The sequence below is a fragment of the Calliphora vicina genome, chromosome 3, assembly GCF_958450345.1.
Source record: "Calliphora vicina chromosome 3, idCalVici1.1, whole genome shotgun sequence".
In the NCBI taxonomy this organism is placed as follows: domain Eukaryota; kingdom Metazoa; phylum Arthropoda; class Insecta; order Diptera; family Calliphoridae; genus Calliphora; species Calliphora vicina.
In genome coordinates this window covers 8785065-8857153 of record NC_088782.1, presented here as the reverse complement: position 1 = coordinate 8857153, position 72089 = coordinate 8785065, and the positions used below count along the sequence as shown (strand labels likewise).

The 72089-nt window shown below is 30.0% G+C and overlaps 1 protein-coding gene across 1 annotated transcript; it reads left to right on the top strand.

The window, feature by feature from the left end:
• The first annotated feature begins 23671 nt into the window (after positions 1–23671).
• On the top strand, positions 23672–62197 carry DIP-delta (Dpr-interacting protein delta). The gene is made up of 11 exons (XM_065504057.1): positions 23672–23826; positions 33607–33713; positions 39055–39262; positions 39376–39537; positions 40282–40410; positions 48335–48425; positions 48523–48606; positions 58784–58893; positions 59032–59094; positions 61389–61676; positions 62118–62197. The coding sequence occupies exons 1-11, from the start codon at positions 23709–23711 to the stop codon at positions 62195–62197; spliced, it is 1440 nt and encodes a 479-aa protein (XP_065360129.1). The 5' UTR covers positions 23672–23708.
• The last annotated feature ends 9892 nt before the right edge of the window (positions 62198–72089 follow it).

Genomic DNA, 72089 nt, shown 5'->3' with positions numbered 1-72089 from the left:
TTAATTTTCATAAGAAAATACATTTCAAACTAGAGTTCAGTGGATTTCGCTAAAATAAAATGTTTACAAATATTCAATGTTTCATGACAATTCGATTCATTTACTGCAATAAGTTTATTCGGTTGTTTTTTTCTACCTGCATTTGAGGGTTGATCTTACCACTTAACTCTACAAAATCGAGCAGATATGAGTATAACGTGGTCAAATCACACGATATCGGCGAACAGTTCATATTAGCTGCTTGTGAGATAACCTTATCCTCAAATCGCTCGTGTACAATGTCCAATGTGGCATGAGCAGTCTTTTTGTAACCTAATATCGTTGGTGTCCATATAATCCAATTCAGGAAAACATAAGTTCGTAATCATCGACCTGTAGCGCTGGCCATTGACGTTCTCAAAGAAATATGGACCGCTACTTTTTCGGGGTGTATCGGACGGTCTTTGATCTCATGTGGATTGGCATCTTTTGTATGATATTTGCCACATGTGGATCGTCTCAGTAACCGAGAAAAGGGCCTCACAGTTAAATGAGCGAAGCGCATGGAACGTTGCCCGAACCGAACACCCATTATGATAAAACAATTTTATCATCTACATGTGTTGTTGAACGCTATATCCGTCCATGGTGATTTGGCAAAACAAACTGAATAAATAACAGCCAATTCGACAGATGCACAGTGGGGCAGAATCAATTTTTTTTGGAAATAAATCTGGCATTTCTAAACCGCTGCTCCGATCGGGACAAAATTTGATGTGGGCGTATTTAAGGAGTATTTGGGTTTAAGTTATTAAAATGGGCCCTACAAATAATCCAGGGGCGGCGGTATGGGGACTCAAAGTAGGTACCTTCGACATGTAATTTTTAAACACGTGCAATTTTTTTGTTTCCCATCCGACTTCAAAGATTTTTATATTTTTGGAAATCGTTCGACTAGATCTTGCAAATTTATTTATCTATTTAGCAATTTATCTCTTACAATTTCCGAGTTATAAGCATATAAAAATTTAAATTTTAAAATTTTGCCATACCTTGGTCCGCATTTTTAAAAATATAGGTGGTAATTTTTGACCGAATGGACTCGAATTTTTTTTGGTTAGTTAGACAATTAAATTGCAAATATCATATAAAAGATTTCAGAGCAATATTTTCAATTTAAATATTAAAAAAAATTGCTGATCTTTTTTTATTAAAAAAAAACTTTCTTTAAGAACATATAAGAATTTTATATTTTTCTATAAGGTATCCTTACGGAGAACATTTTGGTATAAAAAACATGCCCCATTTTTTGATAATGTCGCCCTTCCATCGGAATTTTACCTATTTTTTATCAAAATTTCAACTTTGGGACACATGTTCTAAAATCCCAAACCTGGGATCAGAAACCGTAAGGCAGCTTTGGAAACCTAGAAGTGTTTCCTGTTTATCGCCAAAGTATTTTCGCAGCTCCAAGGGAAGTGTGGACCCTATAGGCAAATTGTAAAAAACACCATTTTTGGGATTTTCACTTCAATTTTTAAAAAACTTTGAAAATTTCATTGAGTTTTGTTAATAAATAAAGATTTTATTACATATTTATTGATAGTCTAAAATTAAAATTTGTATCAAAATTTTAATAGGATTGCAAATATTGGAAACAATTTGATCCACATTTATTCCGAGCTATATTTTTTTGTTTAGATAAGTTAATTTTTGGTCTTACAAAAAAAAATTCAAGTCAATATCTCAATTAGATTCAAAAATATTCCACTTCAAAAATATTGCTCTTTTTCATACCGAAAAATTTGTATAAATTTTCTTAATGTGACTGAGTCAGAACCAATGACTTTTGTTGAATAAAATATAAACTTTATACTCATAGTTTGAAACAAAAAAATTGTGTCGATCCCATGAAATGGTATCATCTTAATGTACACGTGCACATCTGCATCTGTATTCACATACGTTACTAAGAAGAATTCACAAAAACTCACATTTCTTAGTATTGAAATATTGATATTTTTTTTTATTTGATGGTTTGTTTTTCAATAACTGTTATAATTTCGCTGAAACGATGGCAACAAATGCTCTAAAATTCATATATAAACATGTATAAATCATGAATGAAAAATAAAAATACGAATATTTTTCTGTTTTAATGCAGATAGTGTTGAATAACTGTGCAAAATGTCAAGATTTAAGAAATTCGTATGATGTAATTTTCACAGTCAATTATAACACTTGAATAAATCATTTACATTTTGCATTGAAGTAATTATTAAAAACGTGAGAAAATTTTTGCAAAAATTCTGGAAAATGCAATATTTCTTGAAATTATGAAGAATTAAAAAAGTAAAATCTTAAGAAAACACTATTAACGACATAAAGATTTAAACTGAATACTAGATGCCAACATATGCAACATTCATCATGACTCTACATCAATTTTGGAACACAAAATAATATAATATGAACCATATTCAGGCTAGGAACATAAAAAGTATTGAAAAGTTTCAGTAAAAAGCTTGTATTTTTTATTGAAACAATTTTAATGTTTCTCCATTAACTACCACTTAAACTTATATTAAGAATATCTATGAAAATAAAAAATACATATATAGTATGTTTGAATGATTTAAAAATCTAGAGAGTTCTGTGTGTCCACCTCTATGGCGTATGAGTGATTTGTATTTATTTAAAATTAATATTGCACATACAGCAGATAATATTAAATACTCACAACTATATTTTTTAACGTATTTAAGCCCTGTTAACTTATCAAAAATGATACCATAGTTAAGTTTTAACCACAGCAACCATTTTAATTCTTGTATATACATTAAAAATTTACAATTAAAAATTTTAACTTGAAAAGTACAATTAATTGCATGATTTTCAGTAAAAGATGTTTTTGTCTCTACTACTACAGAATTTTAAAGCATAAAGAAAACTGCTGAGCTTGACGTGTTTTTCATGCTGTACATTTATTTTTTCTGAAGCATATGTGTGTGATTAAATGGGCAAAGAAGGACAAAATGGCAAAAAAATAACACGCAAAATGAATTTGAGTAGTTGAAAGCAAAATGCTCAACTGACAACTGGATTACGAAAATAAAAAAACAGAATTCGAACTGAAATGGCTAGAGTGTTACCTTACGCATGCAAAAACTTAAATGCATTTGGGGGATCAAATGTACCTAAACAAATTTTTTCAACATTTTAATCTACTTACTAGTTAAGTACACTTTTCTATTTTATAAATCGGCAACAAAAAGTTCGTTAGTTGTAATGAGTTATTTTTTATGAAAAAAATCAAAAAAGAAAAAAAATTTGAAATGCTTAAAATCCGCTAATTTATCCATTAACATGCATATATTCAAAATATTAACTTTTACCTCTTGTGTGAACTGGTTATTAATCTTTGATCCCGGAATAAAATTTTAAGATACAGTGAGACCTCGATTATACGTAATGGTCGGGACCGGGAGCATTCTGGATAATCAATATTCCCGGTTAATTGAGTACCAATTTTAAGTAGTTTGTTAATACATATATTTTTTCGATAATGTCATTTACGGCTTTATATTGCACCCTGATCCATCAGTTGGATCAATATCGTCCAATATGGTGGACAAACTTTCACAATAACGTTTTCAGCATTAAGGCAAACTGCTGTCGGGTAAACAATTTCAAAAAATGTCTGTTTAATCTCCATTATCTCATTGGTGAGTTTTTCCATTGATATGAATTCATTTAATTTTTCCAAGAAAATTGTAGCAGCTATATATTCAGCTGCATATTTTTCTCCTGCTGCATTAAGTTTGTGAATACAATGTCGCTTTTTTATATATTTTTGAGTGAAATATTTTAACCTTTTCTTCGCTATTAATCCATAAATTGGAGTTCCTTTAAATCTTTCCTTCCGCAACCATTCATAAACAGCAAAATCTACTTTTGTATATGCTTCCGAATCATCGTATACAATAGAGGGAATTCCCATTTTTTGTTTTATTCACATTGTTCAAATTGATTGTTCAAAGATAATCGAACAAATTATGCTTATAATCCCGGATAATAGAGTTAATTAAGGTTAATCGATGCAAAAAAATTAAATCGATGCAAAAATATTTAAATTTTCTTTCCCGGTTAATTGATGTTGCCGGTTAATCGAATCACGGATAATCGAGGCCTCACTGTATATCGCACTGGTTCCGCTAAAGAGCGTAAACTTAAAATTTTAAATTATTCAGTAGAAGCAAAAAACTATTTATTTTTCAATACGTTACAATGAAACAACTGTATGGATACAACTGTATTTTTTGGCGAAAGAGTAGATTTCTTGCAAAAAGTGAAAATTGAAAATTTTTGAGTTGACGATCTTTAGAGGAACCAGTGCGATATATCTTTAAATTTTCAGCAAATATTTTCTTCCAATAAGAAAATATGAAATAACTGTTAGAAAAACTTTACTTTTGATATTGGAAATATTTTGAAAATTAAAAAAATAAACGTCCGTTTAGCAAATACTTTCTTTGAATTAGAAAATATGAAATAATTTGCTACCAGCAAATATTTCTATAATTTAAAAATTAAAAAAAGGTCGGTTTTATTTTAATTAAATATCCCAATTATTAGACCTTTGACCTAGTAGGTGAAACGGTTAAAATTCTCTTTTTTGTTATAATAACAAAACATATGTAAAATTTACACTCAAATTACATGCTTGTAATCAAATACAATTTTGTGAAAATGAGCGATTTCACTTAATTGTGAATAAATTCGAAAATAAGTCATCTATTTTTATGATTGATATCCCATTTTGTTCTTATTACATGTGGCTTTGCGATAAAGTAATAAATCTGCATAATTTCCGTTTTCGATTTTTCATGATTTTTTTAAAACAAAAAAAATTGCTATTTTCACTTCAAAAATATATTTTTTTCCTTCAATTTGTTATTATAACTCCGAAACTACTGAGCCGATTAAAACGATATATATATTTGAAAATTTATACATAGCATGGGGAAAATATTTTCAAAATTCAATCATTCAAAAGAAGAATATTTACTACTCAATTTTATATATGTATATCAAACAAAAAACTAAAATTTTGTGAAAATGAGCGAATTCACTTAATTGTGAATAAATTCGAAAATAATTAATCGATTTTTATGATCTATACCTTATTTTATTGCTAATAAATGTGGCTTTGCGGCAAAGCAATAAACTTGAACAATTTCTGCCGTTTTGGATTTCTCATGAGTTTTTTAAAAGCAAAAAAAAATTCTATTTTCACGTAAAAAATATATTTATACCCTACACCACCATAGTGGGGAGGGTATTATGCGTTTGTGCAGATGTTTGTAACGCCCAAAAATACTAGTCTAACACCCACCTTAAAGTATACCGATCGACTTAGAATCACTTTCTGAGTCGATTAAGCGATGTCCGTCCGTCCGTCCGTCTGGTTGGCTGGCTGGCTGGCTGGCTGGCTGGCTGGCTGGCTAGCTGGCTGGCTGGCTGGCTGGCTGGCTGGCTGGCTGGCTGGCTGGCTGGCTGGCTGGCTGGCTGGCTGGCTGTCCATGTAAACCTTGTGCGCAGAGTACAGGTCGCAATTTTGAAGATATTTCGATCAACTTTGATACATATTATTTTTTCGGCTCAAGGACCAAGCCTATTGAAACTGGCTGAAATCGGTCCACTATTTCACCTAGCCCCCATACGAATGTCCTCCCGAAATTGGACTTTATCGGTCATAAATGTTTAATTTATATATGTATCTCCACAAATTCCGCTCCAAATAAGTTTTATATACACAAAATTCATGTCACCAAATTTTGTTACGATCGGTCCATAATTAGTCATAGCTCCCATATAGACCCGCTTCCGAAAATCACAAAATTCAACATAGTTAACTTTAATATAGACATAAATCACATGTCCTAATTTCATGATGATCGGTCCATAATTGGTCATAGCCCCCATATAAACCCACTTCCGAAAATCACTCAAAAATATAAATTATTGAAATTTTAAAAGAAAATTTTTTTTGCTCTTTTACTTATTGTAGGGTATTATATGGTCGGGCTTGACCGACCATACTTCCTTACTTGTTTTTGTTTAAATTTGTTATTATAACTCCGAAACTACTAAGCCGATTGAAATGCAATTTCATATATAAAAGGATTCAAGTTTATGTAAATTTCAACATTTCTAAGTTTATTTTAATAACATCGGAATAATACTTTATGAGTTAATAATTATGTGGAGTAGCTGTCTAAGAAAATGTTTATTACCATTAAAAAATATGAAATAATTTGTTATTCATAAAAAATTACGTTAAAACTCAGGATAGATTTTTCTGATTTAAATATAATTTTTAGCAATTATTTCTATCCATAATAAATTATGAAATAATGCCAAAAATTCATTAACTGCCCTGATAGGCTAATTGATAGTGTGCTGGGCTATTAATCTGAGGGTTACGGGTTCGATTCCGGCCGGAGACTCTGGATGTAGCTGCAGACAAGCAAAACGCTTCGCAGTTTGTGTTTGTTTCTTAAAAAAAATATAAATATATTTTAATGTAAGAATTTAAAAATTTCATAATTGGCTTAATTGATATTGATTTTATATTAGATTTTCTGAAGATATTTATTTCCATTAAAATAAAATTTGAAAGAAATAGCGAAATATTAAAAATTGACCTTTGAAATGGATAAAATCTACTATTTAGTATATTAAATTTTAGTAAATTTTGTTTGAAAAATAAAAAATTATTCAAATATTGACTTTGATCTCTAAGCGAAAATTATTGAAAATTAATGATTCTGAACAATATTTTTTGATATTAGGTGTATAAGTTAAAAATGCGGAACTTTTCCAATTGTTAAGCTTTTATTTTGAAACATTTGTACATTATAAATTTATTGTAGATTGTATTTTCCCATCTTTCTTGAAACATATGCATTCAAAGAATCCAAAAGAACTTATCATCTTTTGAGGCCAAAAACGAATAATGCCAATACCGAATACTCTGTTACAAAGTGAGTCGTATGCCAGAGATGTCGCACGGTCTGGATTATAAAGCAGATGATTATGAAACCTTCCCAACCACTTCATTCTAAATAGTTTTTAACAGGTACTGAAACATGTGGCCGAGTGTTATCATGGTTGAATATTACGGTTTCATGTCAGGCCGCATATTCTGGTCGGTTTTCGACCAATGCTCGCTTCAAACGAATCATTTGAATTCGGTACAAGTCCCTGTGATGGTTTGGTCAGATTAGATCAGCTCATAATAACACTCTTTTGCTCCCACTAAATACAGATCATTACCTTAGCACCATTGATATTTGGCTTTGGTGCCGATTCGGCTGATTCAAATTTCATTTCGGACACGCAAAATCCTCTTTCAATATAGTTCCTGTGGGTTCCTGTTTTTGGATAAATCCTGCTGCTCGCAAATGTTTTCAAATTGCTGTTTGAGTAGCTCCTAACAATTTTTAATGGAGTAATGCCTCCAATTCATGGTCTTCAAACTTTTTTTGGCTGGCCTGGGCGATCTTTATCTTCCGTATCAAAATCACCACATTGAAACCGAAGGAATTGTGCTCCAGCGGCACTTTTTTCAAATTAAAGAATTAAATCAAAACTTCCCGCATATGACGCTTTGTTGGTACAAAATTCGACATTTTCGAAGCAAAAAAAAATGTTTGTGTTTACACTGTTCAATAACTATGTGAGAATAAATGACAAACAAAAACCGCGTTCAAAAGATACGCCATCCATTTTAAATCATACGCCCAATATTTAGACAAAATTTCTAGAAAATATAGCTTTCCATTAAAACATAGGTAATAGTACGTGGTATGTTAATGAAAACTCCAAAACATTGTGTTGACCTTGTAGATGAAATTGTTAAAAATTGTCGATTTATTTCCTGCATACAACTATTGTCATTACAAACACGAAGGATTTCCTTTAGTTTTATTAAAACTCTCAAAAAATATTTAACCTTTCACAAATTTATATACGAAATTCGTTGTAGATTTAGCAAATATTTTAAAAATTCGTAAAGTGACCTTTGACCTTGTGGCGGAAAATAATATAAATTTCAGATTTTTATTAAATCATACAGAAATGAAATATGAACTAATTCCTTATTCTTATTCCTTTGGGTGACCTGATAGTGTAGACGATAAGTGTGCTGGACTATCAACATGAGGTGGATGTATCTGTTTGTGTTTTTTTTTAAATTTAGGAAATTCCGAAAATAAAATTTAATATTGACCTTTGACCTCAGAGGTGAAAAGTTAAAGAAATATGAAATAATTAGATTATTTTTAGGAAAATTTGTTATCTCCACTTTGCATAAAATGTCTAGAAAAGAATTCTATGTGGTGGTTAATATAATAAAGAAGATTAATCAACAAATAATACGTAAACATTACCTTTCACTGAAATACTTTGAATTCCTTTTTATTATTAATTGTTCTGAACTATTAAGCAGTAGTTCTGTAATTATTAACTCTTTCAGACACGTTTTTTTGTGTACAAGTTTAAAATCAAAACAATTGCATTTTTACTTTAATCAAGGATAGTTTATTATAAAAAGTAAGAAAAAATTAGTCAAAACATGAAAACCACACCCCATTCCAAGGTATTTTGTGGAGTAAGTGGTTAGTTTACTAACCACCGTCGCGGTTGGCATTAAAAATAACTGTGATAACAATTTTTGTTTCGTATACATTTTTTGAATAAATTATCTGACAAAACAACCGAAATATCAAAGTAACACCGAATTCGATGACCAATAAATACTCTGTGCTTTTTTTTTTATTGAATGCGTGAAAGTCTCTTAAAAGAAACTTAAAAAAATGTTTACAATATTTCCAAATTAATATATTTATCTAACCAGAGCACCCTGACGGCAAAGTTTTGCAAAAAATCATAAACGTTGACTTCAAATTATATAATTGTTTAGCAAAATGGCAATATATGCCAATAAACTATGTTTTAAAGACTATAGAAAATGTGGTTAGTAAACTAACCACCAAACCGCAAAGAGTTAAAAGTTGTATAACAAATTTGTCAAAAATTTAAAATTGCAGATTTAAAACAATGCATACTTTAGTAATATTTATGTGTTAATTGTAACATAGGATCTTTTAATCGAACTTTTATATCGTGTACAAGTGAAAATATTTTCAACAAACATTTAACTTTTCCTCATGCATTTCTTACTGAAATGGTTTGATAAATAAAGGTCGAGGGAGTTTTCAATATATTCTAAATGATTTTGGTCATTTATAGGTTCTTAGCATTATAAATTAATATGAATTACCATTCTCAAATAACAAATTTAAAAGCAAACTTAAACAAGTTTGCCAAGTAAATGAGTAAACATATTTTTTTTTTATTTAAAATATCAATAATTTATATTCGTGAGTAATTTTCGGAAATGGGCCTTATATGGGAGCTATGACTAATTATGGACCTATCACCATAAAATTAGGTCGTGTGATTTATGTCTATATGAAAGTTATTTATGTTGAATTTTGTGTATATACCAACATTTTTAAGTGATTTAAGCACGTTAAAGTGATTTTCGGAAGCGGGCCTATATGGGAGCTATGACTAATTATGGACCGATCGTAACAAAATTTAGTGACATGAATTTTGTATATATAAAACTTATTTGGAGCGAAATTTGTGTAGATATATAAATAAATAAAAGATTTATGACCGATAAAGTCCAATTTCGAGAGGACATTTGTATGGGGGCTAGGTGAAATAATGGACCGATTTCAGCCAGTTTCAATAGGCTTCGTCCTTGGGTCGAAGAAATTATATGTACCAAATTTTATCGAAATATCTTCAAAATTGCGACCTGTACTCTGCGCACAAGGTTTACATGGACAGCCAACCAACCAGCCAGCCAGACGGACGGACGGACGGACATCTTTTAATCAGAAAGTGATTCTAAGTCGATCGGTATACTTTAAGGTGGGTGGTAGGCCAATATTTTTGGGCGTTACACACATCTGCACAAACGCATAATACCCTCCCCACTATGGTTGTATATCTTATATCTGAAGAGTTAAGGTCGAGTTCAAACAATCGTTATCAGTTATGCCAAAAAAGTCGAAAAATTAGATTAGATTTAATGATATTTGATTATTAATATTTTTTGTACCCATAGAATATTATTACAGTATAGCGTATTATTGCAAAGTTTAAATCACCCTAATATAGTTTACAACACATTTACTTAAATGTCTAAAATACGATTAAATAAATTGCGTCAATTACAAATGAATGGATGTTTGCACTTTAGTTGAACTAAAAAAATTAATTCTAACTTTTACCTTATGTGCAAGTGTTATCTAATAATAAAATAAAAAGGAAACCTATAATAGAACATCATACATACATACATTGAATGTAAAAGTGCAAATATTTGACACAAAATGAAAAGGCTGTGATATGAAATTATATCTGCTGTCAAGTGGCAAACAAGTGAACAAATTGTAAAATATTGCAAAAGAATGGAAATAATGAAATCAGCCACGAGGAACAAAAGAAGAACCTTATCTTAACTAAAAAAATAAAAATGAATACAAAATTTTTGCTAGCATAAGCTGAGTGAAGAAGAAGAAGGAGTTTTAAAAACATTAAGGCTATTTGTAGGATCTTCTGCTATATCAACAGCAGCTGCAATCTTCAGAATCATGAAATGAAATGTTTTAAAATTTTAAATTTTCATTTCCTCACACAATGAAACTGTATATAAAGCAAAGAAAAACTTTACTTTACTTTGCATCCATCCAACAACATCAGTTACTTTTCCCACATTTGAACGTGCAGGCATAGATATACATTTGCATACATACACAGATACACAAGGTGCAACAGATGCAAATGTATTTAAAATTGCAGGCACACAAACACACACTCACCCACTCACTATTCTACAGCAGCCAACGTGAAAAGCAAAAAACAAAAAAAATAAACACCGTTGGCTGGTTGGTTGTGTTCACCTGACTGGGTGAGAAAAAATAAATAGATGTTGCAGAAGTAGAAGAAGATGATGCTTAATTGAAAACATCATACAAACACTCTTATTCATGAGCAATAGGCTGGCCCTAATTTTGCTCTTTTTGGATTTTCGAGGTCTGAAATTGTTCTTAATCATCTAAAAACCAAATGCAGAAAATAACGTTGGTGGTTGCGTATTTTATTTGAAGTTTTGGCTTAATTTATTTCGTGTATGACTTAAAATGCTAATTTTAGCTTTTATTTTGAAACATTGCTACATGTGGGCGAGAGTTGTCATAATGGAATAATACGATTTCATGTCTAGTCATGTATTCTATCCTTTTTCGTCCAACGCTCGCTTCAAAAGAATCAGTTGCGTTCGGTACTGGTTACCTGTGATGCTCAGGTCGGATTTCAGCAGCTCATACGAGATAGCACCCTTTTGCTTCTACCAAATACAGATAATTACCTTCGCGCCATAGATATTTGAGTTTGGTGTCGATTCGGCTGGTTTAACAGACAATCTCTTATGCTTCGGTATATTGTAAGGATCCAATTTTAATCGCAATTAATGATTCAATGCAAAAATAATTTTCTTTTATAGCGTTCAAGCTTCAAACGCCTTTCAGGGTTCGCGGTATTTTTCAATTGCTTGAGTAGCTCAACATGATTTTGAGGGTGTTTCAAAATCTTTGAAAACGGTTTTAGTATATCCTCACCTAGACCTATAACCTCCATTAGGTGGCTCTTCAAGTTCTGACAAAAATTGTTATTTTGTAGCAGACTGTTATTTTTAATTAGATTCAACATTTATTCTCAATTTATACTCTACAGGAACATATTGGGGAGGGAAGGAAAACTGTAGGTATCAACAGAAATAGGTTTAATATGTTTTTGCTCTTTTACTGAGTGTAGGGTATTATATGGTCGGACTTGATCGTCTATACTTAATTTCTTGTTTTTTTTTAAATATTGGTATTTTGACCCAAAACTCGAAAATTCTAATAAAATGTGAACGTTATCCGATTTTTTAATTTTCAGCATTTGCTCTTTACGGATAAACTTTCTAGAGCTAGGAATCATCGAAAAACAAACATAAACTAAATAAGGTCAACCCTAATTTGCACCTTTACATTCATACACACGGTGTTGGATTCTACGGAGTAGAACAAAATTTAACATTGTAACAGGTTTCAAGCCCAGTAATGTGAATATTTCTTGCAGTCTTCAAATAAAATAAACTACTCATACCTCCTACTTGCAGGCAAGACAACGAACGAACGAATGGAATGAAGTGAAATGAAGTTTATTAAAAATGTGAAGGAAAAATTTATCATATAGCAGGATTTAAATATTTAATTTTTATATTTAAGTAAATCAGTGTGTCTCGCAAGGCATTTAATGGAAACATTTTAAGTAAAACACATTCTTAGGAGGAGTTGTTGCCAAAGACCAGCAGCAAACACTCTTAGCCAATATTAACTCCCACAAAGAGACAAGCAAGTAAACAGTAGTAGCAGTAGTACATTGTTTTCCATTTTACACTCTTTTTTTCTCCTTTATTTTGAGCTGATTAACATTTTTGCGTGTTGTTTTTTTTTATTTTTGTTGCATTCTTATCCCTGTGCAAGCCATAGAGCCATTATACAGTCCTTACCTTCACATAGTTTGCAAGTTTCTTTAGATGTTCGTTCATGTCTTAAGTGGTTGTCATCGTCAACATACTTTTTTGTCGTTTTTGTTTTACTTGAGCTTAAAGTGAAAAAAAAAATAATAATAAAACTTCACTTACATTTTATGTTGTCTAAAGCAGCCGCTAGTTGCAGGAGGCTTGAAAGAGAAAACTTTTCTTGGTAGCAGCAAATTGAGTGCAACAATAACTTATTTGCATGAAGGAGTAAAAAGACAGTTCTTGCTTAAGACAACATTTGTGGTAAATAGACGCAAATTAATTTAAGGCTGAGTTTGTTAAATAAAGATGTGCCTTCAAATATTTTCACTTTTCTTTTTCTTTTCTTTTTTTTTTTTAAAAAAACAAGGTAAAGAGTTAAAGTGTGGGGAAAAATGCATTAATTTAAATTTTTATTTTTTGGCCTAGGGCTTAATTTAATTTATTGTACAAAATTTACAAAGGATGCATTTGTTGATTTAAATTAATTTATGTAAAATATTGTGGATGCTTTTGTATGGAGTCAGTTAAAAAGAAATATGTCCTGCCTAATAACTATTAGGCAGGTTCCACAAAATTGTGCCATCTGGTGTTTAGCACAATAAAAACAAGTAAGAAAGTTTAGTCGGTCAAGCCCCACAATATAATACCCTACACAGAGTATAAAAGTAATCACTAAAATTTCAATATTTTTTTCGTGAGTGATTTTCGGAAGTGGTTCGGTTAGGAGTTATTTAATCAATTAGTTATTATCCGTGTTAAAATAATGAATTAAAATAATATTGTGTATGTAGTGAAGTGCCAAAATTTAGCATTTTAACTCATTACTTGGTAAAGAAAGTTTTTGCTGGGTGGTAATTTCAAATATGAGAAATTCAAAAATTTTTATACGAAAATTTTAAAAAATTACATTGGAATAAGTCATAATTTTGACAATATATTTTCCTGCATAAGTTCAAAGGATCGAAAGAGTTAATTTCATTTTCGAAATCAAAATAACTTTTATAACCTAACGATTCAGTTAATGCAGTAGCACTGCATTATGACAATCGGTATCTTCAGAATTTGGAAAAACTAAGTTTTTTCGGAAGCTGACAATCTGGTCTCCTCCAATACAAATGGGTTTTTCAATTGGACATTTCGTTTTCTCGACAGAAGCGCCAGAAGTTCAACAAATTTTGAATCATATTTTCGTTAATTTTTTTTAATATTTTACTGCTTTACTAAATTAGATATATGTCAATGGTTTTACCATATAGAAATTCATACTTCAAAACACAGATAAACATTGATATAGGCTTTTATTAAATGTATATCTTATATTTATGGGCCTCTCCATTTTCCTGTTATAGTCCTTTCAACTTGGTTCTCAAATATACTGATATTTTTTTTATGGGAATGTTATATAGCTTGCCAAAAAAAAAAGACCATCAAAGCGCCCGTCCAATGACTATATACATCGTTTAAAGAAACTTCTGGGGAATGTCTTTGTAAAAAAATTGTAGCCGCCAGCATCCGCCGAAATACTTTTTTTTTAATTTGTACGGAATGGAATTTTTAGAAATATTTCTTTATTTATTATTGATTTTTATATATCTAGACCCTACTGCAACTTGAAATATAGTAAATACAGATCTTTTTAAAAAGTTAGTTTCAGAAAGACATGAAAACGTATTTTTTTAATTTTTTATTAATGTTTTTTATATGTATATGTAGACCCTACTGTAACTTGAAAAAAAGTTTATATTGATCTTTTAAAGATTTTTTTTGGAATCGGAGATACCAATTCTATATAAAAAGAGCGCCAAATAATTTTGTCCACCTAGATTTTGATTTGGAACCACAGTGAGTAGGCTTAATTCCTATGTTCTTCAAATGATTTAAATTCATTTCTTAGTGAATTCATTCATTTGAGAGTTAATTACATTGAATAATTACAAATTTTTTCAATTCATTACAAAATAGCTTAAGTCAATTTTTGTTCAATTCATTTTGTACATGATTAAAATCATAACAAAACTGAATGAAGAAAAAACATTTTAACTCTTTCAGCCACGGTTTTATGTGTATAAGTTTCAATTAAAACAATTGCATTTTTACTTTGATTAAGGTTAGTTTATTATGAAAAATAAGAAAAAATAAATCAAACAAGTTGGAACGGTATATTCGGCTTTGCCGAATCCTAAATACCCTCCACCTGCATACATATTTTTTAGGTTGATATATATGGGAGCTATAACCAATTAAAGGCTGATCATCAGAGAATTAGGTATAGCAATTTTGGTATATATGGGGATTACTTATGACGAATTTCAACTTAATAGCAATATTTATAAGATATTTGTGCTAAATTAAGTGATTTTCGGAAGTGAACTTTATATGGGGGCTATGGTCAAGTGTTGTGTTGTGATTTCTTTTCGCACGAAACTTATTTTTGCTGAATTTTGCATGTATAGCCTAGTACTCTGTTCATATTTGCGAAAAATTATGGTTTTTTCATGCGAAAAATTTTATATGCTGTTTGACAGTTTTAATTTCGTGCGAAAGAAGTGCTGCTTATGTTATTTCGTGTGGAAAAATAAGGTTGCCAGATGTATTTCACATGTTTTCCACAATAAAAACAGAGTACTGCTTTTGCGAAATTATTTCGCATATATTTCATTCCAAATATTTTATATGTAGTTTGACAGCATTTCGCACGGAATTTTGAACAGAGTACCTAGCTTATACTGCAATTCTGAAGGCATTTATAGACCATAGAACAATATTTCGGGAAGAAATTTGGGGTTAGACCCTTTATTATAAAAATAACGTGTGTAAAGTTTTATGGTATTATCTGCAATATATTTACACAAATAACAAAAAATATATGAAAATTGTTAATTTTTTTTTAGGTTGTCTCACATTTTGGTTCATAGCTCTGGTTCTACTGAACCGATTTTGCTAATTTTCAATACCAAACTGTAATAAACATATAATTTTGCAAGTCTACCAATTTTGTTTGTGTATTTTGGATGTGAGCGTGTTTTACACAGACACACAGATGGACAGACAGACGGATATGGCTCAATCGACTTAGAATTCCATAAGGATCAAGAAAATATATACTTTGTTGGGTCTCAGATGAATATTTATCAATGTTACACATGGAATGACAAACTTATATATACCCTAATTCACCACTTGTGGAAGATATAAAGATAGGTTTTTATGGAATGGGGTGGTTAGTTTATTAACCACCATGGCGGTTGTTATTAACCCTTTCAGGGTCAAAAATAATTTAGGCGAGCTAAAAGTATGAAAATTTATATTTATACTAATTTGAATACGCTGAATCTGGGAAAAATAAAGTTTTTGTATTTGGTTGCTCCCAAGTCTGTATTTTATTATACCAAAAAGCGCATAGAAACAGAGTATGTTATAATGTCGAATACATTCGACAAAACCACTGAAAGGGTTAAAAATAATTATGATACTAATTTTCATAGCGCATAAATTTGATTGAAAGCTAATTTTGACTAAGTTTTCTGACCCAACGAAACGAAATAGTAAAGTAATATTAAATTCAATGTACAATAAACCCTCTGAGCTTTTTAATATATTAATCTAACCAGAGAACCCTCACGGAAAAGTGGATAGAAAAGTGACCACTAAATCGCAAAGAGTTAACTCAATTTGTAGTATTTTTGAGTTAAGAAAAATAGAAAGATTGAATGTATCATCTTATTAATAAATTCAACGATAAATGGATTCAGTTTAAATAAAATCTTTTGAATGAAGCAAATTTTTTATCTATATCTGGATTACTAAGTCATTAATATATGGATATCTAATGATAGATATTTTAAAAACCGGTGCAACGTTGTATATAAGGCCATAGTAAGTCGGACCTCCAAAATTGAGAAACATATTTTTAAAACCGAATTTTTTTTTAACCAAACATTTTTTTTTCATATGCAAAATAACAAACATTTTTTAAAAATTAAAAAAAAAAAAAATTAAAATTTAAAAATAATTTTTTGCAATTAGTTAATTTTCACTAATAAATTAAAAAGACATAATTTTGTTTAATTACAATAATTAAAATTTTTATTTATAATTTGAAGTATAATTTGGTGAAGGATATATAAGATTCGGCACAGCCGAATTTACCTCTCTTAATTGTACAAGTACAATTAAGAATTAATATTTAAGCGAATTAAGCTAAAATTGAATTCACTAATTCGAAACTCTGATATATTATGAATAAAAATAAAATCAAAAAAGATACAGCATAAATATGCGAATACACCAAGACATTCTCATTCTTATTTACATTTTAAACCAAACATTGACTATGATTTGAATCACCCATTGAATTTTGAATTACTCTCGTAAGAGTAGAGGAAGTAAGAATATTGATTGAATATGGTTGTAATAATTTGTACAAAATTAACATTGTCTGGCCAAATTTCAGTAGCTCCCACCTTAGCGCCATGGATATTTGGCCATCGTGTCGATTCGGCTGATTGATCGGGCTTCACATACAATTTGTAATGGATCCATTTTTCTTGGCAAAAAATGATTCGGTGCAAAAATGATTTTCTTTTATAGCATTCATGCATCATTTCGGACATGAAAAATCGTCTATCAAGGTGTCTCGGCTTCAATTCGTATGGTATTCAATTTCTTTGCTTTTTGAAGAATCCTGCTGTTCGCAAAACTTTTGAATTTGCTGCTTGAGTAGCTCCTAATGATGTTGCAAGCTGTTGATGAGTTTGACAACAACCTTCATAAAGTAATGCCTCCAATTCTTGATCTTCAAACTTTTTTGGCTGGCCTGGCAGATCTGTGTCTTCCGTGTCAAAATCACCACTTCTGAACCGAACAGACCCTATCTCGCACATTGAAACCGATGAAACACATTCACCATATGCTTCGGTGAGCAATCGGTGTGCTTTAGAGGTACTTTTATTTTCAAATTAAAAAAGTAAAGCAAAACTTCCCGCATATGATGCTTTGTTGACACAAAATCCCGATTTTTTAGGTCTTACCAAAATAAGTCATTACCAAACTACTTCTAAGTAATGTTATGAGGTAGACATTGAAAAGTATGTTTGTTTAGTTTAATTGCAAGTCATTACCAAGTTTTATTAGGGGGTTCGGTTTTTCCAAAAAAAATTCTTTGAAAGTATTTAGAGAATTTGTTTACAAATTTTCACTTAGGATTTGGAAGCACATATATTATATGTATATCATTTTCTAAAACATAAAGCCATAGAGAATTTTACTGCTATTTGTCAAACAAAAATACAACAAATCATATGCTGATACAGCAATAAAATATATTGACTAGCATGTATTTAGTTGTAGCAAGAGTTAGGTTTTTGACAACAGACTGGAGTTTTTGACAATTACGTCTCGTCTCTATGTTATCCTGTGCATAAAACTCTTTCAAAATGTCTTAATATACAATTTTAGATTCTAAGTTAATTAAAAAAGTTTACAATAAATATTGTAATAAAAAAAGCACCTGCCTATGTTACAAATATTAGCAGCATTTTAAACCTCATAAAGTTTCTATATTTAGAAAAAGAGTTTATCAATAGCTACACTTTAAAACTAGTGTGAACGAGGAAACAATGCTGGGTTAAAAGTTATAAAAGTATAAAAAAAAGACACTTAAATTGAATTGTTGAATTATGGCGAACAAAATGTTTGTTTAAATGTGTGAAAGGACAAACAGGAAGGCTGGCAGGCAGGCAGTTAGACAGACACACACTTATGAAAAGGAGTCTGGTTAGAAGGAAAATAAACACTCAACTGTCACAGTCAAGAAAAACAGTTTTAAACACACTAATGCCCAGCAAAAGTATCCGCTCTTGAGGGTTGTCAGACAAACAGAGTGGTTTATTATGTTGAAAATTTGGTTGAAAAAAAAATAACAAAAAATATGTAGAGTTCTTGAGAAATAAAGGGATTGTTTTACGATTATTTGGTTATGCTGTTACCAAGAAAAAGGGAAGAGGTTTTAAAATAGAAATCTAAAATAAAATAATAGAAACCATACAATGAAATGGAAATACATAAAAATACATACAAATTTGGCTTAAGTATCTATATACTTGTATGTAAAAGTGTATCTATGTATGGATATTTTATGGTTTTTATATTTTCATTTCCTTGCTTTTTGTTATAAGAAATTATTTGTTGAATTATTCAAGCCAGAGAGCAGAGGATCAAAAAAGCACACAATGACAAAAAAATCAAATAAAAATAATAATAATAAAATTTCATATACATAAATAAATATCCATACATACATACATACTCGTATATTATGTACATGTCATATTCATTATTTTAAAATATTTATAATTTTTTTTGTTTTTTTTTTTGTGTTATTATTGTTGATTTTTGAGTCATACAGCAGCAGCAACAATGCTATAACGTAAATACTTTTCTGTTTTTTTTTTGTATTTTTTTCATTTTTTACAGGATGCAATACGAGTTCAAAAAAGTGCAAGCGTATGAGTGAAAATAAATTAAGCTTCACACGTTTATAGTAGAACTTTTGTAGATATAAATGTATAGTGCCAGAATGTGTCATAAATGAAAAATCATACAGTTACAGTTAAAGTTTTTACTACAGATATCCACATGTAATATTTACATTTATATACATACATATGTATATAAAAATATAAATGCATACATATGTATAGTAGGATGGCCCCTCATATTAATTCACCGAAACGTTTTTGCGTTTTTCGAGAATCAATCAAGTTTGAACTTTATTTCTATATTCCAAATAATCACAATATGGCCATAAAATTAAGCGTAATTTTATAAGCTTTCCATTGGTATATAATTTTTTAAATTAGGTTATAAATCAAACATTTTAGTTTAACTAAAATAATTGCAACATTTCACGCAAACTAAATTTATATTTATTTGCCATGCTTTCCCAGCATGACTAGTGATTTGACCTATCATTCAAGGTGACAACTAGTTACATAATCAGCCACGTGATTCGTTATTTTAATACGTGCATGTCCTAGGCACTTGACACTTTTGGGTTATAATGATAATGAGTCTGATAGAGGGTCCAAAGTATTTAACGCATTGGATTCAGCTACAGGTAACATATAGTCAGTTACCTAAATAGCTACCTTAATGGTTACTTGATAAGCGACAAACCCAATTATTTTAATATGTAAAATTGAAGTCATAGACATTCTAATAACCGATTACTTCTAAACTAATCGTTCTCCGACTAATCTCCAATATATTACTTTCTAAAGTGCAGTACGAAATAAACGTTTGAAGTGACTACACTCTGATTACTTGGAGACACTTAAGTGACCTTTGTCTTTACGCTAGATTGCATTGGATGTATAAAGAAGCCAATTGTCTTTAATTTTAAAGGGTACATATCTGCCATTTCTTCTCACTTACATAATTATTGAACATTATAGTTTAAATAAAGTTTTTGTAGCCTAAACCACCATCACTTTAACGAGCATAAATCTCTCAAAAATTTTGGTTTATACATAAATTCCAACAGAAATAATTTTAATATAGACATAAATCTCACGACCTAATTTCATGGCGATCGGGCCCTTTTGAACCCTTTTGAACCCTTTTGTAGTACTCGACGAGAAGATTCTATATATATGTTATTTTTTTAAATCGGAACACAAACGAAGAAATATTATTATTTTTAAAATTGAACATACCCTAGGTCTCCTAGCAAAAGAGGTCTTGAGCTCCAAATCTTCTCGTAAAAAACCGGAAGCTCGATTTTGATTTTAGAACCATGGTTTCTTCTGAAAAAGTTCATAGAATTTTCCGTAGATTACGAATTTGCTATACGCTTTACCACGTTTTTTGGGACCGAACAAATTGACCCACCCTAATAAATAGTAACAGCAAGTTGCTAAGATAAGTGTATGTATTAAAAGAGAGTGGCTGTTTAACTTGTTGTGTAAATTTTAATAAATAAATAGTTGTTACAATTTTTAAACTACTGATCGCTTTTATTTGCAATTAAGAAAATGCGGTTTGAAAAGATCCCTTTATCCACCAAATACTGAACCCTGGACAATAATTTTGAAAAGCAGTATCTTAGAATGTATTCAACTTTTTTTAGTTGAGAACTTCCATAAAATTTGTGCCACCCTAATGTATAGGTTTGTGCACTTGTGCATATATATGTATTTTTTGCATATACATATACAACACTTTGCATACTCGGTGTTATTGAACAACATAGTAGTCGTATAAAACGAGAAAAAGGCAAAATAAATGTAGATATTTTATTGTACTAATATACATACAAATAAATATACACAAACACACACACAGATTTACACAATATATACTTGGTATATACAAAAATACATATGAATAATATAATAAAAAGGTCAGTAAAGTGCAGCAGGAAGTAGTGTCGCATTCATATTCATAAATCATTTGGAAAATTGATGCAGCAGCAACAACATTGTGCCAACAACAGTTAAATTGTAGAAATAAACTTATACCTGCCTACATAAATATATACATAAATTTATACATACATATTCATAAATATACATATAGAGCCATAATAGGTTGGTCCTTAAACACAAACATAGTTGTTGAGGTTCTAAACTAAACAGAAAATGTACTCGACTTTATACGATTTAGTTCAACAAAATATTCATGGCGGTAGGTGAAATCATGGATAGATATTGTCCATTTCCAATACCAAAAAAACCTTATCAACAGAGAATATTTGTGGAATATTTCAGTCAGCTAGCTCGTTTGGACCCTACAGACAACCATAAGAACAGATGGACCGGCATAGCTAGATTGTCTTAGAAGTTTATGAGGACTAAGAATATATGTATATGGGCAATTCCACGAGAAACTTTTTTTCATGATGATTTGAATAGAACAAAATAATAAAATGTTACTATGTGAAAGTATTTAGATCATATTACAACATTTTAAAGACAAAAATAATACTGATTATATTTAATTATACCCTGCACCACGATAATGGGGAGGGTATTATGCGTTTGTGCAGATGTTTGTAACGCCCAAAAATATTAGTCTAACACCCACCTTAAAGTATACCGATCGACTTAGAATCACTTTCTGAGTCGATTAAACGATGTCCGTCCGCCCGTCTGGTCGGCTGGCTGGCTGTCCATGTAAACCTTGTGCGCAGAGTACAGGTCGCAATTTTGAAGATATTTCGATTAAATTTGGTACATATTATTTTTTCGGCCCAAGGACCAAGCCTATTGAAACTGGCTGAAATCGTTCTATTATTTCACCTAGCCCCCATACAAATGTCCTTCCGAAATTGGACTTTATCGCTCATAAATGTTTAATTTATAAATGTATCTCCACAAATTGCTCTCCAAATAAGTTTTATATATACGAAATTCATGTCACCAAATTTTGTTACGATCGGTCCATAATTAGTAATAGCTCCCATATAGACCCGCTTCCGAAAATCACTTTAACGTGCATAAATCGCTTAAAAATGTTGGTATACTCACAAAATTCAACATAGTATACTTTCATATAGACACAAATCACACGACCTAATTTCATGGTGATCGGTCCATAATTGGTCATAGCCCCCATATAAGGCCCACTTCCGAAAATCATTCAAAAATACAAATTATTGAAATTTTAAAAGAAAAATGTTTTTACTCTTTTACTTAGTGTAGGGTATTATATGGTCGGGCTTGACCGACCATACTTTCTTACTTGTTTTTTAATGTTTTAGGCTAAAATTGTGGCGAAAACTAGGCTCCCAATTAGCCTGTACTATGAAATAAATTTGACTGTTTGTTTTTTTGCTATTGTCAAATTGTTTATTGAAACCGAATGTATATTTTCTATTATTTTTTTTAGTTTTTGTATACACATGTATGTATGCATATTTACAGAATATATATTGTTTTATTATAAGAGAAAAATCTGTCACGTACGGTATGTCACGTACGATATTAAATTGTATTTATTATAAAATCATCCAAAGATTGTTTTTATTTAAATATGACGGATTGTAAAGGAAAAATATTTCCTTTAGTGTAAGAAATTAGAAGAAAACATAACGCCTCTCACGATTAGATTATTTTCGCATATTTCCACATGTACCTAAAAATTTCCGTTTTATGTCACGATTTTTCAGATACTCTTTTTTTTGCAAAATCTATTCCACTCTATAGGCGTGCAAATGTCACGTGCGATGATATGGAATTGCCCATATACCAATATGGGTCTGAGACAAATATTTTGATGTGTTATAATTCAATATACCCCCTCTTATTTGATGATGGATATAAAAATTCACTTCAATTTTAGTTAAGAACTTCAACAAACTTTTTTTAGCCTCATGCAATCTGTGCCTGCCTAAGGTTCATACATTCGTTTGTTTCCAGAAATATATTTCTGTATGTATGACATTTTGTATCGTATGCATACGAATACACCATTTTCCAACTAAGTGCAACAACAGCGATGCAACAAACTTTTACGTGTCATAACACAATGAGACACAAAAATGTATTCTCATATTTAGCAGTAATAAAAAATAGATGAGCAATCATTGAATCGTACACTGGAAAAAAAATGCTAGCGATATTTTACAAAAAAAAAAAAACAAAACATGCATAGCAACACTATTAGTAACTATTACATGTGGCTGTCTAATCAACCAAATGGATTAACTCCACTAACTTACATATATATACAAAAAAGTGAAAATATTTATTTCGAAACATATCCCGGTTGGAAATCTCTCAGTTGCTTAAACTAGGAGCGTCATAAGCTTCTTTTTATAAGTCTAAATTACACTGGCAGATGAAATTTTTACCATGATTTTTTTTTAAATATTATCTAAAATAATGCTTTCTTTACATTAACAGAATATATAAAAAAAAAAACCCTACAAGTGCTAAATTTGGATCATATAATAAGTTAATATTTATAACTCCGGGAGAATATTTTGCCATAAATAAATAACACCAACTGCCGCAACATGATATTCCTGATGACAGTGATCAAAGTGCTGCTAATAGCCTTAAATATATTTCCCAGCCGCTTTACAAATCGCAAGGTGATGTTTGTCATTTATCTGACGAATTTGGTGACACATGGTAAGTACAAGAATATATTAATTTATACATTTGGTCAATTCACAAGGTCTCCTATCATGTCATATTGTCATAATATACTAATATTTTACAATGGTTTGAAAAAGTAAAATAATACTACTCTGTATACTATGTTATTTGTATTATCGTAACCAACCAGCATAGACCAGCGCCAAACGCCTAAGAGTCGGTTAAGCCGAGCCGAGTCATTGTGGTTCCCAATCAAAATATAGGTGGACAAAATTATTTGGCGCTCTTTTTATATAGAATTGGTGTCTCCGATTCCTAAAAAAATTTTTAAAAGATCAATATAAACTTCTTTTTTTTCAAGTTACAGTAGGGTCTAGATATATAAAAATCATTAATAAAAAAATTAAAAAAAATACGTTGTCAAGTGTTTCTGAAACTAAATGTTTAAAAAGTTCATTATTTACTATATTTCAAGTTACAGCAGAGTCTAGCTATATAAAAATCAATAATAAAAAAAATTATTTCTAAAAATTCCATTCCGTAAAAATTAAAAAAAAATATTTCGGCGGGAGCTGGCGGCTATAATTTTTACAAAGACATTCCCCAGAAGTTTCTTTAAATTATGTATATAGTCGTTGGACGGGCTTCGACGATCTTTTTATTTGGCAAGCTATATAATATTCGTAGAAAAAAAAAATATCAGTATATTTGAGACCCAAGTTTAAAATACTATAACAGGAAAATGGAGAGGCCCATAAATATAAGATATGCACCTAAGGAAAGCCTATGTCAATGTTTATCTATGCTTTCAAGTATGAATTTCTATATGGTAAAACAATTGAAATATATGCAATTTAGTAAAGCAGTAAAATATTAATAAATTGACGAAAATATGATTCAAAATTTTTGAACTTCTGGCGCTTCTGTCGAGAAAACGAAATGTCCAATTGAAAAACCCATATGTATTGGAGGAGAGCAGATTGTCTGCTTCCGATAAAAACTTCGTTTTCCGAATTCTGAAGATACTGATTTTTATAATTTTGTCCATCTAGATTTTGATTTGGAACCACAGTGCGAGTCGTGAAATATTAGGACATTATGACAATATGACATGATAGGAGGGAGACATTGTGAATTGAACAATTAATTTATGTTACAATATAAAATAATTGTTATATACTTTTTATTTAAATTTATTATTTGATGTACTTGGGGAATACTTAAAATATTTAAAAGATGAACTTAATTAAATGAACTTTATTCATATTCATATGTTTTATATCATGGACTTTAAAAAAGAAAAAAACATTTAACTATTTTATGCACTTGTTTTTTAAATTGGTAAAACAATTTGGGTCATTTTGATACAAAGTATATAAAAATTCCCCTTCTGATAACATTTCTAAACCTAGTTAAATATTTTTCTAAATATCAATAACATTTCGCTGTATTTTAATGTAAAATCTTAAATATTAAAACTTTTTAACTTTGACCCCGGTGTTGAAAATGTTAACATTTCTCGATTTCTGTAAAGTCTTCAGTATATATCCTAATCTTTGAGTAATAATAGTCTGAATTTATTTTAATAAAACTCAGCAAGAGTATAACATAATTTCATATTAAACAAATTATTGCAAAAACTATTGTTTTCCTAAAATTCTAAACATTCAAATCGCAGTTACGGCGAAATTATAATTGACCATTTCTTTTTACTTTTGTTCTGGCATGTATTCTTAATAAAATCCTTAATAGCAATACAAAAATTTTTAGAAATTGTTAAACGAAAACTTGAGCTTATTAAAATTTACCCGTTTTCGCAACTGATTGGAATTTGTAAATGTTATCCTAGTTAAACAGAAATTCTTAGCTTTTATCAATCGTTAGAACAAAATTTCCCAAAATAATAAAATTTGTTTTGGAATTTTCTTTTACATCTGACATAGTACATAGAGTTTGCGGCATTTAGACATTTATATGTAATTTTTGTATTTTACATCTAAAACGATATTTCTATATAGTTCATGATTCCATAATTAAAATTGAATAATTCACTTTGTTTTATATGCACTAATCATGCCCGTACTTTTCAAAATCCAATAAAAATATAAAAACACTATATACCATGGTAATATCCAGGTTCAAGAACGTGACATTCATACGTCTATGAAGCAAAAAATAAAGAAATTTAAAACATTTATTTTGGTTTCCATTCTTTGATAGCATTTTAGTAACATTTTGTCCTTTGGATATTTCCAATTTTTTAGTAATTTACATAGGATAAAGAACGTGACTCGTTTTATTGTTGTTAGCTATAATTTTTAAATAATTGCATTCGTTTTTTAACAATTTTTAGTATGATTTACAACACGACATATTTTCATGTCACGTTTGTAATAAGGACTAGTGCAAGTAATTTTAACTCAAAATTATATTAGCTACTCAATGTTTATATATATTACTATAATAAATTTAAATAAACTTATTGGTAAAGCATTTTTCCTTTTAACAACTTTTCTTGCTATTTATTTTCGAGAGATTCTCAGCTACTTTTCTCAGCACATTTTTTTATCTTTTAATAAATCGAGCCCTTAGCGCCAAATTATCGTAAGCGACATTTTCTAAATTTTTTTTTTATTGCTAAAATTAAAATTTTATTGACCAACTGATGTTTTAGCGTTCTCAGAATATCAAAATTGTTAATAACTTCAAAATTATAGGGGGTACGATTTTATCGTAAGTCAATGTTTACATTTTGCGGTAAAAGAATTTTATCGTAAGCGACACTCAGTGGTATAGAAAAAAATAGGGAAATAAATCTGTAACTTCTAAATGGTTAGATTGGTTTGAAAGAAATTTTACATGCTCAAAGAAAAAGTGTTGTCGAGTTTAAGTTCTTAACGTGGACCTCGTGGGCCCATCAGGGGCGCGACCAAGGGTCCTCAAAGTAGGACACCTCAGGTATGTTACATTTTTAAAACGATCCTATTTCTTTTTTGCGTTCCGATTTAAAAAAAATTACACATATAGAATCTTCTCATCGAGCGCATAACCTTGACATAGCTATCAATTATCTCTTATAGCTTAGGAGATAATCGCATTTGAAAATTAAATTTTCAACATTTTTACACTCCCTACTCCAGTTTTTTGATAAGAGCGTATCCAAATATTTCTCGATTTTCTCCAGTTTTCCTTTATTAGACTAACAACATATGCATGTGTCAAATAGAAAATTAATTGTTTAAAAATAATGACTAAGTCCAAAGATATACATTTGAATTTAAAAAAATTGATTTTTCGCTAATGGGAAAAAAGAACTTTTTTAATTTTAAGTTATCGCAAAAAATTTCTAAGAAGCTGTTTAAGGAATTCCTACTTTCTGAAAGCTAGGTTTTCATTAAATATTTTAAATGAAAAAACATTAAAAAATTGTTATTACCGAGGTGACCAGGTCCATTCAAAAAATACCTATTTTTTATGTAAAATTAAATTTTAGGGCAAAAATTGTCAAATCGAATATTCGATATTAAAATATAGTAACCGATTTTAGGTGGTCCACTATGTTTCTAAATGTTTTGTAAAGGGTTCCGATAACCCCGACCTTCGTATGGATATTATAGCTAAAAAGCTAAAAATTCCCATTTTTGGAATTTTGCAACACTTTTTTGGGAATTGCGGGATTGCTGATAATAAATTTTAAAATTCGTTTTTTTCTATTTTAAATAGAAAAATCTAAGTAACTGTGCAATTTCACTAAAAACTATTCATAAATAAAAATGTTATTTCAATTCGAAAAATTTGTATCTATGCAAAAATTCAATAAAAAACATTTTTTGTCATATTTTTCAATAAAGTATTCCATGAATTTTTAATTGTCAAAAGTTATAAATATTTTTGAAAAATAGACAAATAGCTTGAACGAAATTATATTATATCGCATCATAACATTTTTAATTCTATGTATAAATTTCAAAATAATCCAAAAAAAAACCTACTCCTGTAAAATTTGTGTTTTGGCGCTAAGGGCTCGAAATATACCATTGTTTACCCATATATTTAAATATGTAGGCATTTTGGTAGCGAACGCGACACACTTAGGAAATCAATATAATATGTTTAGTAGAACTATTGTATTCAGTAACTTTTTCCTAAATTTTCCTAAAAGTGGACTTGGCTCATTTGCTTACTAAGCTAACGACATGTATGTTGTAAATATAATTGTTCCATTTTTATTGAAAAGAAAAACAAAATATTTTTGATGAAGCCATAGTAACAAAATACATACATATATTTGCTATATAAAAAATCTTTTTAATAAAAACTCCCTAAAATATGAAATATGAAGTTATTAAAATGCTTTAAAATAAAATTGTCAATTTGCAGTTGATATTATTTTACATTTTAAAGTTTCAATTTTCAAATAAACATTAAACCTCAAGCAATATTTATGTTATTGTTCGTTAAAAGTGCATTATGTTTTCCTTTTTAAATTTTTAATGTTGAACAAGTATCCATTTCACTTAACGAATATTCATTTATATATTAGAAAATAATTGAAGGTGCAACATGTCTGGTAGTTAGAGAACACATATTTTAAACTAAATATTTCGCTATAAACATTAGACTAAAGCAAGTTTCACCTTTCGAGCATCATAAGAGCTAACATTAATTTCAAGTTTTTAATTTATAAATTGAAATTCATTTAAAAAAATTTTCGAATTTTGGGAAATGGGATTACCGATAATAAGACTTTGGAAGTACCTTAGTATCATCACTTCCTTAATAACTTTATGGTGTACAAAGTTGAAATGCATGAAGGCGAAATTGGTAACTGATTTAAAAATTTCTTTCCTTAACTTTACACTGTAGATTATTTGATAAATGACATTTTTGCTGAGTTGGAACCACTCTAATGAACAAAGATGTGAATACACATACATTACATTACAAGTACATTTATTTTACACGCAAGTAATTTAAGATTCATGCATACATATTGTACATTCCATTCATACAGATGTTGGTGATGAGTTTACAACTCCACTCTGCTCTATTCTTTACTCGGTTACTACAACTTTCCTACAGCTTGGTTTCAGCCAAAAATATGGTTACAGTTTTTGTTTGTAGATGTACGTAGATACGAATGTCTGTACAAATGTATTTATGTACGTTTGTAGCCGTATGCACGTTTACATTGTACACATTCATGTATTTTTATGTATAAATCCCTTTACATTTTTTACATTCGTTTCGTTGAGTAGATTGAAGTATAAATATTTAATTGGTGATTTGTGGTTTTACCACAGACACATTTGTACACATGGTGGGCTGGCTGTTGGCTGCTGGGTGAGAGTGTTGTGTTGTTTTAAATTTCCATTTAAAAATGTATTGGATTTTTAAATTTAGATGTTGATGCTGCAGCAGGAGTTTGTGCGACCAAGTGTGGGTGTGGATGTGAATTTGTATGTGTGTTGGTGTGTGAGTAAGGATTTCTTTTTTGCGGTTTCATATTTCACTGCTCTCAGGGGGTTTTGGAAATTGATGTTCTATTACAGAATGGGAATAATTTTTAATTTCTTTATTTCTTTTCGCTATAGCATGTGTGTGCTAGCAACAATGCAAGCATACAAGCACGTTTATTTTCTAAAATTTCAACTGCCAACTAATTCACATTAAAAACTTTAAATGGAAAAACAAACTCGCACATAGCCAACAAAAAAAAACACAACTTTTAAAATAAGGACATAAAACCAAGTGCTAATTTAGAGGTGGACATGTGAGGCTAACGCATACAGCTTTGGTTACATAGAAAAAATGGAGCAAAATAGAAAATTAGTAACGAAATTTGCTAATTTCAGGACTTCTCTTTATGGCCATAGAAAATTTAAAGTTTCTCAAAAATTTTTAATTCGTTTTGGTTTGTCTTTTATCGAGGTTTAAATTTCAAATTTTATATAAGAATGGTAGAATTGCTTAAATTCAATTTCATACAACTTTTAAACCGCTTGTCCAAATTTTACATTATTAGACTCATAATATTGCTTATGTATCCCTGTTTCAATATACATATTGTTACGAAGTTGCATTAACGATGTATCACGTTTATAAACATTTCCAGTACCCTAACTTCTACTTATCAACAATGTTAATAACATGCTGTTATTAACATTGTTTGTAAGTATAACAACTTTAACTGTTAAAGCTCCTAAAAGCTTTAGAAATATAAACTTTTTCTAGTTTTGTCCATTAGATAGATCACACATATCAAAAAAGGCTTCACTAACCACTATATAGATTTTTTGGATCATGGTTACCTAAGGACAAAAATTATGTTTTTTTTTAAATTTTTTTTCTAAATTTTGAATTGTGAATTTTGTTAGATGTTTCTCCACATAATTTATGATAACTCAAAAAGGGTTAGACCAATATTAAACTTAGAAAAGTTAAAATTTACATAGCCTTTAATCTCTTAATATATTGCATTTTAATCGCTAATTTTTGTGTTTTAAAAAACTCATAAAAAATCGAAAACGACAGAACTTGTTCAGGTTTATTACTTTGTGAAAATATAAAAAATTTTTTGTTTTAAAAAAAATCATGAAAAATCGAAAACAGCTGAAATTGTTTATAGTTGGTACTTTATTGCAAAGCCGCATATAATAGCAACAAAATGAGATATCGATCATACAAATCGGTTAATTCTTTTCGATTTTATTCAAAATTAAGTGAATTCGCTCATTTTCACAAAATTTAACTTTATAATAAGCGAATTCACTTAATTGTGAATAAATTCGAAAAGAATCCATCGATTTTTATGATGGATATCTCATTTTGTTCCTATTATATGTGGCTTTGCGATAAAGTACCAAATATAAACAATTTCTGCCGTCTTCGGTTTTTCATGATTTTTTTAAAACAAAAATTTTTTATATTTTCACATAAAAAATATATTTTTTGCTTGAATTTGTTATTATAATTCCGAAACTTCTGAGCCGATTAAAACGCAATATATATGTGAAAATTAGTAAATACCATAGGGAAAATGTTTTCAAAATTCCATCTATCGAAAGAAGTAGATAACTACTCAATTTTATGTAATCAAACAAAAAAGTTAAATTTTGTGAAAATGAGCGAATTCACTTAATTGCGAATAAATTCGTAAAGAGTCAATCGATTTTTACGACCGATATTTCATTTTATTCCTATTAAATGTGGCTTTTTGATAAAGCAATAAAAATGAACAATTTCTGCCGTTTTCGATTTTTCATGAGTTTTTCAAAACACAAAAATATATTTTTGCTTAAATTTTTTAATATAACTCCGAAACTACTGAGCTCAGTAAAACGCAATATATAAACGGATTAAAGCCTAAGTAAATTTTAACTTTTCTAAGTTTATTTCAATAATATCGGTTGAATCCTTTTTTAGTTATTATAAATTATGTGGAGAAACATATAACAAAATTCACAATTTTAGAAAAAAAAATTAAAACAAACCTATCCATAAAAATAAAAAATTTTACCATTTTTGTACTACTGGAACCACAATATATCAAAATTGTGTAGTGGTTTTCATATGAAAACCTCCAAAATTTTTTCGATTCTGTTGCCCTGTGTAATTCATGAAACTACCAGAAGATGGCACTGTGTATATAAATAGTAACAGCAAATTGTTGCCTGTCAGTGTATTGTAAGCGCTGTTAGGCTTAACATTGTTATGTAAGTTCACAAGGGAAATAAACCACTTTTTTAAAAGGTAAAAACGTAACAATATTTTCAATATTTTTATATTTGAACACAAAATATTGAATCAAATAATTGTCTTTGAACAAAGGATATCTCAAAAAATGTGTCTTCATTTTCTAACGATTTTCCTCAATAATAGGCTATTGTATGGTTAACAACTAGAGATGCTAATCGGGACTGATTTTTGAAAATCCCGGGGATCGGGATTTGGTAAAGAATCGGGATTTCGGGATTTTCGGGAAATCTAAAATCCCGAAAATTATATGAAAGAAACGTACATAATTATGTCTTTACAATTGAAAGTAAATTTTTTATTTAGCAATTAATTTTTATTAGGCACTAACACTGGAACGAATTTTGTTTAAGACATATGCTGCTGCCGAAAAACATATTTCATATTGGCAAAACCGTTTGCAAATACTTATAACAAATCTGCAAGTATTTTCCTATTGTTCCTTCAGAAATAAAGTGATCTATTTCATTTGCAAGTTGCAAATCTACATTATAACTTGGTTTCGTTATTATTATTTGAGTTTTTTACGTTTATTAATAATATCTTTTAGCCTTTGAGCAATCGAAATATTTTCATATTGTTCGAGCTCATCATCTGAGATAAAATCAATTTCATTTGAAAAAGATTTAAATTAAGTTTTGTTAGATAACTTACAAAAAAATATGAAGATTTTCCAGAGCCCCAAAAATAACCAAAAATACCGCTTTCCTTTATTAACTATGTTGTAGCAGGAGTTAAGCTTAACAACTTTGCTGAACTGCACTTCGCCATATTCGGACATATAGAATGTCAAAATGCATAAAAAAGGCACACAAAAATTACAATTTCCCCTATTTATTTATGAAAAACGGGATTTGGAAAATCCCGAGATTTAAAATTAAAAAATCCCGGGCTTCGGGGTTTAAGAAATCCCGAAATCCGCGGGATTTTCGGGAACGGGATTTACCGTTTGGCATCTCTATTAACAACACATCAGAGAGAGAGCAAAAAAGGATATCGAGATAATTAACATTAAGTAAAAATTTCCTAATATTTCGAAGAACAACACATGTCAATAGCAAAAAAGGCTTCACTAACCACTATATAGATTTGATGCTTCCTGGTTACCTAAGTACAAAAATTTTAAAATTTTCTAAAAATGTTCCTATTACATGTGGCATTGCGAAAAAGTAATAACTCTGATCAAATTCTGCCGTTTTCGATTTTTCATGAGTTTTTTAAAACACAAAAATTTGCTATTTTCATGTAAAAAATATATTTTTAGCTTCAATTTGTAGAAATAAGCAGATTAAAGGTTATGTAAATTTGAACTCTTCTAAGTCTACTTCAGTAATATCGGACTAACACTTTTTGAGTTATCATAAATTATGTGGAGAAACATCTAAAAAACATCAATTTTACAAAAAAAAAAAATAATAAAAAAAAAATTTTCCATAGAATTCAAAAATTTTACCATTTTTGTACTTAGGTAACCATCATGCATCAAATCTATATAGTGGTTAGTGAAGTTTTTTTTGCTGTTGACCTGTTTAATCAGTTTTTTTAACGATATTTTTCGGTTCATCCTATGATATCTTTAAAAATTACTTCTATCAAACATTTTGTATCAATAACTATTTTCAAATAAATGTTCATTACCCTTAAACAAATATTTCACAGCAACTATTGTACATTTATAAAATTTGTCTGGCTTTTAAATAAAAATGCTTTAAATTTCACCCTTTTCTCCTTGCAAAAAAAAATTTTATTTTATTTATAAAAGAAAAGTTAACTAAAATCAAATGCTGGTTGCCTCCATTGTGGTTAATGCAAAAAAAACTGCACATGCAAAAATTGCAAACATTTTCATGATTTTCCCAAATGAGCAACAACTTAATTAAATGAAACAAAGGAAAAAACTTCAATTTGTTTTAGAAAATAAAAACCCGCCCGCGTACTTTTGACACTGCTCATTTACGAGTTAATGTTGTTTAATGTTTATTTTTGCTGTTTTGTTTTTAAAATATGTATTTATGTATTCAACATAAAATATTCTTTTCTATTTGAAAACATTTTCAGTTATGATGAACGAGCCACGTTTTGCCCAACCAATACCGAATGTTACTGTGGCTGTGGGACGTGATGCCAATTTACCATGCGTCGTTGAACACCTGGGTGGTTATAAGGTATGTATGTAGACAAATTTTATTGTGCAGACATTATTTTGATTAATTTATAGGTGACAGTATAAAAATTATGTTTTTAATTATTATTATTAAAATTACTTGTTAGTAGTCACCATCATACTCAATATAGAATTCATATTCTACCTTTCGAAATTCAATGTTATATAAAAAAGTATTTTAGTTGAAATAATTATCGACTTATATGTATGTTTGTATAATTCTTTTCCATATTGAGCTGAAGCAATCGCATCCAAGTGTGTACATCTCAATTTTCTTTGTTGGTATCGATGTCCATGTAGATGTTTTGAGATGTAAAATGTTCTAAATGTCATTGGATATTTGTCAGTTGTGTAAACAATAAATTGAACGCATCTTATACAAAGCTGTCATACGTATTGATGTCAGTAAGTTTGTTCAAATCTAGTTAAGCATTGCAAATACGAGTCGAACAAAAGTTGCAATACAATACTCCATGTATCTGATTGATTGTTGCACTGCATAGTGGAGAGGATTGTAAAAAGTTTGGTATTTTACAAATCGAATATCCAGTTTGTGTAATGAAATGAAAGAACAATGTTTTGTTAACCATATTAAGCGATAAAAACTCATTATTTGCCAGATTTTAGATCTATTCGTAATACAGCAACAAAATATTACTCATACCTCCCGTAGTCCATTAAAATTAATTACTATTAGTATGAATAATATTTTGCGAGGGTGCTGTGGAAAATTCAGCCTGCTTTTCTTTATACCATGTAGCTGGAAACTACTCACTGGTAATTTTCCTGATTTTCGTTCGCCCCTGGTTATATGCAATTATGTTACATATATCGAAATTATTACGTCTGTCCATCTGTCTGTTTTTGGCATGATGTTGCCTCGACGGAAGGTCTTAGGGGGATCAAATTTCGTATGTGTAGTTACCTTGTTTTTTCGAAAAATGGTGTTACCTAGTTTTTCCAAACAAATTTTTTTTTCAATTTATATTGATATTTTTCGGAATTAAGGCTACTTTAGAAATATTTTGTGAAAAAGCATTAACTATTTGCTCAGCACGTTAATTTACGCGTTTTTTATGAAAACATGGAGTTACCTAGTTTTTTCAAAAAATATTTTTTCCTTTTATTCGTATATATATACATTAGAGTGTCCAAAAATTAAAATCGTGATTTGAAAAGTTGAGTGTCCAAAAATATATAACATTTCGCTATCTTTCCATGAGAAATACCAAATACTGAAAAAATTGACATTTGACCTTCACGATTTAAAGGTTAACGTTTTCCGATTTTAGTAAAACTTTCAGACTGTATTTAAAATTACCTAGACTATAATATTCTGAATAGCTTTTACTTAAAAATCATAACAGTAAGGAAATTCGGCTCATTCGCCAAAATATGGCCTAAAAATTATTTTTTCTCGAAAATTGCAAAATTTAAATCGCAGTTACGGAAAAACTATAAGAGCTATTTTTCATTTTTTTATTCCCTATAATGTTGTAAATAAATCCCCATGTGATGATCAACAAATTCTGAAATTTGTTTAACCAAATTTTTAAAAATTTGAAAATGGAGTTTTGAAACTGCCGTTAAAAAAAATATTTTTTTTTGGTCATACCTGGGAATAGGTTAACGGTATTCTACGAAGACAGAAACTCATATACAAGTAAATATGGATATATTTTAAGTAAAAATAAGTTTTTATTTTAATATTTCTCAAAATATGTTAATTTAGTTCCTACATTTCTTGTTCTAGTGGCCTGAGACACATTAATGGCCTGGCGATTTTTTAATAACTTTAACATTTTTTATCAAATTTTTGTGTTTTATGTCTTATTAGAACGATAATTACGTACACATATCGATTCTTTTAAATTAAATTGCAAAAGTAATAACTTAATGGCAAAATTTTTACAAAAACTGAAAAAATTGCATTTTTCCCCTTGTAAATGCACCTCAAAACTAAATCGCAAGTCGGCACGGGTTGCAATCATGATAGAAAGACAAAATTTCATATTTAACTATAGTTTGATATATATATAAAAAAATAGAGGGTATGCGTTCCAAAATTCCAAAAAAAAAAATAGTTTGGACACTCTAATTTACATATGAGAAATAAGCTGACTTTTTTTTAATTTTTTAGGTTCAAAATTTGGACCCAAAGAGCTTGTGACCCGAATTTGTTCAATTTCGCTCTTTCTCTCTTAGTTTTCTAAACGACTACCTATTCTTCTATTTTAAACTTCTTATTCTTATATTTATTAAGAAACTATGGAGTTGCCTTTTTTCAAAAAATGCATGCAAAAGCAAATTTTTACATAAAAATAACTTTTAAAAGACAAACTATATTAAAATTTTGATCTAACAGAGTATTATCTCAATTTTCTCAATAAGTGGAGTTAACTAGTTTTTCCAGACGACCACATAAATATTCTTTATTGATCAGAAATGTTTGGTCTTGAAAATTAACAAAAAAGTTGATAATTTTCTGCAATTTAAAGATATTGCAGATAATACCATGATATTCATTACACGTTTTTCCTATGATAAAGGAACAAGCTCTATTGAAACTCATATATAAATTGCCGCACTAAAGATCGTTCGATAAGTGCTTATAACTTAAGGAAGAGTCAAACATGGCAAATAGGCGCAACCGCTAAATTAAATACATTTGAATATTTTTATGTATTTAAAAAAAATTATTTTATTAGGTGCAAGATTTTTTCAAAAATTTTTAGTTTTTATTTTGAAACATTTGTACAGTATAAATTTATTAAAAGTATTGACCATTGTTAGCTATGACGATATGAAAGATGGGAAAATATCTTTCTGTCAACATATGGATTCCAAGCCAAATGAACTGCTCACCCTTTGAGGCCAGGAACGAATCAAGGCAATTTCGGATCCGCTGTTCTCAATTGAAGAGTATCCCAGAGAGAGCGTTATGCATCGTTCGAAGTGGCAAGGTCTGGACTATAAGACGGATGAGGCAAAACTTCCCAACCACTTCATTCTAAGCACTTTTGAACAGGTATTGCTACATGATGCCGAGCTTTGTCACGATGGAATTTTACGGTTTTATGTCTGGCCATATATTCTAAGCATTCAATATTCATAATATATACGATTTCCTGTGATGGTCTCGTTAGATTTAAGCAGCTCATAATAGATAGTGCTCTTTTGATCCCACCAAATACAGAGAATTACATTTAGCATCATGGATATTTGGCTTTGGTTTCGATTCGTCTGGTTGGGGCTTCGCATATGTTCTCTTTCTTTTCGGGTTATCGCAATGGTCCATTTTTCATCGCAAGTAATGATTCGTTCAAGCATCATTTAGGATATACAAGATCGTTTTCAAGGCCTCTCGGCTTCAATTCGTATAGTACTCAATTTCCCTAGTTTTGAGTGATCCTGCAGCTTGAAAATGTTTTAAAATTGCTGCTTGAGTAGCTCCTAATGATTTTGAAGGCTCTTGTTGAGTTTTAAATTAATCTTCATGTAGTAATGACTCCAAAAAATTACACTATGTCGTTTTAAAACGACATAGTGTAATTTTTTGTCAAAATCATCACTTCTGAACCGCACAAACTATCTCATGTTGGAACCGATGAAACACATTCACCATAAGATTTGGTAAGCAATCGGTATGTTTCAGAGACATTTTTGTTCATATTAAAGAAGTAAAGCAAAACTTCCCGCATATGAAGATTCGGTGGTACAAAATTCGACATTTTCGAAGCAAAAAAGAACTTTGTTGTTTCCACCATAATGTTCAATAAATGACAGATAAGTTTTTGAAACCCAAAAACCGCGTTCAAAAGATACGCTATATATTGTAAACCCCGCATTTTTAAGTCATGCAAAAAATGATGAGGATGATTCGCATTAGATCCAAGGTCGTAGGTGTGGATTTTTGGCGTCATCGGTCCATATTTCTTTGAGAACGATGTTAGCCAGGCCATTACCGTCAACGGCAAGCGCTATAGGTCGATGATTACCAACTGCTTTTGGCCTCAAATGGATGATATTCATACCAACCATATGTGGTTTCAACAGGTTGGCACTACTTTCCGTACTATGTGCCACTTTGGACATTCTGCACCAGCGATTTTAGGGCATGGTCATCTCATGTGGAGCTGATGTGACGATTTTCTTTTGGGGTTTTCTTAAGTCGCAGGTCTATGCGAATAAACCATAGAGGCTCCAAAGCCAACGTAACCCATGTCAACGGTCAAATTCAGCCGGATTTATGAGCCTGAGTCATGAAGAATTAAACATTTCGGATGCGCTCTACCCTTTGTTTTATTTAAATATAAAGACAGGAATCGCTTAATTGTGACCCTTTATGAGGCCAAGTCATTGAAAATTTAACCTTTCGGATGCGTGCCACAGCGCAAAGTGCGCGTATGTAAGTAATATTAAAACATTTGTTGTAGATTTTCGTTTCCAAAGAAGTGCAAACCATATGTCATTATGATTTTCGACCAAAATAACAAATATTGTAGACATTTATGGGGTGTATTTTACATGTTACACCATTTAAACTGTGCGACAGCATATATTGTTTGGCCTTTACGAATTTGTAAATTAGTTGTTTGTTGAATTTTATGAGAACCTCGATTTTTTGTTACGTTCAATGCAGAGAAACAGTTTCAGAAACTGTTAACAAAATTTCGTTTATGACAAATAGTTAAACTTTAAACAGCACTGAATGGTTCGAAAGGAGTTATAAATTTTATTTAGGAGTAAAAAAAAACAAAATTCATACGATTCGGTTTGAATTATTAAAAGTTTAATATATATTGTCATTTATATTGTACTCTGCCCACTTTGCATAGTTTTTATGTGAGTTTTGAGTTTTTTTTTTCTTCTTCAAACAGTCGTTTTGGCCATACGTTGCACAAATACAATTTCAGACATATGAGAACAAAATGAAATACTAACAGCTCAACGAATTTATATTTCTACAAACATACAACATGCATAAGATGTAATGCAGGTCGTTATACAATACCAATGAATAAGAATATACATATATCCTCACATGTATCCTTTTATAAATGTGTGTATTTGATACATGTAATGTTTAAATGAATGTACAACATATGTCAATAAATACATAACAACTGAAAGTTTGATTTGAATTTCATTGAATACGGAATTCATAGAACAACATTATCTTTACCATCTCCTCCTCCTGCTTTTCAAGCTAAATCTTCTTTGTTATTTGTTTAACTGGCAAAAGTACTTGTAGTCTTTTATTTCGTTTCATTTTGTTTCCAAGTATTTTACATTTTGGTTGATGTTGTTTCTATTTCTGTTTCTATTATCGTTGCAAAAAGGTTGCCTGGATACACATTGATAGACAAATGATTTTGACAATACATCGACATGTCATCTCAAGAATACCACGTTACAGCATCACTTACGACAATGCAAACACTTGGCTGTTGCATGTGAATCAGGCCCATCAAGACGATCGTGGCTACTACATGTGTCAAGTGAACACGAATCCCATGATAAGTCAAGTGGGTTATTTGCAAGTAGTTGGTAAGTACATGAATTTTTCACAAAATAAAATCTAGATAAATAGACAGGACATATGGAAAATGTTATATGTATTATGTACTTTCTATAATGTCTTTGTATTTTGTTGTTTGTAGTGCCACCAAATATATTGGACATTGAGAGTACACCCTCATCGGTGGCTGTTAGAGAAAATCAAAACATTAATATGACCTGCAGGGCTGATGGCTTTCCAGCTCCCAAAATCATATGGCGCCGAGAAGATGGTGAAGAAATTGCAGTCGAAAAGAAAAAGAAAGGTAATTTAAAAATAATCTCTTTCGTAGAAGAAAAACAAAAAAACATACAAACAAAATGAACAATGTTTTTAAAAAAAAATCTTCTTTGTCTTCTTTTAAATTGTCTCTTTAATCTCCTTTGGAATTGATGACCTCACATGCAAATCCTTTCGACCTAAACTACAAACTTGATGCTGCTGCCAAAAACTTTGTTCTAAACACACACATTCATTCCTACACACACTCACAAAATCACTACAATATTATTTGGAAATCCTTATTTTTTATTTTTGTTGTTTATTTGTTCATTGTTTTTGCCATGTTCTCATAATACCTGGACGTAACTATTGTTCAACAATGCATATTTATCTGCACTATGGCTGTATGGCTGTTCAATTCAACCCACTTCATGGGTGTGTTGCTGCCCCTTGTTGCTATTGCTGCTTCTGCTATTATTGTTGTCCTCTACAAACAATATGCTGACAATTTATATGTTTTTATTTTTTTGTTATTCTTGCTTTTGGGAAATCTCTATGAACATTGGTATATTTCTACTCCTCGTACTCCTCTGTCTCCAACTATCATCCATGAATATTTCGGAATATTGTTGCTGTTGTTCGTTCATTCTATGTAAAAATATTTTGTTTTTTTCTTTTGTGTATTTTTTGTTGGCTTTTGTTTTTGTTTTATCATGTATCCCTGGTCATTTGTTGTTCACCTTGCTTGCTGTGCTGGCTGGCTGGATGGCTTGGTTGCTGCATGCAGTGTTGGTGTATGATGGTGAAGTGTTGCCATTGACCAAAGTGAGCCGGAATGAGATGGGTGCCTATCTGTGTATTGCCACCAATGGAGTACCACCTTCAGTATCAAAGCGTATAATACTTGATGTTGAGTGTAAGTAATAGATGGATGACTTCTAAATTGTGGTCTCCAATGCATGTGCATATATTAGGATGGCCCTTATTTTACACCTTTGCGATTTTCAATGCTCCCATTGACCAAAAAAAAACATTGTTCTCCGTCATCTAGACAAAAAAATGCTTTCTATTGAGTTTTTGCAAAGATACAAATTTTTCAAATTGAAATTAAATTTTTATTTATGAATAGTTTTAAATGGAATTTTACAGTTATATAGACTTTTCTATTGGATATGCAAAAATAAAAACAAATTCTGAAATTTGTAATCAGGATTCAACCCCAAAAAAGTGTTGAAAAATCCCAAAAGTGGCATTTTTTAGATTTTTGGCTATAATCAGGCATGTCACAGAATTCCATTCCGATCGAAAGTAGAATTAATTCCGTATTTTGCTTCTTCAGAAAAGTGAAACGAAAATTTCTATCGGAATGAAACCACTTTCAGCTTTTAAAGTGGAATTGATATTTCTTTGTAATTATTTGTTTTTCCAAAATGTTTAATCAATTTCTGCACCAAAAGCTTCCCTTTTGTTTTAATATAAAAAACGCTTTCAAATTTAAATCTGAAATGTAGAATTATTAAATATTTTTGGAATTAATAAATTACACGGAATCTGAAGAACCTAAAACAAAATCGATCGGAATAAAAACTACGGAATTGAAACTATTCCGAACAAAATATGTGACAGGCCTGAATATTCATACCAGGAGCGGAGTTATTGAAAACCTATACAAAATAGTTAAAAACATACTTGGCCATCTAAAATAGATTACTATATATTGATATCGGCAATTTGAGAATTTGTGCTCTAAAGTTGAGTTTTACATAAAAAAACGTGGATATAGTCCCCACGGTATCAACAATTTTCAAATTTATTTCCATTTAAAATATTTAATGCAAAGTGATCCTTTCAGAAAGTATAAATTCTTAATAACTCGTCTTAGAAATTTTGTAGATAACTTAAAAAGAAATAAACTATTTTTTTCCAAAAAACCATCAAAAAATCTACTTTTTTTAAATGTTTAAATTCAAATTCCATTCAAAAACATTCTTTTTTTGGTTGACATATTTATTAGTTGTTAGTCTAATACAAAGAAACTGGAGAAAATCGGGAAAATTGGGCCCACTATTATAAAAAAAAAACTGGAGTAGGGTGGGTAAAAATGTTGAAAATTTAATTTTCAACAGAGAATATCTCCTAAGTTGTAAGATATAACACAGGTCAACAGCAAAAAAGGCTTGACTTATCCCTATATAGATTTGATGCATCATAGCTACCTAAAAACAAAAATGGTAAAAATTTTCAATTCTATGGATAGATTTTTTTTAAAAAAATGTTTACTTAAAATTATAAATTTTGTTAGACGTTTCTCCATATAATTAATGATAACTCAAAAAGGGTTAGTCCAATGTTATAAAAATAAACTTAGAAAAGTTGAGATTACCATAGCGTTTAATCCGTTTATATTGTTACGTTTTATAAACCTTTTCAAAACGTTGGTTTATTTCCTTTAAATAAACCGGATACTTTTGATTTTTTTTTTATTTATTTAAAATGTACAACAACCACAGAATAAAATAGTCACTCAATGTTTTTTATACACGTTTATAAAATCGTAGAAATACAGACACACTTTATAATGAAAACGAATTCACTTGAAAAACACAGCACTCAGTTGATGTTTATTCAAATAGCGTATCTGATAAACTCACTAACGACTGCAACCACTATTTATAACACTCCATTACCATCTAGAAAGCTCTATTTCTACAATGTTCTTTAACTGAATATTCGAATTCGAATATACGGTCGCAGCAAACAGCGTTGCCACACTTACGATCAATGGTCAACTGAAAGCTTTTATTCAATGTTAATAATGCCCACAGATATGTTAAAGTTTGGGCTTTGCTATTTGAAAGCATTATGCAACTTTAAATCAGCCGTTAAAATCGTTATATTTGAATTCAAGTAACAATATATTGCATTTCAATAGGCTCAGTAGTTTCGGAGTTATAATAACAATATAATAAAATAATAAACATTTTTTACGTGAAAATAGAATTTTTTTTTGTTTTAAAAAATCATGAAAAATTTAAAACTGTAGAAATTGTTCAGATTTATTGCTTTATTGCAAAGCCACATGTCATAGTAATATAATGAAATATCGATCATAAAAATCAATTCATTCTTTTTGAATTTATTCAAAATTAAGTGAATTCGATCATTTTCACAAAATTTTTGTTTTTTGTTTGATATACATAAAATTGAGTTGTTAATGTTATTCTTTCGATTGATTGAATTCTGAAAATATTTTCCACATGCTATGTACAAATTTTCAAGCATATATTAAGTTTCAATCGGCTCAGTAGTTTCGGAGTTATAATATAAAATTTTTTTACATGAAAATAGAAAATTTTTTTGTTTTAAAAAAATCATGAAAAATCGAAAACTCTAGAAATTGTTCAGATTTATTGTGTTATCGCAAAGCCACATGTAATAGGAACAAAATGAGATATCGATCATAAAAATCGAAGGTTTCTTTTCGAATTTATTCACAATTAAGTGAAATCGCAAATTTTTACGATTTTGTTTTAGTGCTCGATAGTTTTTGGTAGTGCTCGACGGGGAGTCCCTATATTTCTTTTTTTTTAAATCGGCACACATACGAATAAATACGACAGTTTTAAAAATTTAACATATTTAAAAATTTAACATATCCTACTATTGGGAACCCTGGAGGGCGATCAAAATTGGACAATATCTCTTCTTTACGAATGTCAAATTTTATTCAGGACTATTGGTCCATTTCCCTCTTTTATTTCTATATGACTGTGTGACGGGGAACTATTTTATATCTTGGGAGCATCGAAAAACTGCAAAATAAGGGCCACCTTAATATATACCTATATAGTATGCATTTACCAAAAAACAAAACCAAATCAGAACAAACAAAAAAAAAATCAAAATGTTCAGACTTTTTCGAAACAAATAAATAGACAAGCAAAGCCTGCTGTAGCCATAATAAACGATGGACATTATGTTTTTAAATTAAGGGCACAAGGGCACAAATGTCCATAGCTGCAATCTAAAGCTAGCAAGATGGATAGACAGACCGTATATATTTACACCCTTTAGAGAGCCACACAATTTTAAATTTACACCAAGTGTTTAACTACAAAAATCCAAAAGTGTTGAATTTTTTTTTTTGTTTTTACTACTGCTTCTATATTAATACTTTTATTTAGTTTTTGTATCATGTAGAATTGTTTTTTTTTCATGCCACTTGATAAAGTGCATAGTCAATTACTGATTCTGTTAGCAGATATTGTCCTTTTACCAACTGTTACCAAAAGACGTGTATTAGAACAAGAGTCACGTACCAAGTGTCATTTGAAAAATTGCACTTTAGTCAGTAGTAAAAACAAAACATTAAATTGATGTTTACGTTCGTTTTAGAAAATATTAAAGTTCTGTACCGTTTCAAAAAAAAAAAAAAAAAAATGTAAAATAAACTAAAAACTGGTAAGAGCTAAAGCCAAAATAGAAGACAGGGGTAACAAAAAACAAAAAAGCAAGAAAATTCAAAAATGTTTATGTTTATACAGCACCTTTGTTTCTTTTAATTTATTAAAATACAAAATGTATACTTGAGAATTCTTTACACGTCCTTTGCTACGGTTAAAGTAGTTCTTTCAAAGCTCAGCACGTAAACAGTAAACGATATTTTTCATAAAAATTCAAGGTGTCATATACACGAAGAATAGCTATCTATATAGGGGTGCTGCTAAACAAGGGGAATTGGCGAATTTTGAGCGTAACTCCTTTCATTTAATGAACAAAAGATTAGGATAATCCCTAATGCTTTGGCTCTAAAGTTTAAATAAAGATTTATAGGGGAAACAGTTTATTTTTGAGAAGAATTACACAGGGCAACAAAATGGAAAAAATTGTACAGGCTTTTTAAACCATTACACAACTTTGATGTATTGTGATTCTTGTAGAACAAATATGCTCCAAATTTTAAATTCTATGGAGAAGTTTTTTTTAATTTTTTTTTTTTTTTGTAAAATTCTGTTTTTTTTAGTCCGATATTATTAAAATAAACTTAGAAAAGTTTAAATTTACACATACATTTTTTGTATATCAAACAAATTTTAAATTTTGTGAAAATGAGCGAAGTCACATAATTGTGAATAAATTCGAAAATAACACAAAAACGGTTTATTTTATTGAACAAACTGAAAAAACCGAAATTCCGCAACAAAATTACCTTTAAGTAAGGCTTGACATGTTTTTAATCTTCGCAGTCATTTTAGAAATATAAATTTTTTTTAGAAAAATTTCGAAATTTTTGGTTTTTAAAACGGCATTAAAAATGGAAAATGCATATACGCTCTTAATTTTTAAATTCAAATGCATATAACTTTGGAGTCAGTGACGATTTGTAAACAATTCGTTTTTTGTTTGACATATACATTTGTAGTTAGTCCAATAAAAGAAAAAATGAGCAAATCGGAAAATATTTGGACCCGCTGTTATCAAAAAAGGAGTATGGTGGGTAAAATTGTTAATAATTTAATTTTAAAATGCGAATATCTCTTAAGCTATAAGAGATAGTTGATAGCCACGATGAGGTTTTTTGTAATGCTCGATGAGGAAATTCTATGTGTGTAAGTTTTTTGAAATCGGAACACAAACGAAGAAAGAGGATCGTTTTAAAAATGTATGATACCCGAGTCCTATTTTGGGGCCGCACCTCTGGTAGACTCATGCGGTCAAAATTCAAAGCTCGTCAACACTTCTTCTTTGCACATGTCAAATTTCATTCGAATCGGACTAAGGGTTTAGCTTTATTTCCCTCTTATTTGTCTATACCTCTGTGCACTGCACGATGTAGCTAATTACTACGAGTTATGTATTTTGATAAAATATTAGGGGATATTTGTATTATTGAATAAAATAAAAAGTTGTGGATAGAATTTAATTATTTAGAGCTTATTTTATTTGGAACTTCGTTTTCTAAATGTGTAATAAAAAATTAAGAGCGTATATGTATTTTTCAATTTAATAATGCCGTTTTAAAAGCTAAAAATTTCGAAATTTTTCTAAAAAATTATTTTTTTTGCCAAAAAAAAAAATTATATTTCTAAAACGACTGCAAAGATTATAAACATATTAAGCTTTACTTGAAGGCAATTTCTTTGCGGAATTTCGTTTTTTTCAGTTTATTCAATAAACTAAACTGTTTTTGAGTTACGAGAATATATATTGTGCAACCACCTCCATTTTCGAAATAACGGTACATCTCGAAAATACGAGCTAACCTAGAAAAATGGTTAGACCCCTTTCACACTATGTAATTTAGTTGCGCAAGTCTCTTGCCCAACAACAAAACAGCATGTAAAATTTCCTTCTCCTTAACCCGACATTACCTCTGCCATCTACAAACACAAGAGACTTGCGCAACTAAATTGCCTAGTGTGAAAGGGGTCTTAGCTTCACTGAATTCAGCGTACCCGAATTAGTTTAAGCCGCTGGGTGCCCCTCTTGACAGAAAAAAAGTGTCAATTTCATGCATAGTGTAATTAAACGATTTTTATGATCGATATCTCATTTTGTTCCTATTACATGTTGCTTGGCGATAATGATTTTTTCAAAATAAAGAAATTTGATATTTTCACATAAAAAAATTATATTTTGCTTCAATTTGTTATTATAACTCCGAAACTACTGAGCCGATTGGAACGCAATATATGTTTGAAAATTTGCACATAGCATGGGGAAAATGTTTTCAAAATTCAATCAATCGAAAGAAGAACATTAACTACTCAATTTTATGTATATCAAACAAAAAAGTTTGATTTTGTGAAAATGAGCAAATTCACTTAATTGTGAATAAATTCAAAAAGAATCAAGCTATTTTTAGCTTGAATATCTCATTTAATTGCTATTATATGTGGCTTTGCGACATATTAATAAACCTGAACAAGTTGAGCCGTTTTCGATTTTTCATGAGTTTTTTAAAACAAAAAATTAGCTATTTTCATGTAAAAAATAGATTTTTTGTTTAAATTTGTTAATATAACTTCGAAACTACTGAGCCAATTAAAACTTAATATATAAACAAATTAAAGGTTATTTCAATTTGAACATTTCCAAGTTTACATCAATAATATCGGACTAACGCTTTTTGAGTTATCATAAATTGTGTGGAGAAACACCTAAACAAATTCACAATTTTAGAAAAAAAAAATTTTTTTAAAAAATCTATCCCTAGAATTAAAAAATTTTACCATTCTATATATCTATGTAGTGGTTAGTGAAGCCTTTTTTTGCTGTTAACCTGTGTTATTATTTTGAAACCTGCTCAAAAATAAAATATTGTTACGTTTTAACCTTTTCAAAACGCTGGTTTATTTCCTTTAAATATACCGGATACTTTTGATTGCAAATAAAAGCCGTTTAGTAGTTTGAAAATGGTAACAACTCTTTATTTATTCAAATGTACAGCAACAAAAGAATTAAATAGTCACTCAATGTTTTTTATACACGTTTATAAATTCGCAGAAATACAGACACAATTTATAATGTACACGAATTTACTTGAAAAACACAACACACTTTAAGGCACTCAGTTGATGTTCATTCGAAAAGCGTCTCTGATAAACTCACTCACGACTGCAACCTCTGCCACTATTTATAACAATGACATCTGCACTCTAGATTGTTCTTTAACTGTCAAAATTCGAATATTCTAGATCTTACTAATACATACGCCATCTGTGGTGTACTTTCTACAATGTTCTTTAACTGAATATTAGAAATCGAATACAGCGTTGCCAACTTACGATCAAATCAACTGAAAGCTTTTATTTAATAATGCCCACAGATATATATGTTACAGTTTGCTATTACAGCACTGTTATTTGAAAGCATTATGCTACTTTTAAATCAGCCCTTAAAATCGTTATATTTGAATTCAAGTATAATTTCGTAACAATATTATTTCTAAAGGTTTTTAACAAAAAAATTAAAATTCATATTGTAAAAACATATTACAGTGGGAGCTCGATTATCCGTATTGGTGGGGACCGGAAGAATTCTGTATAATCAATTTTCCCGGTTAATTGAGTACCAATTTTGAGTAGTTTTTAAATACTTATTGAAATTTCGGATATATGCCTACACCCCTTCATTTTCTGGGCAGAGTAAGTTATTCTACGCATTTATCAAAACTGCAGTAAGTAATAGCGTTCCAAGAATTCTAATTGAGAACAGTGCTTTCTGTTCTCAATTGTAACTAGTTTTTACACTAGAGTTCTTCGATAATAACATTTACAGTTCCATATTGCACCCTGATCCATCGGATAGATCAAAGACATCACATTTGTTGGGACAAATTTCACAATAATGTTTTCATTGTTGAGTTTTTCCATTGATATGAATTCATTTAATTTTTCCACAAAAATTGTGGAAAATTGTGGCAGCTATATAATCATTTTTCTCCTGCAGCATTAAGGTTGTGAATTCCATATCGTTTTTTTGTTTAATTTTGAGTGGAATATTTTAGCCTTTTCATTCACTATTAATCAAAACTATATATATAAGCAAAACTTTAAAAGTCGAGGGAATTCCCTGTTAATCGAAAAAAAATGTTTGCTTATAATCCCTGATAATAGAGTTATTTACGGTTAATCGATGCAAAAAAATTGTAATCGATCCAAAAATATTTTTGAATCGAATCACGGATAATCGAGGCCTCCCTGTATTTAGTAAGACATACCTAATATGACATTTTACTTATATGCATAAAATAGTATCCTTAGATTTAAAAATAATATTAAGAAACGGAAAGAAAACATACAGCTTTTTAATATAAAATTTTTGTTTTACTTATTTAGTTTCGCCCATGATTTGGGTGCCAAATCAACTTGTTGGAGCACCGGCTGGCACTGATGTAACCATCGATTGTCACACAGAAGCCCATCCCAAGTAAGTTGTTTATACAAATATTACTATTTACTAAATATTTGTTTACTTATTAACTATTTAATAAATATTTCTCTCTCACACTTGTAATATTACTCAGAGCTATAATTTATTGGGTTTATAACTCAGTTATGGTGTTGCCCAGTAAAAAATACAAAACGGATTACACTGAAAACTCCTACAGGTAAGGAAAAGTTTCTTTTATTTTTACTAAAAATTCAATTTTTAACTGTAAACTACTAAATTTGATCAATTTTAAACTTTTGCTATCTAAACAATTTAATGAAATATATGAGTTTTAATATGAAATTGTTTTATGTTTTATGTTGTGTGTGTTTTTTTTTATTTTTTTGTGGGGGGAGGGTCCATTCCCCCATTGAACAATGATTTTCTTTGGCAACAACTTTCAACTTCTGCTCTTAATATTCTCCAAAGTGTTTTAAACTAATAAACAAAAGTCATTTTATCAAAAGTTAACTAAACTTGTCTCTGGAGCATATGAAAATATGAACTAAAATTCTATTTGCGTACATTCATATGCATATATCTACAATATCTATATCTATACATATTGTAGCAGTGTGTAAGTTTATTTTACATAAGTGAAACTCTACATACATAGATACATATGTGCATAAATGTGTGTGTGTACATTTATCAAAATGTGAAATAACAAACTTTAATATGAACTCAAAACTTTGACATCATATACAAACTAATCATATTCTAACATACTAAAAGCAATAGCAGCAGTAGTATGTTGTAGAAGGAAGGTATTAGAACAAGAACAAAAAGCAGAACTAGAAGAAAAAGTAAAATATTTGATATTCTTACTAACATGCATTCGCACACATACACACACACACACTCACGCACACCTAAACAAACATATTTTGAATTCATAAAAACATAACTACAATATATTACACAGTGGGACGAATTGCAAAATATGTAATTGGTAATTATGCAAGTTTTATACTTCTGTCAGGTTTAATACAAGATTTATACTAGAGATCGCGATTTATAAATTTCGAGAAATTTCTGTACAAGTTTTCTTCTTAAAGTTATGGCGTTTTATATTATGACACAAAATGTTGGCAAAATATTTTGTACCATTTATTAAAGGCTACATTTTTAGCGATCACTGTTATGTAGCTTCTAAATGTTCTAAAACTATACCTTTGGCTTCCATTTTAACACTTTTAATCAAAAAATACAAAAACTGTTTCACTAACACAAACGAAATTCAAAAACAATAACAAGAAAAGCTGTTTAAAAAGTGCTGCATTTGTAAGCCTTTGACACCCTTTTGAGGGTAAAACTTGTAGCATATTTTCGGGGTTTTAGGGCAACATTTTTTTCAGAAAAGAAGACAAACAAGGGATCAATCAAATGCTATTATATTATTATTTATGCACAAATAAAACATATTCGTTGTTACGAGTATTTGTTGCCAATAGAATTATTCGTTTATATCCATAGATTTTAGCGATAACAGTTAACATAGAATAATTTCGATTTACGTAACCGAATTTTTGTCATCCCAACAACAATTTTTCAGCTATAACAAACAAATTCGCTTATCACTTATCGCAGAAAAAATGTAAACATTATTAACAGGCCGACTTAATACAAAATTTAAAGAAAGAAATTTTAAACGAATTATAGCAATGCCTGAAATTATAACTTCTAATGATATTAAAATTTAGAGAAAATAATGACTATAATACTAGTTTATGGGAATAGAGAACATATACATAGAGCGGAAACTCTCCTGTCAAAGACCCAACTAAGTTGTCGAAAACCTAAGATGTGAGAATGTATTATTAAAACAAGTAAGAGTGCTATATTCGGCTGTGCCGAATCTTATATACCCTTCACCAAATTATACTTCAAAATTTTAAATATTTTTAGGTAAACAAAATTTAATTTTTTTTTAGTTGTTTTTTTTCATTTTTTGGAAAAAAAATTATTTAAAATTTTTTTTTTTTTTTAAATTTAAATTTTTTTTTTTTTAAATTTAAAATTATTTTTTTTTAATTTAAAAAATTTTTTTTTGGTTTTTAAAAATTTTTTTTTGAAAAAAAAAATTCGGGTTAAAAAATTTTTTTCCCGATTTTGACCCATTGTAGGTCCAACTTAATATGGTCGTTGCAATACGTCGTTGCAAATGTCTTTGAAATATCTATCATTAGATATCCATATTGTCTATATTAATGTCTTAGTAATCCAGATATAGGTAAAAAATAGGTCAAAAATCGAGGTTGTCTTGGTTTTTTCCTCATATCTCAGCCATTTGTGGACCGATTTTGCTGATTTTAAATAGCAAAATTCTCGAAAGCATGTCTGACAGAATTATTGAAGATTTGGATCCCGAAGATATCTGGGGTCTTCAGAAAACTGATTTCAACAGACAGACAGACAGACGGACAGACAGACAGACAGACAGACAGACAGACAGACGGACAGACAGACAGACAGACAGACAGACAGACAGACAGACAGACAGACAGACAGACAGACAGACAGACAGACAGACAGACAGACAGACAGACAGACAGACAGACAGACAGACAGACAGACAGACAGACAGACAGACAGACAGACAGACAGACAGACAGACAGACAGACAGACAGACAGACAGACAGACAGACAGACAGACAGACAGACAGACAGACAGACAGACAGACAGACAGACAGACAGACAGACAGACAGACAGACAGACAGACAGACAGACAGACAGACAGACAGACAGACAGACAGACAGACAGACAGACAGACAGACAGACAGACAGACAGACAGACAGACAGACAGACAGACAGACAGACAGACAGACAGACAGACAGACAGACAGACAGACAGACAGACAGACAGACAGACAGACAGACAGACAGACAGACAGACAGACAGACAGACAGACAGACAGACAGACAGACAGACAGACAGACAGACAGACAGACAGACAGACAGACAGACAGACAGACAGACAGACAGACAGACAGACAGACAGACAGACAGACAGACAGACAGACAGACAGACAGACAGACAGACAGACAGACAGACAGACAGACAGACAGACAGACAGACAGACAGACAGACAGACAGACAGACAGACAGACAGACAGACAGACAGACAGACAGACAGACAGACAGACAGACAGACAGACAGACAGACAGACAGACAGACAGACAGACAGACAGACAGACAGACAGACAGACAGACAGACAGACAGACAGACAGACAGACAGACAGACAGACAGACAGACAGACAGACAGACAGACAGACAGACAGACAGACAGACAGACAGACAGACAGACAGACAGACAGACAGACAGACAGACAGACAGACAGACAGACAGACAGACAGACAGACAGACAGACAGACAGACAGACAGACAGACAGACAGACAGACAGACAGACAGACAGACAGACAGACAGACAGACAGACAGACAGACAGACAGACAGACAGACAGACAGACAGACAGACAGACAGACAGACAGACAGACAGACAGACAGACAGACAGACAGACAGACAGACAGACAGACAGACAGACAGACAGACAGACAGACAGACAGACAGACAGACAGACAGACAGACAGACAGACAGACAGACAGACAGACAGACAGACAGACAGACAGACAGACAGACAGACAGACAGACAGACAGACAGACAGACAGACAGACAGACAGACAGACAGACAGACAGACAGACAGACAGACAGACAGACAGACAGACAGACAGACAGACAGACAGACAGACAGACAGACAGACAGACAGACAGACAGACAGACAGACAGACAGACAGACAGACAGACAGACAGACAGACAGACAGACAGACAGACAGACAGACAGACAGACAGACAGACAGACAGACAGACAGACAGACAGACAGACAGACAGACAGACAGACAGACAGACAGACAGACAGACAGACAGACAGACAGACAGACAGACAGACAGACAGACAGACAGACAGACAGACAGACAGACAGACAGACAGACAGACAGACAGACAGACAGACAGACAGACAGACAGACAGACAGACAGACAGACAGACAGACAGACAGACAGACAGACAGACAGACAGACAGACAGACAGACAGACAGACAGACAGACAGACAGACAGACAGACAGACAGACAGACAGACAGACAGACAGACAGACAGACAGACAGACAGACAGACAGACAGACAGACAGACAGACAGACAGACAGACAGACAGACAGACAGACAGACAGACAGACAGACAGACAGACAGACAGACAGACAGACAGACAGACAGACAGACAGACAGACAGACAGACAGACAGACAGACAGACAGACAGACAGACAGACAGACAGACAGACAGACAGACAGACAGACAGACAGACAGACAGACAGACAGACAGACAGACAGACAGACAGACAGACAGACAGACAGACAGACAGACAGACAGACAGACAGACAGACAGACAGACAGACAGACAGACAGACAGACAGACAGACAGACAGACAGACAGACAGACAGACAGACAGACAGACAGACAGACAGACAGACAGACAGACAGACAGACAGACAGACAGACAGACAGACAGACAGACAGACAGACAGACAGACAGACAGACAGACAGACAGACAGACAGACAGACAGACAGACAGACAGACAGACAGACAGACAGACAGACAGACAGACAGACAGACAGACAGACAGACAGACAGACAGACAGACAGACAGACAGACAGACAGACAGACAGACAGACAGACAGACAGACAGACAGACAGACAGACAGACAGACAGACAGACAGACAGACAGACAGACAGACAGACAGACAGACAGACAGACAGACAGACATGGCTTAATCGACTCCGCTATCTATAAGGATCCAGAATATATATACTTTATAGGGTCGGAAATGAAAAATGTAGAAATTACAAACGGAATGACAAACTTATATATACCCTTCTCACGAAGCTGAAGGGTATAAAAACTATGTGAAAACAAAAACAACACTCTTATGTGTAACTTTTTTTTGAGTAATTTTTTAGTTTGAGTTTTTTTCTAGTTTCCGCTCTATGTATATTTTCTCTAAGTTTATGGGTCTTAATCAGAAACACAAAAAGAAAACAATTTTAAAATTTTTGTATGAAAATCACTCATTTTTTAAATAATTTTTGAATGTTTTTCATACAAAAATTTGAAAATTGTTTCCCTTTGGTGTTTCTGAATCAGGCCCTAAATTTGTTTATATGCTTTCTGATATGAAACAAGTTCTTTTTCGAAACGAATTACATCTTTTTTCAGATTTAACTTAGTCGATCATCTTAAATAGTTTAATAAATGTATATATTGGGTATATGACTTAAAAATGTGAGATTTTTTTCACATGTATAGCTTTTATTTTGAAACATTTGTACAATATAAATTTATTCAAATTATTGTCCATTGTTAGCTATGAGATTTTCCCATCTTTCTGGCGACATATGGATTCCGCGACAAAAAAACTGATCATCTTTTGAGGCCACGAACGAATCAAGCCAATTTCGGATACTCTGTTCCAAAGTGAAGCGTATACCAGTGAGATCGTTCTACATTGATCGAAGATTCAGTGCAAAAATAATTTTCTTTTATAGCGATCAAGCATCATTTCGGACATCATTTCTTTCAAGGTCTCTCAGCTTCAATTCGTATTAGTGTTTATAAAAAACCGGTTTGTCGGTTAACCGACATCGAAAAAACCGGTTAACCGTCATATATGTGTAAAAAACATAAAATGTACAAAAAAGTATATACAGCTTTAAATTTTTTAATTTTTAGTAGTCAGGAATGGTTAATATTAAATAACTATAAATATACAAAAGTGCTAAGTCCATTTATTTTGTAAAAATTTCAAAATTATTATCTCAGTCAAATGGAAATGATTATAAATATGTTACTAAATATAAAATACTTGTTTTAATTATTGGTTTATTCATTAAATTTCAACCAAAAAATGTAAATCACTTTTTTAATTTAATATTTGATAACTTTGAAATTTATTTTCACCTCTACTTTCTGATATGAAAGACAAAATGTTCCAAGTCCCAAAAGAGGACCTATAAGATGTAAACGCACTTCCACTTAGCTGTGATTATTTGTTATTATAAAAAACTCCATTATCAGATTTCATAAATATTTCAAATAATGAATTTTAGAACTGTAATATTTCTGAAAAGCTAACGAAGTGATTAATAAATTAAAATTTTAAGAACAAAATACACTAATGAAGTCAAATTTATTGAAGGAAGGTATGTACATCGAATTCAATTTAACGTTTGGTAAGATCATCACTAAGTTTTTAATGAATCATTAGTAAGATTTAGCCTAAACTTATAGAATTATGCGGAATTTAATTTTAATTTTTAATAGTTTCATTATGTGCAAAAAAGTTTTTAAGTAAACTCATCGTCCTCTATTATTTAGAATCATTGTAATTCTTAAAAATATTAATCTAAAGAGTTTTGTATTGTAAATCAGCAGTTTAGGTTTCAAATCAGACCAATAATGTGTATACAATGAATATTAAAAATGCACAAAAACGTGAGATTTATCAATTTTAGTCCCAAATTTTAAAAACCGGTTAACCGAGTGATAAAAACCGGATAAACCGGTTAACCGAAAATCAACATTTTAAATTAACCGGTTCGCAAAAAACCGAGATTTGGAAGAAAAACCGGTTTTTCGGTTAACCGGTTAACCGGTTTATAAACACTAATTCGTATGGTAACCAATTTCTCTGCTTTTGGATGAATCCTACTGCTCGCAAAAGATTTAATATTCTTCATGTAGTAATGCCACCAATTCTTGGTTTTCAAACTTTTTTGGCTGGCCAAGGCGATCAAAATCATCACTTCTTAACCGAACAAAGCATCTATCGTACATAGAAACCGATGGAAAACATTCAGAAGAAGATTTTGTGAGCATTCGGTATGGTTAAGCGGCAGTTTATTGTAAATTAAAGTAAAAGTAAAGCAAAAATTCCAGCATATCTCGCTTTGATGAAACAAAATTATACATTTTCTAAAAAAAAAAACTTTGTTGTTTTCACTATAATGTTCAATAAATAAGTGAGAAAAACTAACAGATATGTACCCTTCAAAATGACATATAAGTTATTAAAAAACAAAAACCGCGATCATAAATCCAACATTTTTAAGTCATACAACCACTGTGCAATGCTAGTATGCAAGTATTGAGAATTTACTTACACAAGGAAACAAACATACATAAATAAATATATTAATTAGGGTGGCTCTTATTTTGAGCTTTGTCGATTTTCGATACTTCCAAGAACTAAAAATATTCTCCTTCATCTAGAAACCTATGAACCATATGAACAAAATCTGATGACATTAAAGGTTGCTCATTTTATTTGAAATTTCGATCTTTAAATGCAAAAACAATATTTTCAAAAATATTAATAGAAAATTAAAAATTTTTTTTTTTTTCAATTAAAATTTTTTTTGTATAGATGTTTAAATATAAAAATTTTCTGATATCATTAACCTTTATAACTTGTTACCAAATAAATCATTGAATTTCATGCACATATCAAATCCCAAATTTTACATTTCCAAATTTTTTTTAAACGGAATTTCATAAAATTTAAAAACTTAACTTCAATTTTAATAAAAACTAAATGAGGCTTAAATATACATTTTTGAAAGGATGTCCCTATTATGGGTTAGCGTGGGGAAATTAAGTTTTTGTTCACAAATTCATTTATATTTCTTAAAAAAAACATTTCATAGTAAATTTTCTAATATTTAATTTCAGATTAATTCTTAAGGGTTGCTTATTTACAATTTTGTAATTTTAAATGTCTATGGTATTTGTCACTCATTTATAAAATTAGCCAAGCCTTAATAGATAAAAAGTCTAGAGGTAAAAACATGAAATAAATTAAATGAGTTAATCTAATCGTAAATAAGCAATTCAAAGATCCACTCTGCAACTAAATATTGGAAAATTTTAATTTTTTACAATTTTAAATTTACGTCCTTTTAGTCCTTTATTGGAATCGAAAACGTTTCTCCATTTTTTTGTAATTTCATTAAAAAAGTTTTGAAAATGTAAATTATGAGATTGTTTTTTCTTCGAATAATCGACGGAAAAATATACTTTTTATTCATACGGATAACATTTTTTACTTTAGTATACAAAAATATTCGATCAATGAAATTTTTAGGTATAAATAATACATTTTTTTTTAAATTTCTTTCCTTAACCCAGATATACCGACTGTACTACATGTAGTTTTTGTTTACAGGATATGTCACGTTTATCAAAATACCATTTTTTTTTTGTTCACATACTTAGTACTCACCAATACCTCATGGGAGATTGTGTGATCGCTTTATTTTTTGCTACTATTTTTGAGTTATTTAATTTTTAATTTGTGATATTTTCATAATGCCCATATTCAGTCATTACGGACATATCTCGTTTGTACGGAAAGTAAAATTTTGTACATTTACAAATGAATAATTACTATATTTTTCTGGAATTTATATTTATGAAGAGTAGCTTGATTGTTATATACATGAATGTTTCATTATTGCGTTTTAGTTTTGTTGTTGTGACCCCAATGTCCTCTATATTGGACGACTTAAAAAAACACTTTTTTCAATAAACTTTTAAAAAACTCTAATTGCACTGTTTTTATACCCTTCAACTTCGTGAGAAGGGTATTATAAGTTCGTCATTCCGTTTGTAATTTCTACATTTTTATTTCCGACCCTATAAAGCATATATATTCTGGATCCTTATAGATATCGGAGTCGATTAAGCCATATCCGTCTGTCTGTCTGTCTGTTGAAATCAATTTTCTGATCCCCAGATATCTTCGGGATCCAAATCTTCAATAATTCTGTCAGGCAAGCTTTCGAGAATTTTGCTATTTAAAATCAGCAAAATCGGTCCACAAATTGCTGAGATATGAAGAAAAGACCAAGACAACCTCGATTTTTGACCTATATCTGGTTTACTAAGACATTAATATAGACAATATGGATATCTAATGATAGATATTTCAAAGACATTTGCAACGACGTATATAAGACCATACACATGGTTGGACCTACAATGGGTCAAAATCGGAAAAAAAAAAGTTTAACCCGAATTTTTTTTTCACCAAAAAAAAATTTAAAAAACAAAAAAAAAATTTTAAATTTTTTCCAAAAAATTAAAAAAACAACTGGACAAAATATTAAATTTTGTTTACCTAAAAATATTTAAAATTTTGAAGTATAATTTGGTGAAGGGTATATAAGATTCGGTACAGCCTTACTTGTTTGTTTCTCATTTGCTTCCAAAATAATATAAAAGTAATTTTAAAATGATCAAGCTCAAGCCTTCGGCATATCTGGGTTAATTTATTAACGAAAAAAATAATTATGACAAAAAAATTTATATTTATGAAAAAAATAAGGTTTTTTTTCCAATTTTTAACCATATTTTAAACATTTAATTTTTTTTTTGTAAAATTTAAAAAAAAACTCAAGACTTTAAATAAAATAGGCAACCTCTAAACATTAATCGATGTTGCTCAAATTTTCATTATTTGGGTTTTAGATGACGGAAAACATTTTAAAACTTGGGAGCCAGCCTAATATGTACATATATGTGTAACTGTATGTGTGTAAGTTGTGTTGAAGAAGAAGCTGCGTGAAATGTCTTATGAGACTTTTAAAAGTTTATTTCCTTTAAGTGAAGTAAACGTTAAATGTTGGAAGAATTTTAAGAAAACACTACAACTATGCACTAAAAAACAACATAAAACATACATATTAATACATAAAAGTGTTTAATATACTCACATACATACATATGTACATTTATTTAGTATATACATATATTTACATATGTATAAGTATGTATATATACAAAAGTCCACATATACTACACTCATATGTACAAATATTTTTATTTTATCAATACATTTAACATACTTGTTGTATGTCAATGAAAATTGTTAAGTGAATATGTATTTTAAACAAAATGACATCTAATACGTTCCGAGAGAGTGAGTGAGTGAGAGAAGGACATAATGAATGAATGTCTAGCACTCATTTCAAAATTGACTTGAGCTGAGTTGTGTGAATAATAATTAAAATATTTCTTGATTTATGCTTAAAGTTTTCTTTCATGTTTTCATTTTCAATTTAAGAAAACTTTTTGACAGTTTTCATTACGTTTTACTAAAATTTAATTGAATTCCATTAAAGCAATACTAAGAAATATTTTAACAAATTTAATTAAATTTAAAGCTAATAATTTGTTTGATTAAAAAAATAAACTTTGTCTTAATTATTATTATTTGTAGGGCTCATATGAAGCTGACCATAAGAAATTTACAATATGGTGACTTTGGCAATTATAGATGCATTTCGAAGAATTCATTGGGTGAAACAGAGGGATCAATACGAGTTTATGGTAAGCATCGATTACACCTTAATATTTGTACAAACTTAATAGTATATTCAATTATAATAAACACTTTGGTTGAAAGTTATACTTATTCAATACAAAATATATAATATTTTAATGAAAATTTTTAATTTTTTAATCTAGAAATTCCTTTGCCATCGACACCTTCAAAACAGGTCACCCATTCGACCATCGATACTAGAGAAAGTAAGTATTGCAAAGACACATTTTTAATTGTTTTCATTTCAGACTAATCCAATTACTGGTGACCCAACCAAAATTGATTATTTTAAAAATTCGTTCTTTAGCCGTACTGGCCGTATGTGGAATAAGCTTCCTCCTGAAGTCTTTCCTGTCACTTTCAATATAGGACAATTCAAATCAAATATTCACAAACACTAATCCTTCTATCCTGCCGCGCATAAAATATTTTCCTAGTTCCAACACACTGTATTACATGAGTCCAAGCATAATGACAACTAACTACCTTTTGAATTATTTATAACTAGTTAAGTAATGTGCCAAACATAAATACTTACGGTCTAACTCATACAAATTCCTTATTTTAGGCTTAAAGTTTACAATAGTTATAAAATAATAGTTCCGACCTTATAAAATCTTAAAAATATTTATTTTGATTGATATCCCACTCACATCTTACTAAGTGACAAAATTGGTCTTAAAGGAAAAGACCTAAGCTTTCTTTTGAGCAAAAAAAAATTTTGAAAAAAGGTCCCATATTGGAGAAAAAATCGATTTTGCAAAAAAAAAAAGTCAAAAATTGTATTTCTTGAGTTATAAAATATTTATTTTGATAGATATCCCACTCGCATCCCACTAAGAGACTAAAAATATCTTATCTTCTTTTGACTAAAAAAAAAATTTTAAAAATGGGTCCATTTTGGAAAAAAATTCGGATTTGCAAACAAAAATTGTATGTTTTGAGTTACAAAATATTTATTTTGATAAATATCCCACTCGTATCCCACTAAGCTACCAAAAGGGTCTTCAAGGATAATATCTAAGCTTTTGTTTGAGCTAAAAAAAAATTAAAAAAGGGTCCATTTTGAAAAAAAAGTCAACAAAGTTTTTGATTTTGCAAAAAAAGTCAAAAATTGTATGTTTTGAGTTACAAAATATTTATTTTGATAGATATCCTACTCGCATCCCACTAAGCGACCAAATAGGTGTTCAAGGAAAATATCTAAGCTTTATTTGAAGAAAAAAAGGGCCCATTTAAAAAAAAAGTCAAAAAAGTTTTTGATTTCGGAAAAAAAATATTAAAATTTTTTTATTTTTTTTTTAATATTTTTTTTTCGAAAGATTGAAGAAAGAGCTATCTAAACTATTTGGGACACATTTTGCTAAGAACAATAGGTAATAAGTTACATGGATAAGAAAAAACCCCTGTTTGACCAAAATGTCAAAATTTGACCCCCTATAACTCAGAGAGTTCTAGACCGCTCTTGTTGAAAAATTGTGTCTAAGTTACTATCCAATAGAACTAACCTTGGTGCAAATTTCATCCCGATCGGAAGACATCGATTTCAAAAGTTGGTTCACTTGACATGAAATGCCCCATATTCAAAGTACTGGGCATCGTTACCTTTGCCCATCTTTCTGGCAACATATGGATTCCGAGCCAATAGAACTGCTCATCTTTTGAGGTCAAGAACTAATCAAGAAAATATCGGATACTCTGTTCCAAAGTGAGTATCCCAGGGAGAGCGTTGTGCATCGATCGAAAAAAATAGTAGTCGGACGGGGCGCGGTCTGGACTATAAAGCGGGTGAAGCAAAACTTCCCAACCACTTGATTCTAAATGTGGCCAGCCGTGCGTTGTCATGATGGAATATTATGGTTTCATATCTGGACGTTTTTCGGTCAATGCTTGCTGCAAACGAATCAGTTGTGTTCAGTACAGGTTCCCTGTATTGGTCTTGCCAGATTTCAGCAGCACATTATAGATCGGACCCTTTTGGTCCCAATAAATACGGAGCATTACCTTAGGGCCATGCATATTTGGTTTTGGTATCTATTCGGCTGGTTGGACGGTCTTAACATACGTTCTCTTACGCTTCGGGTTATCGTAATGGATCGATATTTCATCGCCATCAAGGTGAAAATGTACTTGATTGCGCCAAATCTTCTTTATTTTTGGAATACAGCTGAATAATGAAACCTCTTCTACTCTATAATAATGTCAATCTGTCAGCTGTCAAACTATTTTTTTTTGATTATTATATAATTATTTGCTTCCTTCAAGGATATCACCGGATTCACTTTAATGATTTAAAATGCAATTGTTTAAATAGTGTAGTTTATGCTTGCAAGTCTTCGATATCATATCATCTTAATTTTATAAATATGTTGTTAGTATAAAAGCAAGAATTTCAGCCTATTTCTTGCCTCCGTATAGAAATGTTTGATATATTAAACCATTTTCTGACAAAATGTTATCTTATTTTAAAATTTATTTCAAAATACGTTTCCATTTACAGACAACATTATACCCATACGCAACGAGTCCAGTAGATCCTTACAAACTGATGTCCACTCAATGAAAAATGAACTACTGGGCAGTGGAACTTCCTCGTCAGCGTCTTCATCGTCGTCATCTTCTCTCTCTTCGTCACACAGTGCAACATCATCGATATCATCGATTTCGGGCAACAGTATACCAGGTTTTAGTTCATCTGGTAATGCTATAGAGCGGAAGGGTTCTTTGGCGATAGGGAAGAGTATGTTTTATACCGAACATCCTCCAAATCATTTGGCCGATACAGCAGGTAAATTTTCACTCTAACTATATTAATAGGAAATTTTAAGTTTTTGATGACTTTTTAATGGAGTCAAATGAAAAACCTGATGACATTATCCGACTCATTGCTGTAAGGTTTTAGGTAAAATTTGACCAAATACCATTCAAATTAAGGCGATGTAATCAGTTTTTTTATACCGACGTTAAAAAGTCTGTAAGGATGTAAAATAGACAATCGAAAACTAAAATACTGCTCAGAGAAAACATTTATGTTGTGACAACCGAATTTTTCAATTGTTTTAGCAAAATTTTAGCAACCGCAATTAAATTAAATTTATTTTTTATAATAATTCGCTTCTCACAGCTGAATTCCTATTGATACAACCATTCGATTGACCTCAATTCGGTTCTCACAACCTACAGTATTCTCTTCATAATTTTTATCAACAAAAATTTCCCTTTCTTTCAGCCCTATCATCAAAACCAACGAATGCTTTAATCTTATGTGCACATTTACTAGTATTTCTACTATTGAGATGTCGAGCGTAAAATATATTATTTAGTTCTTGTAATTTAAATTAGTGTAAAAAGCCAAACTATTGTTAAGATTAGGGTTATTATGGTTAAGGTTTAAAAGCACACAAAATGGCAGAAACAAACAAAAAATAAAAAAATACATATGTAAAAAGAAAAGGTAATAATTAGACATAAAACTTACTCATATAGAATGAAGGACTAATATTTATATACAAGACACTTGGACACCTACATACAAACCAAACAAAAATAATATAGAATAGATGAGGAAACTTTTGAAATTAAATTATATTTAGTATAAATTGACAATGAATATGTAACAACCAAGAAGTATTAACAACAACAGAAATTCAAATTTAATTTATTTAATGTTGAAAAAGACAATAAATACCTATCACCAAATTATCATTTAAATCTTTCCCCATCATAAAACTTTTTTCGGATTTTGTTTTGTAAAATTTTAAACATAAATTCTTAAGTTTTGAAATCTTATTTCATAGATCCCAAGTCCAGAATTTAATATAAATATCTCAGTTGGAAATGTATCGTCCGTAATGACTTTTTCATCTGTATCCTCCTGTTGTCTTTTTTGAGTTTTTGATCAATATTAAATTTTTTGGTTATGACATTTTATTGGAATGATCCCACTCCATGACTTTCATATACATTTAGACGATTATTATTAGCTGAGCTGTTTTACAATAATACCGAAGAATATGGATATTACCATCTGCTGTTGGCAACCGGCAGATTTTTTCCTGCTGGTATTTAAACAAACTATAATATGTTGTTCTCAGATTATGATATCAATAAGCCGAAAACAACAGAATATGGTAAATTCTTCATCATAAAAATGATTGTCACAAACATTTACTGCAAACATATGATTGCTACAATCATGTAAAACGCAAGTTTACTCTATTATGGTTACCGCAATCATATAAATAACACAGGTCAACAGCAAAAAAAAGGCTTGACTAATGATAAAATTTTTCAATCCTATGGATAGATTTTTTTTTTTAAATTTTTAAGTAAAATTATAAATTTTGTTAGATGTTTCTCCACATAATTAATGAAAACTCAAAAATGGTTAGGCCGATGATATTAAAATAAATATTACATGTGTTTGACATGTAAAATTTACACTCAAATTACACGCTTCTAAGCAAATACAATTTTCTGAAAATGAGCGAATTCACTTAATTGTGAATAAATAAAAAAAGAATCCGTCGATTTTTATCATCTATATCTCATTTTGTTCCTATTACACGTGGCTTTGCGACTAAGCATAAATTGGAACAATTTCTGGCGTTTTCGATTTTTCATGATTTTTTTTAAAACAAAAAAAAAGCTATTTTCACGTAAAAAATATATTTTTTGCTTCAATTTGTTATTATAACTCCGAAACTACTGAGCCGATTGAAATGCAATATATATGAGAAAATTTGTACATGCCATGGAGAAAATGTTTTCAAAAATCAATCAATCGACAGAATAACATTACCTACTCAATTTGATGTACATCAATCAAAAAACTAACATTTTATGAAAATGAGCGACTTCACTTAATTGTGAATAAATTCGAAAGAAATCTATCGATTGTTATGATTGATATTTCATTTTGTTCCCATTACATGTGGCTTTACGGTAAAGTAATAGACCTGAACAATTTCTGCCGTTTTCGATTTTTCATGATCTTTTTAAAACCAAAACATTAGCAATTTTCACGTAAAAAATATGTATTTTGCTTAAATTTGTTATTATAACTCCGAAAATACTGAGCCGATTAAAACATAATATATAAACGGATTACAGGTTATGTAAATTTAAATGTTCCTTTGTTTAATTTAATAATATCGGACTAACCGTTATTGAGTTATAATTAATTATGTGGACCAACGTCTAAAAAAATTCACAATTTTACTTAAATTTTTTTTTTAAAAAAATACCTCTCCATAGAATTTAAAATTTGGACCATATTTATACTACTGGAACAACAATACATCAAAATTTTGTAGTGGTTTAAAAAGCCTCTAAATTTTTTTCGATTTTGTTGCCCTTTGTAAATGCAGCAAAATTGTTCAAAAACTTGTAAAAATGGTTAGAGTAAACATGTTCGTTTCGATAAATGCTTTTAAAAATATTGTAACTTTATGAAGAAAATTCCGGACAAAACTGTCCCAAACATTTTTTAAAAAAGTATTCCCGAGTGAGATAGTTCAGCCACAATATTTTTTATATGGAGGATGATGAATATATCAGTATAGATTAGAAATTTTCAGCTGGATATTTTTCAACTTAAACACCTAGTTTTTTTTACTTTTCATACTTCAATTATTTACATACATGTAAAATTTACTTAAACTCATCACTATGTAATTGAGGCCAAATAAGTTTATAATTTCTTTTGATATGACCACAACAGTCTGCAATGGGCTGAAATAAGTCTGTTATAAATGTAAGGATTTTAAATAATTACTTACATCTCATAACTATACCAACTACATATTAAATTTTGTATATAAATAAAGATAAATTGTAAACGATTTAAAAGCTAAGTAATGCCTGCAAAAAAAAAACTAAGATTTTCAATGATATTTTCTTAGATTGTAATTAAAGTGTTATCTATAACTAAACATTAGGATGGTCACAAAAAATACTGTTGATGTTAACATTTAAAAAAAAAAGCTTACGTCATTTAAAGATACCATTTACAAATTTCTTACGCAAAACACACATTTCCTGTATAACCTGTATGCGTTCGGAACGGTTTACTCGTCTGGGGTATGTCCAAAGTCGGCTTCGCTTTAAATATTTCTTGCAAAAAATTGCTAATTTTTCATAACATTACTTTTAATATGATTTGAGTGTTTTTTCATAACCCAATACACAGAAAAAAGAAATTCATAATTGGAATGAATTTTGTAATAAATATTATTAATCGAGTATGACTTTTTTCCCAAACTATTTTTATTTAAAATATGTTCTTATTTTAAATAAAAATAGTTTGGGAATAAATATTATAAAATTGTACATGACGGAAATGTTTGCTTTTTTTACGTAAATTGTATGCTATTTTATAATAAATTGCATTATAATTTTATTATCTAATGAATTATTTAACAAATTTTTTGCATAATAGCCATATATTGAACAATATTTCAAGATGAATTATAAATATCTGAAACTTAAAAATATCGTTAATCATAATAAAACATCCATAAACATTAAGACATTTCATCTTCTTAACAAAATTTAAAACATAAAATATGAAAATAATCATACTATTTAAGAAATTATGTATTTAAAAATGTTATGAATTGAAGTCAATGAAAGCAAATCATAATATTTATGTTGAAAGTTTTTTCTGTGTACGATAAAAAAATCCGAAGAACCATTTTTAACCAAAAATTTGGTTTTATTTTTAAATTTTAATAAAAATCAATGGTTCTTATAAATGGCTAATGTATTCGATGTATGACTTAAATATGCGGGAATTACAATTCTGAACGCGGTTTTTGTTTTTAATAACTTGTATGTCATTTTTGAGGCTACTATATATCTGTCATTTATTTTCACTTAGCTATTGAACATTATATTGTAAACAACGTTTTTTTGGCTTCGAAAAGTTCGATTGAAACAACGATTACTCACCAAAGCTTATGGTAAATGTATTCCATCGGCTTCAATGTGCGAGAGATGGTTTGTTGATTTTTGATTTTAACACGGAAGACAAAGATCGCCCAGGTCAGCCACCAACGTTTGAAGACCAAGAATTGGAGACATTACTCAATGAATATTGTTGTAAAACTCAGCAAGAGCTTGCAAAATCATTGGGACCTACTCAATCAGCAATTTCAAAACGTTTGCGCGCAGCAGGATTCATCCAAAAGCTGGGAAATTGGGTACCATCCGAATTGATGCCGAGAGTCCTTGAAAACAAAATCGTCTTGATTTTGCATATCCGAAATGATCTTTGAATGCTATAAAAGAAAATCATTTTGGCACCGAATCATAACTTTCGTGAAAATGAATCCATTACGATAACCAGAAGCGTAGGAAATCGTTTGTGAATTATGAGCTGCTGAAATCTAAGCAGAACATCACATGGAACTTGTACCGAAGGCAGCTGATTCTTTGAAGCGAGCATTTGCCGAAAAACGATCAGAATATGTGGCCAGATATGAAACCGTAATATTGCATCATGACAACGCTCGACCACATTATAGCATACCTGTTTAGAATGAAGTGGTGGGGAAGTTTTGCCTCACCCGCTTTATAGTCCTGACTATGGCCTATACTTTGAATAAATTTATATTGTACAAATGTTTCAAAATACTTAAAAGCTAAACATTTAAAAAAATCCATAATTTTTAAGTCATACACCCAATATAATATAATATTTGAATTGGGAAATCTGTTTCCATAGTTATTTTTAAAAAAAAAAAATTATTTGAAGTTTCCGTAAATTTTGGAATTTTGTTGGGAATACATGTAGTATTAGTTAATTTTAGGAAAATATGTTTCTAAATTGTATAACGTGATATTTGGGGGCTTAGTTGCAAAGTGGAGAATTTGTATACCGCATTTGGGAATTCTGTTTTTCAAAGATTTTGTTATAACATTTTATACCAAAAATATATGCACACCTAGAGGTAGGTATGGATATTAGCTAAAGACTCAGCTATTTATGGACCGATTTTGCTGATTTTCAATAAGAGAATTCTGGAACGTTTATCTGATATATTGATTAAAGTCTTGAGTACTTCTTGAGTATTTCAGGTCCTACGAAAATTTGATTTCAACTAAAATACATTACAGACTAATATAAGTATATTTATACATATATACTCATGTTGACGAGTATAAATATTGGCAAATTGTATCTCACCATTAAGTAAGCTTTCATTTAATCTGTTAACATCAACTTATTTTATTTCTTGAAGCCATTCTACAAGCAGACATACATTAAAACATACCCTACACTTTAAACCTCTAAAAGCTACAATACATATTTAGAATAAACATATCGTTAACGAAACAATATCATTTTTTTTTTCTTCAGTCAGACAGATCTAAAGTAAAATTAAAATGATATCCATTAAAATACTAAATATGAACTGTTGTTATACACGTAAAATGTAGAATATTTACATATAAATACAAACAAAAACTTACTTATACTCGTATCCAAAATCTAAAAACTTACTCATACAACATTTTTCAGCTGCTGGATTGCTCACCAGGGTGGGTCCATTGCAAAATAAAGGGGTTAATAAATAGCTATAAACAATGAATTTTTTCTAATGAAAACTAAATTTCGTTTCTATATTTGTACAAATCAAACCTGTGTTTACAACAGTGGTCGGCATATACAGAACATGTCATAGGGGTAAATTTACAGAATTGTTGAATAAATGAATTTCCCAATTATGTTTTTTAAAGCACAATCTCCAACTTGTTTACTTTTTCATCATTCGCTGGCATTCGTGTTGTACACCTCTGAATTGTCAATCGCTTTCGGCCACTGTTGGCCATGACTGCCAACCACTGCTTTAGAACATGTGAATTTATTACCATTTATTTTGCAAACGGCTCCACTTTAAACGGTTTGTTTTCATATATAACCTTAATAACTACAATTATTCTGAAAAAAAAAAACAAATGCAAATAGTAATTATAAATTCTAATTTAGTGATTAAAACTGCTTGATTTCATTTCAAATGTAAATAAAGACAATATATTTAGCATTTTTTGTTTGTAACAAATAATAAACTAATATGTATTATAAACATGAATAATAAATAAACAACATTTTCATTTTAATTAATTAGTTAAATTTTTCATACGAGCTTAGTCAAACATCAAGTCAAAAGCCTAAAAAGAAAATTGCAAAATGCCAATAGTTAAAGGCAACACAACCTCAACTACAAATGTAAATTAATCTCTAAACTATAATTAATTGAAAAACTATTAAAAAAAAAATAAGCTACATATATTGACCAATATTAATATATATATAAATGTATGAAATTAAAATATTCCCTTAATATTGTCAATATTCTATGAAATTGTATTATAATTATGTTTAAAATTAATTTAAAGCGAACTAAGTTCAAACCAACGCAAATAACTCACTTGAGAATTGAAGTGAATCAAAATTATGGAGAAAAAAAAAAGTAATTCGTTTAAATTTTGTTACAAGGCTTTAAAAACAAATGCATATTTACTATTTATATCAACTTATGTTAAATTTGATTAGTTTAAGCATAGGTTTTCCAAAAACTAAGTGAAAAAATAAAAAAAAATAAATAAAAAACAAAGTTAAACTTAACTGTTATTGTTAAGGGCTGACTTTGCGAATGTTGTTCATAACGATCGGTACAATTTCAAAACAGAACTAGTACTACCGATTGTAAGACTATTAAATATATTATTATTATAAAACAAAAAAACAAAACAAAATAATAATAAAATTACTTAGTTTAAGCGAATATTAGTTTATGTAAACTGACAAATATTTATAAATTAACAAGAAAATAAAAAAATAAATAAAAGAATTAAATAAAATAAAATACATACTTACATGCATTTAACATATATTTTAAAATATTTTTCATTTATTAGAAATTCGGTAAGTATTCAGCAAGTTAACAGGCAATTTTGGTATTCATTACACAATTGAATAAATAAATAAACTCGACTCAGACTGAACAAGTTCTGCCGTTTTCGACTTTTCATGAGTTTTTTAAAACACAAAAAATTGGTATTTTCATGTAAAAAATATATTTGTTGCTTCAATTTGTTATTATAACTCCGAAACTACTGAGCTGATTAAAACTCAATACATAACCAGATTAAAGGTTATGTAAATTTCAACTCTTTTAAGTTTACTTCAATAATATCGGACTAACCGTTTTTGAGTTATCAGAAATTATGTGGAGAAACATTTAAAAAAATTCACAATTTTAGAAAAAAAAAATGTTTAAAAAAGATCTATCCATAGAATTTAAAAATTTTACCATTTTTGTACTACTGGAACCACAATACATCAAAATTGTGTGGTGGTTTAAAAACCTCCAAAATTTTTTTGATTTTGTTGCCCTGTGTTATCGAATTACAAATTATGTTCGTTGAAGTGATTTTCGGAAGAAAATCATGAGAGCTATGACAAATTATGGACCGATCACCATGAAATTAAATCGTGTGACTCAGAAAGGGATTCTGAGTCGATCGGTATACTTAAAGGTTGTTTTTATTTCTCCATTACCTCTCTCTGGAGCATATGGCTTCCACAAAACATATTTATGTGATTTGTTGCAGTTGTTTTCACATCTTCCCATGTAAGATTTCACTGTCCCAGTTCTTGGAGTATCGTTGTCATTTTAGACTTGTATCCTTTTCGTTAATCGGTTTTTGTTACTGCTAAGAAGATTATCGATCTGTCTGCTGTAGCAGGTCCTAGGATAATGGGACTGCCATCTGTAATTGCCTAGAAACAGCGCCACTGTGGTTCCAAATCAAAATCTAGGTGGACAAAATTATGAAAATCGGTATCTTCAGAATTTGGAAAAACTAAGTTTTTTTCGGAAGCTGACAATCTGCTCACCTCAAATATAGATGGGTTTTTCAATTGGATATTTCGTTTTCTCGACAGAAGCGCCAGAAGTTCAACAAATTTTGAATCATATTTTCGTTAATTTTTTTTAATATTTTACTGCTTTACTAAATTAGATATATCTCAATTGTTTTACCATATAGAAATTCATAGAAAACATAGATAAACATTGATATAGGCTTTTATTAAGTGTATATCTTATATTTATGGGCCTCTCCATTTTCCTCTTATAGTCCTTTCAACTTGGGTCTCAAATATACTGATATTTTTTTTTTCTAAGAATGTTTATAGCTTACCAAAAAAAAAGACCGTCGCAGCCCAATGATTATATACATCATTTAAGAAACTTCTGGGGAATGTCTTTGTAAAAAAATTGTAGCCAGCTCCCGCCGAAATACTTTTTTTTAAATTTTTACGGAATGGAATTTTTCGAAATATTTCGTTATTTATTATTGATTTTTATATATCTAGACCCTACTGTAACTTGAAATATAGTAAATACATATTTTTTTAAAAATTTAGTTTCAGAAAGTCATGAAAACGTAACGATTTTTATATGTATATCTATACCCTACTGTAATTTTAAAAAAAGTTTATATTGATGTTTTAATTTTTTTTTTTGGAATCGGTATACCAATTCTATATAAAAAGAGCACCAAATAATTTTGTCCACCTAGATTATGATTTGGAACCACAGTGAGCGCCCTTTGTGTATATTTTTGTAGTGGTGGGAAACCTAGCTAATCATTGATTCCTTTGCTACGATATAATTCTGTTTCCAAGGGGAAGGGTGGTGCTCAGGGGGCTTCTTGGATGAATTGTTTGGAGGGGGTTGAAGCCACTTAAAAAACAGGGATGAAAATTTGCAGGCAAGCACTTTAACCACTACATCACGCCGCTTACTTTAAGATGAGCGTTAGATCAAAATTTTTAAGAGTTGCAAACATCAGCATACCAACTATGGTGTGCTGGTTCCCACGTGTAGCTTTAGATTACTTTAATTTTACCATTCACCATGAGAGGCAAGGATCTATATAAGTTTGTCATTCAGTTTGTAATTTAAAAATTTTTCATTTGCGACCCCACAAAGTATATATATTCTTGATTGTTATAGATAGCTGAGTCTATATAGCAATGTTCGCCTGACCGTCTGTATGTTGAAATCAACTTTCCGTGGTTCCCAAATAACTTACATACATGATTCATGCATCAATATATCCTATATAGACCCGGTTCGGGTCTAAAATCGAGAAAATCGGGTTAAAAATGGCTGAGATATAAGGAAAACACCAGGACAACCTCCATATAGACAATATGGATTTACAATGATAGATATTTCAAAGTCTTTTGCAACGGAAAATCGGTAAAAATATTTTCTTCAACAATAAATTTAGAAAAAAATTTCATAGAATTGTCTACACAAATAAATTTCCAAAAAAAAATTTTAAATTTAGTTTACCTACAAATATTTAAAAATTTTAATTCTAAAGTATAATTTGGTGAAGGGTATATAAGATTCGGAATAGCCGAATATAGCCCTCTTCTTTTTTTTAATATTTTCTGTAAATAAATTGATTTCAAAATTATGTCCTCATCACCAAAAAGTTGTCGCAATGACCGAAATGTATTTTGTTAAATCTTTGATGAATACAAAGTCAAAAAGTTTAGAAAACGGTTTTTTACCCTGGAATTTCTCAAAAACTTCACGTAGCATTGAAAAAATCAGTATACAGTTATAATCAGGGTATCGAATATACTTAAAATTAGTTTTAGTTTTGGCGGCACCAACATCATTGTAGACCAGTGTTATTATAACTTGAGATTTACATAAATTTTAATTCAAAACCTTTTCCTCATTGACCAGTTTTAACCAGGAGGATTTCTCGAAATCCTCAAAATTCTATACACCGCAATTGTTAAATTCTAATCCTTCACTTCAATTGTTTTTAGAAATAATTTTATTATTTAACTAAAAACTAACATTATCCAGAGAACTAATTTAATTTCTAATAAATAAATTCACACTTAAAACGGTTTCGGTTAACCGAATTATATAAATAACACAATTAGTGGTTGTTTCGCACTCAGTATTATTATTCCAGCAATTAAATTATATAGTCTCTTTTCATTCGCTTAATCTAGCTTTGATGAGTATTTACATTAATTTCCTGAAAACCACTTTGTTGAAATGTTTTGCATAATGGTATTTAAGTTTAAGGATTTACATATTTTCCACGAAAGGGTTAAATGAATATACGACATTTGAGAGAATTTCTTCAAATGAAA

Coding starts and splice junctions, on each gene's coding strand:
- DIP-delta (XM_065504057.1), top strand. CDS start 23,709: ATGATATTCCTGATGACAGTGATCAAAGTGCTGCTAATAGCCTTAAAT. Junction 39,263..39,375: donor GGGTTATTTGCAAGTAGTTG/GTAAGTACATGA, acceptor TGTTGTTTGTAG/TGCCACCAAATATATTGGAC. Junction 40,411..48,334: donor TATAATACTTGATGTTGAGT/GTAAGTAATAGA, acceptor TTACTTATTTAG/TTTCGCCCATGATTTGGGTG.